Here is a 71,641-nt window from a genome sequence, read left to right as displayed (position 1 = left end):
CAGAGGAAGAGAGCCCAGGGTTGGCCACCATAATGCAGAGGCTTGAGTTCTGCAAAACCTGCATGACCAGTGCATGAGACAGCGTAATCAAATCATGTTCATTTACCTGGGACTTTCCCAGCCCCTGAACTGAAAGTCCCGCATCTGGGAAAACCCTCAGAGCCTGGTAATCAAAGACAGCTGCTCACCACGCCAAGCCCGAGACACGTTAGGCACAGTGCTGGCTAGAGACTGAGGTATGCTGAAGCCTTAGGAAGGCCACGTACCCAGGTCGTGAGGATCCAGTGGTGACCTGTGTGTTTAAAAGGCTAGTAAAAGCTGGGCATGGTGGCTCACGCTTGTAACCCCTGCGCTTGGGAGGCAGAGACAGGAGGATCACGCAGGTTCGAAGCCAGCCTCTCTGGCTTAAGAGACCCTGTTATATAGGTCTGGGAGTGTAGCCTGGAAGTAGAAGGGTTTCCAGGAACCCCAGTACCACCAAAAAGAAAGAAAGAAAGAAAGAAAGAAAGAAAGAAAGAAAGAAAGAAAGAAAGAAAGAAAGAAAGAAAGAAAGAAAGAAAGAAAGAAAAGGCTGGTAAGGCCCAGTGTGGTGGTGCACATCTGTAATCCCAGTACTTGGGAGGCTGAGACAGGAGGATCCCAGATTCAAGGCTAGCCGCAGCAACTTAGCGAGGTCTCTCAGTAACTTAGTGAGACCCTGTTTCAAAAGAAAAAATAAGCCGGGCGTGGTGGCGCACGCTTGTAATCCCCGCATTTGGGAGGCAGAGACAGGAGGATCGCGCAGGTTCGAAGCCAGCTGCGCGCGCTGGCTTAGGAGACCCTGTTTCCAAATAAAAATGTAAAAATAGGTCTGGGAGTGTAGCCCGGAGGTAGAAGGGCTTCCAGGAACCCCAGTACCACAAAAAAAAAAAAAGAAAAAATAAGATAGGGCTGTATTTGTGTATTAATCAGCCAGATGTTCCCTGAGGCAACTAACTTCATACAGAGACACAAGGCATATAAAATCCACAGTCTTGGAGAAGCAAGTCCAAGATTGGGTGACTTCATCAGTCTGGTCTCTCCTGAGGGCTGCATGTTGTGGCAGGAGAGTGTGTAGGAGTGTGAGTCACTGGCTCCAGCCAGGAAGGAGAGACAGACAGACAGACAGACAGACAGAATGAAAACAGGCAGGGTCCCACAATATCTCTCTCTCTCTCTCTCTCTCTCTCTCTCTCTCTCTCTCTCTCTCCCCTCTCTCTTAATTTCTGTGTGTGTGTGTGTGTGTGTGTGTGTGTGTGTGTGTGTGTTACTAGGGATTGAACCCAAGGACATTCTACCTCCAAGCTATAGCCCCAGCCCCTTTTACTTTTTTATTTGGAAACAGGGTCTTAGTAAGTTTGTGGAGGGCCTCACTAAGCTGCTGAGCCTGACCTCAAACCTATGATCCTCCTGTCTCAGCCTCCCAGGGTACTGGGATTACAGCTGTGTGCCACCAGTCTCTTCTGAGAGCACACTTTCTATGACCTGATGACCTCTCACTTGACCCCACCTCCCAAAGGACCACCCCCTCCCTTGGGCCCTGGGACCAGCCCTTAGATATGGAATTTTTAGACCAGGCGCGGTGGTGCACACCTGTAATTCCAGTACTTGGGAAAATGAGACAGGAAGATCACAGGTTTGGGGCCAACCTCAGCAATTTAGCAAGGCCCTCAGCAACTTAGTGAGACCTATTTCAAAATATAAAATAAAATAGGGCTGGGGTTAGAGCTCAGAGACAGAATGCCCCTGGGTGGTTCAAGTCCCAGTATCACACACACACACACACACACACACACACACACACACACACACGATGGACCTTTGGAGACTGCCAAGCCAATATCCAAAAAACAGCAGGACAAGAGCTTCAAAATCGTGACTCCCTCTGCCTGTGGCCCCTTCCTGTCTATCTGTAAGGAAGCCTGGGTCTCCCCCAGCTTAACTATATAAGCCTCCCTCCCTTCTCTAGACCTTGGCCAGCCTCCTCCGTCCACAGGTCAGGCCGCTGACCACCCCCTTCCCTCTGCGCGCTCTGTGCCTTTCTCCCCCTCCGCCTCACCTTGATGGCTTTCCTGGCCCATAGGATTCTTCTATCAGATGGCAGGACCCCGGAGCAGAGTCCACGAGTCATTTTACTTCCTCTGTGATGACACCTGCCTCATCCAGTCTCAGTGTCCGTTTGCTGCTACAGAGTCTGTCTGTCTGTCAACACTTGTTTCCAGGAAAAAGGAGCTCTCTTTTTTCCATGAACTGATCAAGAAATTCTCTTCACTCTTTTTTTTTTTTTTTTTTTTTTTGGTACTAGGGATTGAACCCAGGAGGGGCTGGCATTCTACCTCTGAGGTACATCTTCAGCCTTTTTTTTTTTTTTTTTTTTTTTCCGGTACTGGAGATGAAACCCAGGGGCATTCTATCTCCAAGCTACATCCCTAGCCCTATTTTTTTATTTATTTTTATTTATTTATTTATTTATTTATTTATTTATTTTTGTGTGTGTGTGGTACTGGGGGTGGAACCCAGGAGCTTTCTACCTCCGGGCTACACTCCCAGACCTATTTTATGCTTTATTTGTAAACAGGGTCTCACTAAGTTGCTGAGAGCCTCACTAAGTAGCTGAGGCTGGCCGGGAGATCCTCCTGTCTCAGCCTCCTAAATGCTGGGATTACAAGCGTGCACCACCACGCCCGACTCTTATTTTTAATTCTGCAACAGGGTCTAAGCTGCTGAGGCTGGCCTGGAACCTGAGCTCCTTCCTATCTCAACCTCCCAAATACTGGGACGACAGAGGCATGCGCCACTGCACCTGGCCCTCTCTGCGTTTTCTATGGGACTTTGGAACTTACCAAGAAGATCCGTTTGCCAGGGTCTGAGCTCTGGGCCCCCCGGGAGGGTTGTGCCCATGAGCACAAGAGCCCAGGGCCTCTGTCTGGGAGGAGTCACACCATTTCCAGGCGCTTCTGGACGTCACCAGAAGGCTTCGAGGAATGGTTTCCTGAGGTCCTCGCCATTCAAGGTGCTCACTGTTGCTTTCACATTTCGCTAAGCAAGCTTTGAAGCTGTGTGGTTATAACGTGATAACCACACGTCGCTTTGTCTGAAGGACGTTAACCACTGGTAAAAGTGTCTCTTCACATCAACCGCAGGACAGCAGTGTTACGCAAGCCGGGCGATTCCTCACGCAGCGAGTTACTCGCCCAAACTGCACGCTGATGGCAAAGCAGCCCGGGGTTAGTTGAGAGCAGCTTGGCCCAAAGTCGTTTCTCTGGGAAGTGGAACCTGGTCTCCCGTTAGTGCGACGGCAGCCAGCGAACCTCGTGGCCGGGCCCAGCTTCCAAGGTCTCTGGTGTCCCAGCTGTGTGTTACCTAAGTGTGCTCTGGGCTGGGTCACGCTGGTCTCTCCGCAGCTTCTGGGGCTGTTACGAGTTCTCCCAGTCGGGTCCCTGGAACAGGGACCATCTGCGCCAAGTGTCCAGGGAGGGGGCTTCTTCAAGGCCGTAATTCTGGGGTAGACTCCCCTCTCTTCCAAAAAGAATTCCAGACCTGCCCTGTCCTAGGGGTCTACCTTCCACAAATGACTTGTTAGCCCAGGACATTTTTTTTGTTTTGTTTTTGCAGGTCTGGGGACGGAACCCAGAGGCATTTGACCTCCAAGCTACACCCCCTGCCCAATTTTTTATTCTTTATTTTGAAACTGGGTCTCACTGAGTTGCAGAGGGCCTCACTAAATAGCTGAGGCTGTCCTCGAACCGCGATCCTCCGGTCTCAGCCTCCCGAATGCTGGGATTACAAGTGTGCGCCACCAAGCCCGGCCGAGCCCAGGACATTGTGTGTGTGTGTGTGTGTGTGTTTGTGTGTGTGGTGCTGGAGGTGGAACCCAGAGGCCTTCTACCTCTAGGCTATACTTCCAGACCTATTTTACATTTTATTTGGAAACAGGGTCTCACTAAATTGCTGAGAGCCTCACTCAGTAACTGAGGCTGGCTTCGAACCTGTGCCATCCCCCTGTCTCAGCCTCCCAAGCGCAGGGATTACAAGCGTGCGCCACCGCACCTGGCTAGCTCAGGACATTTTACTGCCCCTTGAAGCCAACTCTGGGTCTGAGGATGTCCTTGGGGGCTGGGAATTACACTCATCTTTTTCTAGCTCCAACTGATGACTCCCCCGAGTGGGCCACCACGTCCCTGGCTGCCTGCTGTGACATGGAATCTTCTGGCCTAGGAGTTGTTCCTCGGGCTGAGGAGTTGTTGGAGTCCTTAATAGGATTCCCAAGTCCTTCTCTGCCACCTTGGATGGTAAAACTGGCGTCAGGGTTACACCGTGAACTGTGTCTCCGCGGAGTCCTCATTCCAGCACGGAGCTTCAGCGCCTCTTCTAAGGCCTCCCCCCACCACTTCCAGGGCCAGAGGGGGAGCGTCAGGGTTCTCTTGTCCGTCGTCACACATCTCCAGGGCTGCCCTGAATGCACTAGGGAATGTAACTAGTGGTGTCTAGTAAAAGCCAGGCTATCGGGGTGAGCCCTCAGCTCAGGAACTCAGGACCTGCGGAGTCCTTGGCTAACATAACGGAAAAGAATTTCTGCACGAGCCAGTCAGGAACATGGACAGAGGTTTATTTGGGGAAAGGGAAGGAAATACCCATTCAACAGAGAACGTGGAGCCAGGCGTGGTGGTGCACGCTTGTAATCCCAGCATTTGCGAGGCTGAGACAGGAGGATTCGAGTTCGTGGGCAGCCTCAGCTACTTAGCGAGGCCCTTTGCAACTCAGTGAGACCCCGTTTCAAAATAAAGAATGAAAAATAAGGCTGGGGGTGTCGCTCAGAGGTAGAATGCCCCTGGGTTCCATCCACAGTACCACAAAAAGAGAGAAAGGAGAGAGAGAGAGAGAGAGAGAGAGAGAGAGAGAGAGAGACTGATTGACTGCGGGCCACCTCAAGATGAGGAAGGCATTTTGAGAAGTTCAGGGCTCTCCTCCTCCTCCTCCTCCTCCTCCTCCTCCTCCTCCTCTTCTTCTTCTTCTTCTTCTTCTTCTTCTTCTTCTTCTTTGGTGGTACAGGGGATGGAACCCTTCTACCTCTGGACTATACTCCCAGACTTATTTTATATTTTATTTGGAAACAGGGTCTCTTAAGCCAGCGAGGCTGGCTTCGAACCTGCGTGATCCTCCTGTCTCCGCCTCCCAAGCGCGGGGATTACAAGCGTGCGCCACCACGCCCGGCCTGGGCGCTCTTCTTCTAGGGGACTTTCATGGTGGGTTGGCTGGAGGAGGTGTGTGAGGATGGTCTCAGTCCCGTAGTACCTGAAGCAGTGTCTGGTGGTCTAGTGGTCTGGTGAGCTCTTAGGGTGAATGATCTCAGTCTGGTATCTGTCTTGTTATCAGTGCGCAGGGCAATTATAGTTTCCTTCAGTTAACTCGAGGGTCTACAGAGTATCCAGGAATTTGGGGGAGTCGGGCCTGGGAAAGAGGACTGGTTTGTGGACTAGAGGCTGAAGCGCTTCAGCTCCAGGTTCTTATATTAAAGTTATATTTTGTTGGGTATGGTGGGGCACGCTTGTAATCCTCCTGGGAGTCAGCCTCCCAGGAGGATCACGAATCACCACCAGCCTCAGCTACTTAGTGAGGCCCTTTGCAATTCAGTGAGACCCTGTTTCCAAATAAAGAATAAAAAATAGGGCTGGGAGGGGTGTAGCTCGGAGGTCGGAGGTCGAATGCCCCTGGGTTTCATCCCCAGTACCGAGGGGAAAAAAAAGTACCCAGCTTAATATCCTTGGTATCTGACATGGTGTGGAAAAAAGAATGTGCCAACCAAGTGTCCTGGAGAAGACCCAAGCATTTTTCCTTGAAGAAGGACCCCCAGATGCCCCTGGCTCTTCCAAGGATTCTGATACCCAGTACCCATCCAGAAGTTTGCTTTCCATGAGACCAACTGGGGTGGCTTGTGTTGTGTCTAATTCAGATCCCAGCAGGAGACTTCTAAGCCACAATTTTCTCCCAGGTAAAAAGGACAAAAAAAGTCTTTTCCCAAGATAACGCATTTCCCAAGATAAAGTATCTAGGCCAGGTGTTGGGTAGGCGGCTATCTCCACAATCCACATCCCCTTATCTGGACACCTCCGGGGCCAGAGGTATTTTGCATTTGGAGTTTTAGAAAGGTTCTGAGAAAGCCATGCGTGGTTGTGCACGCTTGTAATCCCAGCATTTGGGAGGTTGAGATAGGAGGATTGCCGTTCGAGGACAGCCTCAGCTACTATTTAGTGAGGCCCTTTGCAACTCACTGAGACCCTGTTTCAAAATAAAGACTAAAAAAATAGGGCTGAGGGGGGTCTCTTGGAGATAGAGTGACCCTGGGTTCCATCCCCCAGCACTGGGAAAAAAAAAAAAAAAAACAAGAAAAGAAACAAAGAAAGATTTTTGAAAAGGTACAGAAAATATCGAGTAGCCTCCAGCAGAGCACAGGGCAGCAACTTGTAATCAACCAATTCAAATTCTCCAGGGAAAGTGTTAAGTATTTCCCATTTAACCGGATGATTAAGGGACTAACTACATACAGCTTCCAGTTAATTCAGGTCATGAGTTAAAGAAGTCTGGGATTTTTCAGAGCTCTCTGGATTTGGGAGTCTGGGTTGGATTCATTTCCCCGTGGCCCAGTTATTTCATCCTGTGACGCTTGGTTTTTAAAAATCCTTCAACAGAGCCTGGCGTGGTGGCGCACGCTTGTCATCCCAGCATTCGGGAGGCTGAGAATGGAGGATCGCGGTTCGCGGACAGCCTCAGCTACTTAGTGAGGCCCTCTGCAACTCAGTGAGACCTGGTTTCAAAATAAAGAATAAAAAATAGGGCAGAGGGTGTAACTCAGAGGTTGAATGCCCCTGGGTTCCATCCCCAGACCCCCCCAGATCCCCCCAAAAAAAATCCTTCAACAGCAAACAAGTATGACAGAAGCTGTTCTTGGAGGAGACCACTGTGGCCCTTTGAACATCTTTTTTCATCAGCCCCGATGACCTTTGGCAGGAAGGCAGGGTGAGTCCCAGTCAGTACACGACATCAGTGGGTTGTTGGCATTTCCACACCCAACATGGCAGTGGAATTTCCCCAGGCCTTTGACCTACCTTGAGACCAGAGCCACCAGCATTCAGTGGTCATCAGTTTTATATATGGATCCTGGACTGATTTCTGAGGGAGGAAATCCCCAGGATTCTCAATTCAGAGTAAGAATAGAGAAATTTTCAGAGTTAAAATTCCTTCTCCTTAATGTTCTCTAGGAGATAGACTTTGATTCATGGAGTATATAGGTTGGTCTACTGCCATGGCAATCATTAACCAAGCATTTTACGACCTGATGTTTAAGATTTTATGTACATTTTTTTGTTTGTGTGTGGTACTAGGGGTTGAACCCAGAGGCATTCTACCTCTGAGCTACACACCCAGTCCTATTTTTTATTCTTTGTTTTGAAACATAGTCTCACTAAATAGCAGAGGGCCTCACTAAGTAGCTGAGGCTGGCCAAGAATCTATGATCCTCTTGTCTCAGCCTTCCAAATTCTGGGATTACAAGGGTGCGCCACCATGCCCAGTTTATGTACAAATTTTTTAAGCAGCTTGATTTAAATATAAGTGGTGGCCGGGTGTGGTGGCACACGCTTGTAATCCCAGCATTCGGGAGGCTGAGACCAGAGGATCGCAGTTCGCGGACAGCCTCAGCTACTTAGTGAGGCCCTCTGCAACTCAGTGAGACCTGGTTTCAAAATAAAGAATAAAAAATAGGGCAGGGGGTGTAGCTCGGAGGTCAAATGCCCCTGGGTTCCATCCCCAGACCCGCAAAAATAAATAAATAAATAAATAAGTAAATGTGGTGTACATTATGCTGTGATTATCTGAAATGTACATTTTGATAATATTTTCCACTTGTGAAACCATCAACACAATCAAAATAACATCCCATAACCTGCCAAGATAGTGAGCATGGTGGCACATCCTTGTAATTCCAGTAGTTGAGAGGCTGAGACAGGAGGATCGCAGATTCATGGCCAGCCTCAGCCACTCAATGAGACCCTCTGCAACTTAGTGAGACCCTATTTCAAAATAAAAAAAAAAAAAAGAAAATCACACTAGGGCTGTGACTCGGAGGTAGAATGCCCCCTGGATTCTATCCCCAGTATCATATACATATACACACAAAAAAAATCCCAAACCCCAAAATGTCTTCATTGTGCTCAGTATAAAATAAAGGATATTGAGAAGCCAGGCGTGGTGGCGCACCCTTGTAATACCAGCATTTGGGAGGCTGAGACAGGAGGATTGCGGTTTGAGGACAGCCTCAACTATTTAGTGAGGCCTTTGCAACTCAGTGAGACCCTGTTTCAAAACAAAGAATAAAAAATAGGGCTGGAGTATAGCTCGGAGGTAGAATGCCCCTGGGTTCCATTCCCGGTACTGCCAAATAAATAAATAAATAAATAAATAAATAAATAAATAAATAAATAACCTACTATATTTTCTCCCTAGGAACTACTCAGTAATAAATACTATAATTTCATCTTTCAGTCCATGACTACTCGGCTCTGTCGCTTTGGACCTGTGGCATCATGGCAGGGGAGAACTTGAGGCTGAGGAGGTCTGTTTAACTCCTGAGAGTTAGGAAGGAAGGAAAGAAGGAAGGAAGGAAGGAAAGAAGGAAGGAAGGAAGGAAGGAAAAAAGAAGAAAAGAAAAGATATCCTAATATCCCCTCCAAGGGCAGGGCCCAGTAATCTAACTCCCTTCCACTAGGCCCCACCTCTTCCTCATAGCACCGCAGTCTAAGGGCCAAGCCTGACAAAAAGAACTCTGTAGCTGGACATGGTGGCATACACGCATACATATACACCTGTAATCCCAATACTTGAGAGGATGGGACAGGAGGATCACAGGTTCAAGGCCAGCCTCAGCAATTTAGCAATACCTTCAGAAACTTAGCAAGACCCTATTTAAAAATTAAAAATAAAAATAGGGCTGGGGGTGTGTGGCTCAGAGGTAGAATGCCTCTGGGGTCAATTTTCAGTAATAATAAAAAAAAAGGAGCTGGGCATGGTGGCACATGTTTGTAATCCCAGTACTTGGGAGGCTGAGACAGTAAGATCACACAGGTTCGAAGCCAGCCTCAGCTACTTAGTGAGGCTCTCACCACTTAGTGATGCCCTGTTTCCAAATAAAGTATAAAATAGGTCTGGGAGTATAGCCCAGAGGTAGAAAGCCCCTGGGTTTTATTTCCAATACCACACACAAAAAATAAATAAATAAATAAATAAATAAATAAATAAATAAAGGACTCTGTAGATGTGATTAAGTTAAGGCTCTGTTGGTGGTGGTGGTGTTATTATTGTTGTTGTTATTTAATTTATTGTTATTATTATTATTATTATTATTATTATTATTTAGTGCTACGGGGGATGGAACCCAGGGGCATTCTTCCTCCAAGCCACACCCCCAGCCCTATTTTTTATTCTTTATTTTGAAACAGGGTCTCACCAAGTTGGGAGGGCCTCACTAAGTAGCTGAGGCTGTCTGCGAAACGCGATCCTCCTGTCTCAGCCTCCCGAATGCTGGGATTACAAGCGTGCGCCACCACGCCTGGCCTAAATTAAGGATCTTTAGATGGAGAGATGATCCTAAATTTTCTAGGTGAGCCCGATGTAAGCGCAAGGGTCCTTATCTGTGAAATCAGAGGACAGGAGGGGCAAAGGATGAGCTGTAATGATGAAGCAGAGAAAGAGTTCGCGATGCTGCGGCGCTGAGTGGGAGACGGAAGCGGGGGCCCCCGCGGCAAGGAATGGGGCAGCCTCTAGAAACTGGGATGAGAAGGAGATGGAATCTGCCTAGGCCTCTGGGAGGACCACATCCATGCAGACCCATTTTGGATTTCTGACATTTAGAACTGTAAGATAGATATCAGGTTTTTGTCTTAAGCTCCTGTTTGTGCTGATATGTGACAACAATATGGGAAACTAATACAGACCCCACGGACAGCGGCCCGGGCAGGCCTTGCAGGGCACGCCAAAGCCGGGCATCGGCTCGCCCGGCCTGGGTCCCTGCTTGCTGGGCATCCTAGGTGGGAGGAATGAAGGCCCCTGCCCCAGAGAAAGACCTGTGGAAAGCACTCATCTGCTCCCAGGAAGGCTTCGTGGGCAAGGACAGCATCAGGTTCCTTGACCTGTGGCTGGGCTGCGGCCCTCAGTGTGGCAACTCACTTCCACCACCGGAAACGCTGACTGGCAACTTCTGAGCGATTGGGAAACAGGAAGTGTGTTGGGCTTAGCTCACACCCTGCACTTACGCTGTGGCAACACAAGCAGACTTTTCTTGAAATTGTGACTACTGCTGTTTTCTAAACAGTCTGCATGAAATAGGAGGGACATCCGTCAGCCAGAAGCCAGGAGACTTATTTCCAAACACCTCTATTCTATGGCTCTTGTACATTGGCGTGGTCCAAGGTCAAGATCCCTCCAGAACATATACACAGGGAAAACACACATGCACACGTGCGTGCACACATGCGTGCACACATGCCACGTGCAAAAGAGACTCCTGTTCTCTTTGGTGAACAAACCACAGTGAACAAGAGGATCAGGGAAGCTCACACCTCCCAAACGTACAGCATAACCGTAATCCAATCAAAACATTCATTTGAGCCGGGTGTGGTAATTCCCGCCCTTGGGAGGCGGAGACAGGAGGATCGCACAGGTTCAAAGCCAGCTTCGGCTACTTAGTGAGGCTCTCAGCAACTTAGTGATGCCCTGTTTCCAAATAAAGTATAAGATAGGTCTGAGAGTATAGATCGGAGGTAGAAAAGCTCCTGAGTTCCACCCTCAGTACCACCAAAAAACAAAACAAAACAAAAAAACAACTAATTTGTAAAAATAGATTCAAACCAGGTATGGTGGTTCACACCTGCAATCCTAGTACTTGGTAGGCTGAGATAAAAGAATCGCAGCTTCAAGACCAGCCTCAGCAACTTAGAAAGACTCTTACCAAATGTAGTGAGACCCTGTTTCAAATAAAAAATTTTTAAAAAATAGGGCTGTGGGTGTAGCTCAGAAGTGAAATGCCCCTGAATGCAATCCCCAGTACTGCAATAAAATAAATAAAAATGAAAGATTCAAATATATATTTCGGCTGAGCATGGTGACACACGCTTGTAATCCTAGTACTTAGGAGGCTGAGACAGGAGGATCGCTCAGGTTCGAAGCCAGCCTCAGCTACTTAGTGAGGCTCTCAGCAACTTAGTGAGACCCTGTTTCCAAATAAAATATAAAATAGGTCTGGGAGTGTAACCCGGAGGTAGAAAGCCCCTGGGTTCTATCCCCAGGACCACACACACACACACACACACAAATATAGATAGATAGATAGATAGATAGATAGATAGATAGATAGATCGATCTAGCAAGAGGAATCATAATAAACAAAATAAAGAATATATCTGAAAGGGTACTCATATGTATGTTTGCATAGAGATAGTTAAGCGTTTTTAGCTCACAGAGGAAGTGATATAACAGTTCTTTTGGTTATAGGGGCCTGGTTTCCCCTGTGAACAATTGTTGAAGAACTGGGGGTCTAGCAGAAGCAGCAGGTGGTTCTTGGAGGTGAAACGTTCTGTGGTTTCAGCCCAGTGAAGGCATACGGTGGCAGGAAGCGCCTATTGACGCACCTCGAATAATATGGCTATATGCTGCCTGCAAAAGCTGGAAATTTTAAATTCCTGGAAGGAGGGAGTACTCATAAAACAAAGAGTACCCCACATGCCGCAAGATCAGCAAAGATGCCGGGTGATCAGAAAACAAGACAAACAGCCACCCTGATAGGTTGATGAGACTGATGGAGCGATACACAGGGAACAGAAAAGGCTCACAGCAAACCGGCCGCAAAAGTCCCCACTGGCCAAAGCCCCATCTGCTGCCTGCTGGCTGGGCTGATACAGCCGCAGGAGACACAGCTGCTGCTCATGAACCGTTCTGACTTGGGCCCAACGTGTCCTGGAAGTCTACGGGATCCCAGAGGGCAAATTCATTCTCTTTCTCTCTCTCTCTCTCTCTCTCTCTCTCTCTCTCTCTCTCTCTCTCTCTCTCCCTCCCTCCCTCCCTCCCTCCCTCCCTCTCTCCCTCCCTCCCTCCCCCCCTCTCTCTCTCCCTCTCTCTCTCCCTCCCTCCCTCCCTCCCTCCCTCCCTCTCTCCCTCCCTCCCTCCCTCCCCCCCCTCTCTCTCTCCCTCTCTCTCTCCCTCCCTCCCTCCCTCCCTTCCTTCCTCTCTCTCTCCCTCTCTCTCTCCCTCCCTCCCTCCCTCCCTTCCTTCCTCTCTCTCTCTCTCTCTCTCTCTCCCTCCCTCCCTCCCTCTCTCCCTCCCTCCCTCCCCCCCTCTCTCTCTCCCTCCCTCTCTCCCTCCCTCCCTCCCTTCCTTTCTCTCTCTCTCTCTCTCTCTCTCTCTCTCTCTCGTACGATCTCCCCCCCCCCCAGTACTGGGGATGGAACCCGGGGGCTTTCTACCTCTGAGCTACATATACCCCCAGCCCTTTTTTTTATTCTTTATTTTGAAACAGGGTGTCACTGAGTCGCAAAGGGCCTCACTAGGTAGCTGAGGCTGTCTGTGCAAACCGCAATCCTCAGGTCTCAGCCTCCCGAATGCTGGGATTACAAGAGTGTGCCACCATGCCTGGCTCACATGTGCAATCTTAATCTTTCCAGGAAACAGGAAAATCAGCTTGTTCAATCCTGAGAGACGGCTACTACTACTACTACACCGTCTACGTGAGACCGGCTCTCTTTCCCGTATCAGGCAGGAGGTGAGAGGCAGGGACGCCTGGGACCTGAGTCTGAGCTGGAGCCCCATTCCTGACTTTCTCTCCCTTACCACACCTCTGACTTGCAAAATCACACTTTGTGTGTGGGGGCCTGCAGGAGGGAGAGGCCTTTGTCACAGAGCTAAATCAGGGATGCACCTGGCCCAGCAGGCAGCGGAGCCCGAGCAGGAGCTGTGGCCCTTGTGGTCTAGGATGCTGGCAGAGAAGCCACACCGGGCAAGCTTCAGCAGAGCCTTGGCCCAGCTGACCTCCCAGGTGTAAAGGGTATGATTACATCATGCCTTCCACCTTCTAAGCCTTGTGCACAGACATCTGACCCATCCGTGCTAAGGATGGGAGGGGAATTCTAGGAAGTGGAGTCCTAGCAAACTTGCCACAGAGCAAATCTGCCGCTGGGCACAGTACTCAGTTCTTTCTTATTTTTTAGTTGGTACACGCTAGTCTCACATCATGATGTGATGATGTTGACACTGGCCTATGTTCACACAGCACTTGGTGCCCTCCCTCTCTATGGCACTCAATTCTGATACTTCCTCATCTGGGAGAAGGCAGGCGGAGCCCGGGACTGTGAGGACGGAGGTCCAGGACGCATGCGGAGGCACGCTGGCCAGCAGCCAGCAATGGCTTTGTTTCCCACCCTGGTCCACCCTCCCAGGGGAAGCAGGGGCAGCCGCTCCAGGCTACCAGCTCAAGGAAGATGTTTCCAGACTATCAACTGGTCGGGAAGCAGAGAATTAATGGGAGGAGATGGGACAGATTTGGGTTTTGTAGGGTGATGTTCATATAATATGTGGGAGTCCTGTTTATAAACAAGAATACACAAGCCAGGCATGGTGGTGCACACTTATAATCCCAGCATTTGGGAGGCTGAGACAGGAGGATCATGGTTCAAGGACAGCGTCAGCTACTTAGTGAGGCCCTCTCCAACGCAGTGAGACCCTGTTTCAAAATAAAGAATAAAATATGGGTGAGGGGGTAGAAAGGTAGAATGTTCCTAGGTTCAATCCCCATACCAATAAATAAATAAATAAATAAATCTGCACAGGTTGAAAACGTAAAATTAGGCACAAAAGTTAGCAGTTACGTAGAATAGGATAATAAACAGGTTACAAATGTCTAAAAGCTGCTAAATACCACTAACATCATAAAATCCAGAAAATAAAATATTTTAACTGTCTGATACACCTCTATAATTCTCTACGTGTGTGTGTGTGTGTGTGTGTGTGTGTGTGTGTGTGTGTGTGTGTTACTAGGGATAGAATCCAGAGGCCATCTACCTCTGGGCTACACTCCCAGCCCTATTTTATATTTTATTTGAAAACAGGGTCTCACTAAGTTGCTGAGAGGCTGGCTTCGAACCTGTGCAATCCTCCTGTCTCAGCCTCCCAAGCACGAGGATTACGAGCGTGCACCACCACGCCCGGCTTGATATTTTATTTTTTGTGTGTGGTCCTGGGGATTGAACTTAGAGCATTCTACCTCTGAGCCACACCTCCAGCCCTATTTTATTTTATTTTATCTTAGTGGTATTGAGAATTGAACCCAGGGGAATCCTACCTCCAATCTACATCCCCAGCTCTGTTTTTTATTCTTTATTTTGAAACAGGGTCTCACTAAGTTGAGGATGGCCTCACTAAGTAGCTGAGGCTGGCTTCGAACCCACGATCCTCCTGTCTCAGCCTCCCAAGTACTGAGATTACAAGCGTGCACTACCATGCCTGGCTAATTTTTCATTTTTGAAACAGGGTCTCATTAATTTGATAAGAGCCTCATTCATTTGATAAGAGCCTCACTAAATTGCTAAAGCTGTCCTCAACATGGGATCCTCCCAAGTACTGGGATTACAGGCAGGCATTACCGTGCTGGGCTAAATTACTGATATTTTAGAAAAGTTTTCTTTCTTTCTTTCTTTCTTTCTTTCTTTCTTTCTTTCTTTTTTTTTTTTTTTTTTTTTTTTTGTTGAACCCAGGGGCATTCTATCTTCAAGCTACACCTCTATTTCTTTCTTTTTTTTTTTTAATCCTTATTTTGAAACAGGTTTTCTGAGAATCCCGCCAAATTGCTAACACTGGTCTTAAGCCTATTATCCTGTTTCAGCCTCCCAAGTACTGGGATTTCAGCCACCGCACTCAACTGTGTGCCAGCACACCTGCCTTATAAAAGATTCTTAATTTTGCAGTCTGGTGTTGATCTGTATCTATATATACTATAAAATATCAAGACAGTTCTGAAAAATCTCAGCCAAGCAGCAACACCCTTCATGAGAAGTGTGTCAGAGGGAAACTCAAAGAGGAAACAGAGAGGGTTCTTAACCATCATGATTAAAATCTCCTACTTTGCAGAATTCACGAAAGTACATAATCATGTGTGTACAGTGCCAGGATCCTCTCCCATACCCTTGGAAGAGACCTTTGTGCAAATGAAATCCCCTGAGATTTGAGCTTTCCGTAAGTTCACAGTAAATCCACCTCCAGTGGGAAGAACAGCTAGAGAGATCTCACTTGGGACACTATCCGCAGTAAGCAAGGTTATAGCAGGATGCTGTGCAGGCCATAAAAGCAAATTGTGCAGGGTATAAAAGCAAACACAGCCCGGTGTGGTGTCACAAGTGTGTAATCCCAGAAGCTGGGAGGTCTGCTACTTACTGAGATCCCCTGCAACTTAGTGATACCGCGTTTCCAAACAAAGAATTAGAAAATAGAGCTGGGAATAGGTACTGATGACTTCTAGTCCTCTGGCCAGGAAGACCAGGAGAATGGAACGGAAGCCACTAAGTTGACCTGACCATGGAAGACTGCTCTCTGCTCTCAGGCAGGGAGACGACCACTTGTGTTAGGGATAATGTGTGCTCGGGGTGACAGAAGGACGCCAATTCAAGGAGCGCCTTCTATTTATTTATTTATTTATTTATTTATTTATTTATTTATGCAGTACTGGGGATGGAATCCAGTGGCATTCTATCTCTGAGCGACACCCCTACCGCTATTTTTTATTCTTTATTTTGAAACAGGGTCTCATTAAGTTGCAGAGGCCCTCACTAAGTAGCTGAGGCTGGCTCAGCCTGCCTAATGCTGGGATTACAAGCGGCCACTACCATGCGTGGCCCTCCTTCTTGCTCTCCCTCCACCCGTCCCTTTCTTTGCCGGTCTTGGGGCCAAGCTGGCTTTAAAGGTGCATCTGGGGAGAAGGCCGGGACTCAATGACCTCTCCCAACAAGCAGAGCAATGGAAACCCAGGCTCAGTGAGCAGGCCCGCACCTGGCCTGCTTCTGGGGTTACCTCCCCATACACTTCACATCCTGCCAGGGCCAAGGCCCGTACTATTATTAATAACTACAGGAAACTCCTCTCTTCCTCTCGGTCGCTTGGTGCCCGTTATCCCAAAGGCTCGCTCCTTCCGTCAGCTGGCTCTAACTTCTACACCCATAAAAAAATTTTTTTTTTCTTCACTACTGGGGATGGAACCCAGGGGCATTCTACCTCCGAGCTACAGCCCCAGCCCTATTTTTTATTCTGTATTTTGAGACGGGGTCTCACTAAGTTGCAGAGGGCCTCAGTAAGTAGCCGAGGCTGCCCAGGAACCATCCTCCTGTCTCGGCCTCCCGAATGCTGGGGTGACAAGCGTGCGCCTCGACTCCCGGTAAACTCTTAAAGCCCCTTTTTAAAAAGGGCCAGCAGCGCAGTGTGTCTGGAGGACCTAAGGATGGCAGGAGTCTGGACGAAAGGACCTCGGAGTAACCAGAACCCCGCAGGCCGGGGCCGGGCCGCGGCGGGGGGCGGGGGGCGCGGGGCCGGGAAAGCCCCGGGAGGCGGCTCGGGGCGGCGGGGCCGGGGCGGGGCGCTCGCCGGCTCGGGAAGAGGCGGGCCCGGCGCGCCATGGCCGCGGCGGCGCCGTGAGCGGCTCGGCGGACCCCACGCCGGGGCCGGGGCCATGCGGCCGCCGCCGCTGGGGCTGCTGCTGCTCTGCTGCCTGGGCGCCGCGGCGCCCCCGGCAGGTAAGCGGGGACCCCGGCCCGGCGCCGACCCTGGGCGTGCGGGGCGCGCGGGGCGCGGGGTCCGCGGCGCGGCCGGGGGGGAGGGGGCGCGGGGCCGCGGGCGCGGGTGGGCGCGGGGGTGGCCCGGAGCCCCTCCCAGGCCCGGCCCGGCCCGGCCTCCGCAGAAAGGGGGCGCTGCGCCGCCCCTCCGTGGAGGACGCGCGGTCGCTCCTTCCCCCACCCCGCCTCGATCCTCCCCAGCTGCGGCCGAGCGCCCCCAGATCTCGCCAGTGGACAGAGTTAAAGCCCACCCAGAGCCCGGCGCGGCGGCGCACGCCTGTCATCCCAGCATTCGGGAGGCTGCGACAGGATCGCAGGTTCGCGGACAGCCTCAGTACTTAGGGAGACCCTCTGCTACTCAGTGAGACCCCGTTTCAAAATAAAGAATAAAAATTAGGGCAGGCGGTGTAGCTCGGAGGTAGAATGCCCCTGGGTTCCATCCCCAGACCCGCGAAAAAGACCCTCCCCCACTCCCCACGCCCCACAGCGACAAAGGAGACCCCAGTGTAGCCCCCTGTTTGGGGTCAGGTTCTTTCCCAGGCAGAGATGCTGTCGCAGTTGTGTAGCCCTGGAATAGCCCGAGAATTTAGAAGTTTTCCTCCCATTGAAGGTGGTGCTGGGGGTCTGGTTCTTCTACCAACATGCCTCCTTGCTAGCCCTAATGTTTCCAATCTCCTTGAAGGAGGGTGGTGCACAGGAGAACAAGCCCTGATTCCAGGGTTAACTGTTTTTCCCTGGGAGTCAGACAATGGGTTTGAATCCTGATTCTGCCGCTGCCCAACTCAAGGTCTTGAGCGCCCTGTGCGTTCCCCGCCCTAGGACTCGCGGTGACTGCCCGCGCTGTGGGATGGGCAGGGGTCGCACTCCGTATCCCGCTGCTGAGGATGTAGCACTGACGTCAGTGGTGGTGTCAACTGCTTGTAAATCGCCTGTGATGAGTCCAGAGGTTGAAAGAAGTATTTAACCATATAATTTTTTGTTGTTGTTGGTACTTGGGGTGGAACCCAGGATTTTTTGTTTGTTTTACTTCTGGGCTATACTCCCAGACCTATTTTATATTTTATTTGGAAACAGGGTCTCACTAAGTTGCTGAGAGCCTCACTAGGTAGCTGAGGCTGGCTTCGAACCTGTGCGATCCTCCTGTCTCAGCCTCCCAAGTGCGGGGATTACAAGCGTGCGCCACCGTGCCTGGCTGAAACCTTATAATTTTGAGATTAGTCAGTCACGAGAACAAAAAATTAATGCTCTCCCTAATCTGCATAAGCTAGGGAGAAAAAGGGTCATAGGAGAAACTCTAGACGAAGAAGGAGGAACCATGGATGAGCAGATAAATCGATTTAACTGAGAGGGATGGGAAGGGGAAGAGGAACATTCCTGATGTGCGGGATGTGCATTCACAGACATCGAAGTCAGTCACTAAACCAGACGTGAGAAGGAGAGAGGGGGAGAGACTGGGTGGGAATTGGGAGAGGGCTAAATGAGTGTTGCGTGCATGTGTGCCTCTACCATCTCATACCCCATCAAGATGTATGATTATAAGGCACAATAAAAAAATTCTAATTGGCATTGTCACAGTGTGCAGGCGTGGGTCCGTCTTTCTAGTGATTAATAGTTACTGTATCCCACAAATATTTGGTCTGGGGTTCAGTGGAAATAAACTGAACCTAGGGATTCTCTGAAAAGTAGTGTTGGGGGATGATTGAACCCAGAGGTGTGCTATCTCCAAGCTACACCCACAGCTCTATTTTATTCTTTTAATATGCTTTTATTGGTGCATTATAGTCTCACATCATACTGTCAGTCATGTTACAGTGACATACAAGCATACAGCGCTTGGTGCATCCCCTGTCCCTGCCTTATTTTATTTTATTTTATTTTTTTTGAAACAAGAGCTCACTAAATTGCTGAGGGCCTCACTAAGATGTCAAGGCTGGCCTTGAACCTGTGATCCTCCTGTCTTAGCCTCCCGAGTATAGTAGAAGCACTTTAGATGAATCTCTTCAGAATAAACAATTGGATGGCGCACGCTTGTAATCCCAGCATTCGGGAGGCTGAGACAGGAGGATCGTGGGTTCCCAGCCAGCCTCAGCTACTTAGCGAGGCCCTTCACAACTCAGTGAGACTCTGTTTCAAAATAAAGAATAAAAAATAGGGCTGGGTATGTAGCTCAAAGGTATGATGCCCCTGGAAAAAAGAATAAAGCAATTGGAAAATTTTCACACTGAACCTTTTTTTTTTTTTTTTTCAGACCTGGGGATGGAACTCAGGGGCATTCTATCTCCGAGCTACACCCCCTCCCATATTTTTTATTCTTTATTTTGAAACAGGGTCTCACTAAATTGCAGAGGGCCTCACTAAGTAGCTGAGGCTGTCCACGAACCGCGATCCTCCATCCTCAGGTCTCAGCCTCCCGAGTGCTGGGATTACAAGCGTGCGCTGCCACACCAGCTTCACACTGAACCATTTTTGAAAGGAAGGTGATAATCTACCCCTGAGAACTGGCGTGGGTAGCAAAGGTCACATATTGAACTGCGCAGTCTGTACCCAGTCTTAACCCAGTTAAGTGGTGGCCCTTTGCTCCAGATAAAAAACATAACCAATAGCACAAAAACGGGGTGAGCCAAGTAGCTCTTTGGTGCTTTCCTCACCTGAGTGTTGAAGAATTAAGGCTTCTCTTAGTCATGATGGCCACTGCTGCTTCATTCTCTAGTGGGCTGGGTATGTACTTGTGCCACAGAAATTTTGGTTTTGTTTCTGTGTGTCTGTGATACTAGGTATCAGAACCCTGGGTTATTCTTTTGAAACAGGGTTTGTTTATTTATTTATTTATTTATTTATTTATTTATTTATTGTGTGGTACTGGGATTCCTGGAAGCCCTTCTACCTCCGGGCTAGGGCTACACTCCCAGACCTATCTTTATACTTTTTTATTTGGAAACGCAACTGGCTTCGAACCTGCATGATCCTCCTGTCTCCGTCTCCCAAGCGCAGGGATTACAAGCGTGCACCACCACGCCCGGCACCAACAGGGTCTCTTTAGGTTGCTAAGAGTCTCATTGCGTTACTGAGGCTGTCCTTGAGCCTGCAATTCTTCTGTCTCAGCCTCCAAAGTACTGGGATTGCAGGCATGGGCCACCATGCCCAACTGTTTTTATTTCCATTATTTGTTAACTGGAGCATCCAAACTTTCTAATATGCTTAGAGACCACTGACAAAGACAGTCTATCCCCAACAAAGTAAAAAATAAAAAATCATAGCAAAATGAAAGGATATTAGGTCTCCAGTTTGTCCACATCTCAGCAATTGAAACTGTCATGTAGCTGGAATGTTTTGGGCTAACTTTATAAATGATAATCCCAGCTACCATTTGCTATGCCTCTATTCTAAGACAAGACACTATTCTAAGCATCTTAGATATATATGATCGCAGTTTCCTCATTCTTTCAAACTAGGTAATCTTGACATTTTATTCCCAAGAAAGCAAAACCATCCTTTATGGGCTGAGGCAATGATCCAGGTAAACGGCTTGATGTCCAGCACTTACTGAAAAGAGCAACTCCCTGGTCACGGCTCAGGAATGAGAAATGAGTTTTCACTTCTCACCCTGAGGGTATGGGAAGTGAGATTATTAATATTCATCGCAGTGCCCTCCACACAGAAAGAGCCTGAAGAACTGGCTTGGGATTAAGTGATTAACTTAAATGTCATTTTAATTGTATTATTATCTCTAGGTGGTATGCTAGCCAAACTGTGATTATCACACCCAGCATAGCCTATTCTTAAATTTGTGTGAAATCCTAAATGCCTGGCTCTAGGGTAGATCAGAGGTGGTGAGCTGGGGTAGGAAGACGGGATAGAAGGGGTGTAGCTATGGGGTGCGGAGTGTACAGTCACAAAGGTTATGCCTAGCTTATCTCTTCTTACCATTAATGGCTTATGAATCATTTTCCCCCAAGACTGTGGGGAAAGAAAGTAGAAGGGATCTTTGTGCACCCTCCTAAGGACTGTGAATTTTTAATCTGATAGGAGCCAGGGTGTCTTTGAAAGAAGCCCTTGTGTTACCAATTGTTGCTACCCAGACTGCTTAGCGCACAGTTCTGGAGGTCAGAAATCTGATACTGAGTTTCTTGGGGCAAAGTCAAGGTTTTAGAGGCCCAGGTAGAGTCGTTTTCTTGCTTTTAGAGAAACAGCCGTGTAGCCGGGCGTGGTGGCACACATCTGTAATCCTAGTACTTGGGAGACAGAAGGACCTCAGCTACTTAATGAGGCCCTCCGCAACTTAGTGAGATCCTGTTTCAAAGTAAAGAATAAAAAAATAGGGCTGGGGGGGGGGTATGGTTCAGAGGTAGAAAGTCCCTGGGTTCAATCTCTAGTACCACCAAAAAAAAAAAAAAAAAAAAAAAAAAAAAAAAACCCTTGATAATTTTCCAGTCCACACAGATATTCCAGAATATTTTCCCTATTTTACCAGCATCTGATTGGGAACCTAGGTTTTATTTCCAACCTGAATTTCCCTTTATGTAACCTAGCATTCCCAGGACACAGACATCTCAGGGGAAGGTATATTATTCATACTATTTATACTGTTCCTGCCTGTGACAGGACAGAACCATTGAATTCTGTGCCCAGATCTCAGACCCCTGCAGCTGTCACATCTTCAGAAGGATGCTTGACAGGAGAGTCTGTCTTGTCTTTCGTTATTCTTAAGGAAATCGAGGCTCAGCTGGGGACTTGGTAGGATCCTGTGGCTGTAGGCTTGGGATCCGGATTCTGTCCAAGGCCTTTGGTCTCTAAATTCTGTCCTAGCCAGCCTCTGTCGGTCAGCACTGTTGACAGCAGATGCTGTGGCCCCTTGACAATAGATATACAGCCCTCAATATATTGACCTGGATATATTGAGCCATCCAGGTAAGTCTGAGGTACAGAGTTGTCCAGTCCACCTGGGGCCCCTGCCCCAGCCTCTGAGACCATAGAGAAGGGAGGACTCTTGCGTACCACGGGACAAAGAGAGAGCCTGGCTTTGCTTGTGTTGCGTGGATTCCAGTGCGTAAATGTGTTGCCAAAGACACACACACACAGAAAAAAAAAAAAAAAAAACCCTGGCCATATAATCTGTGAAGAGCGAGCCAGCTGGGCACAAGCCTGTAATCCCACTCCTGGGGAGACGGAGGCAAGAGCGTCACAGGTTTAAGGCCATCGGATGGCAATTTAACCAGACCCTGTTTCAAAATAAAAAATGCTACAAAGGAGCTGGGCGTGGTGGCGCACACTTGTAATCCCAGCATTTGGGAGGCTGAGACTGGAGGCTCCCAGTTCACGGACAGCCTCAGCTACTTAGTGAGGCCCTCTGCAACTTAGTGAGACCCTGTTTCAAAATAAAGAATGAGAAAAAAAAGTAGGGCAGGGGGTGTAGCTTGGAGATCAAATGTCCCTGGGTTCCATCCCCCGACCCGCAAAAAAAAAAAAAAAAAGCTACAAAAGGATGGGGGTGTAGGTCAGAGGCCGAATGTCCCTGGGTTCAATTCCCAGAACCACATATGCACACACAAAAAAGCAGGCCATTTGTTCACCAAATCCTGAGCAAACAGCCCAAACCCATCAGTACCCCCACTTTTCTGGGGTGCATGTGCTAGTGCCTGGCAAAGACTGTCAGCTGCCAGCAGTGAGGTGATGCGTAACCATGGCGCGCTCATGGTGTGCCAGGGCTGAGTTCAAAATTAACTCCTGAACTCCTCAGAATGACCCTGCCCAGCAGGCACTGGTACCAGCCCATTCCGGGGCACCTCTGTCTCCCTGGGAGGCCTAGAATGAAAAAGGCTCCCAGGCCATTCAGGAATCAGAGCTCCGCAAACTAGGGTGAGTCACAGCAGGGGCAGGGCCCACAGTCTGCAGAGCAGTGTGACTTTACCCCAGGGATCTGGGCATTGTGCAGACAGCTGGTAAACAGGGAGGTGAGAGAGAGGGCTCCCCCAAAGAGACCTTGGAGGGCCAGAGCAAAGTCAGAGGAGGAAGTGTGCTGGGTGTTTCCCAGGGACAAGGAACCGGGAGGTCTGAGATGACAAGCAAGAGGCTTCCTTCTGAGGAGGGCAGTTGTATAAGGTGCACAGGCGTGTGTGTGTGTGTGTGTGTGTGTGTGTGTGTGTGTGTGAGAGAGAGAGAGAGAGAGAGAGAGAGAGAGAGAGAGAGAGAGAGAGAGAGAGAGAGATTGGATCGAGATTGAGTCCAGGGATGTGCTCCTACCACTGAGCTAATGACTGCCCTCCCCACCCCCTTTTTATTTTTTTATTTTTTTTTATTTATCTATATTTTGCGGTAAGGGGTATGGATCCCAGGGCATTCTACCTCCAAGCTACACCCCCCAACCCTATTTTTTTATTCTTTATTTTGAAACAAGGTCTCACTGAGTTGCAGAGGGCCTCACTAAGTAGCTGAGGCTGTCTTCGAACCCGTGATCCTCCTGTCTCAGCCTCCTACGTGCTGGGATTACAAGCGTGCGCCATGATGCCCAGCTCCCCACCCCTTTTTATTTTATTTATTTTTGCAAGTCTGGGGATGGAATCCAGGGACATTTGACCTCCGAGTGACACCCCCTGCCGTATTTTTTATTCTTTATTTTGAAACAGGGTCTCACTGAGTTGCAGAGGGCCTCACTAAGTAGCTGAGGCTGTCTTCGAACCCATGATCCTCCTGTCTCAGCCTCCTACATGCTGGGATTACAAGCGTGCGCCATGATGCCCAGCTCCCCACCCCTTTTTATTTTATTTATTTTTGCAAGTCTGGGGATGGAATCCAGGGACATTTGACCTCCGAGTGACACCCCCTGCCGTATTTTTTATTCTTTATTTTGAAACAGGGTCTCACTGAGTTGCAGAGGGCCTCACTAAGTAGCTGAGGCTGTCCACGAACTGTGATCCTCCAGTCTCAGCCTCCCGAATGCTGGGGTTACAAGCATGCGCCACCACGCCCGAGTCGCCCCTTTTTATTTTGAAACAGGGTCTCAGTCATTTCTCTAGGTAGACCTCAAACCCGGCCTCAAACCCATGATCCATCTCCTGTCTCAGACTCTCAAGTGCTGGGATTGACAGGCCTGCACCACCGTGCTCAGCTTGTAAGGGTCTTTTTTATGAAGGACGCATCTTGGCTCGTCCCTGCGGCGTCTACAGTTCTCAGATTCCAAGAAACTCCTGCGGAGGACAAAGCTCTGTTATGTGGGTCCTCTCTCTCTCACCTCGGTAGGATGGAAGCTGAAGACGGTGGAGGGCTCATCTGGGAACCCAGTTTTGGCAGAGGTTGCCATTTTTATTCCACTGCTGGGGACGGGCCGCAGCGCCTAGGGCACGCTGGACAGATGCTGTACCGCCCAGCTCCATCCCCAGCCCTGATAGTGATGTTCTTTTGCCATCTCTACCGGGCTTAGAGTAGAAGCCCTTCGTCGGCGGCCCCTGGTAGCCCGGTCTCTCTTTCTCAGCTGAGTGTGTATGTTGGGACAATGGGGTGCTAGCAGAGAGAGGACCGAAGGGAGAATAATCCTGCTGGTTCCTTCTCAGAAATAATGAGATGATGTAAGGGCATGGTGGCAGGCAGAATAATGATCTCCAAAGAGGTACACGTCTCCATCCCCGGAACCTGTGAATATGTGACCTACAGACAAAAAGCACGTAATCCCAGTACTTGGGAGGCCGACACAGGAGGATCCCGCAGATTCAAAGCCAGCCTCAGCTACTTAGTGAGGCTCTCAGCAACTTGGTGAGGCAGGTGTAATTAAGTTAAAGATCCTGAAGCTGGGTGTGGTGGCGCACGCTTGTAATCCCAGCATTTGGGAGGCTGAGGCAGGAGGATTGCAATTCCCAGACAGGCTCAGCCACTTAGGTAGGCCCATTACAACTCGGTGAGACCTCGTTTCAAAGTAAAGAATAAAAAAATAAATAAAATAGGGTTGGAGGTGGAGGTGTAGCTTGGAAGTAGAATGCCCATAGGTTTCATCCTCAGTACTACAAAAAAATAAAATAAAATAAAATAAAGATCCTGAGCTAGGGAGCCGATCCAGACTCAGGGACCATGCAGGCCCAGTGTCATCACAAAGGTTCTTGAAAGATGGAAGAAAGAGACAGAAGAGAGAACCAGAGAGGCAGCAGTAGAAGGAGGAGTGGTCCAGCGTTGCTGCGGCAGGGGGCTATGAGCTGCAGAACGCAGGCGGCCGCCCAAGCTAGGAAAGGCATGGAAGTGGGTTCTCCCCAGAGCTTCCAGAAGAACACAGCCCTCCTGACACCTTTGCCTCAGCCTGTGAGTCCAATTTTAAACTTCTGATTCCCCAAGCTGAAAGATCACTTTAAAAAATCTAGGAGCGGGTATATTCATTTTGAGCCCCCCCCCCCATGCCATTTTGGCGTGGGGCTGTATTTCTATTTTCTGTATTTCTATCTTTTTAACAAACTTCTTTAAATCTTCAAAAAAAAAAAAATCTAGGAGCTGGGCATGGTGACGCACACTTGTAATCCCAGTGTTTTGGAGGCTGAGACAGGACGATCACAGGTTCGAAGCCAGCCTCAGCTACTTAGTGAGGCTCTCAGCAACTTAGTGAGACCCTGTTTCCAAATAAAATATAAAATAGGTCTGGGAGTGTAGCCCGGAGGTAGAAAGCCCCTAGGTTCCATCTCTAGTACCACCAAAACAAGAAGAAGAAAGAGAAAGAGAAGGAAGAAGATGAAGATGAAGAAAAAGAAGAAGAGGAGGAGGAGGAGAATTGGTTACCTAGTCACTGGAACCATTGTTTTCCAATGAAGTTCCTATAAGCAAGCGAGCAGCCACAGGCCCTGGCGATGCATAATTGGGAAGGAGAGCTGTAGGTAGGCTGGAGGCTGATGCGCACCGTGTTCTTCAGGGTTCAGTGCATTTACTGAAAGCGTGTGGTTTGAATTTCCTGCTTTGAATTCGGGAACGGCATGTTTTTCAACTTTCCTTTCTACCTTCTGAGCGTTTCTCTTTAATCTTTCAATCAGAAAAAGTGTTATCTTAATCATGACTCCTTTCTAGAGAAAAGGCTCCCTTGCTTTTCAGTCTCTAGCCCAGTCCTACAGAGTTGTCTGCTCACCTCGGTTGGAGGAGGCTCCTTCCAGTTCACCCACAGAGGGGACTTCTGGTCTACCTGGGGAGTATGCTATTTCGTTGTTCGTGGCTCTCAAACTTTCAAGTGCCGAAGAATCAGCTTGTGAAAAATGCAGATTTTCCTATATGGGGGGGGGGTGTCTTGGGAGTCTGCATTTTATCAGATATCTCAGTGGTATCTCAGTGATAGCTGGGGTGGTGAGCAACTCTGATGACAGCCAGAAGACAGTCCTTGACTCCTCCGATGTGACCTGGGCTTTGCTTACCTGGTTCTGAGTCTTTGGTCCCTGTGCAAGTACACACAGGAGTTTGCCAAACACTTGCTTTACATGTAACAGGAGGCTCATACACGTCACACACTCAAAAGTTGCAACTCAGCCTCAGCTCTCTGGAGTGCACCATTATTGATCCCTTATTCCCAAAGTAGAAATCGAGGCTCAGACAGCCTGGAGTCAAATGGACTTGCAAATGGTAGACCTGGGATCCTGGTCCAGCAATTCCCAGACCTGTCCCTAACTACAAGAACATGTGGGTGGAGACGTGACCCCAAGTTGTTTCTTTTTTCCCCCACTGACTGTGTCAATAACTCTGTCTAAGCTGAGCATGGTGGCACACACTTGTAATCTCAGTACATGGGAGGCTGAGATAGGAGGATCTCAGGTTCAAGGCCAGCCTCAGCTACTTAGGCCCTCTGTAACTTAGCAAAACCTTGTTTCAAAATAAAGAATAAAAGCTGGGCATGGTGGCACACACGCTTGTAATCCCAGCATTCAGGAGGCTGAGACAGGAGGATCATGGTTTGTGACCGGCCTCAGGTACTTAGTGAGGCTCTTTGCAACTTAGTGAGACCCTATTTCAAAATAAAGAATAAAAAATTAGGGCTGGGAGGTAGAATGCCCCTGGGTTCCATCCCCAGTACCTCCAATAAAAGAAATAAAAATAAGAAATAAAGAATAAAATGGGGCTGGGGATGTAGCTTGGAGGTAGAATGCCCTGGGTTCAATCCCAGTACTGCAAAAAATATAAAATAAAAATAACACTATCTATATAGCCACAAGTGTGGGGGAAGGGGCATGCCAAGAGAGACGGGTTAATAGTTTCTATATGTATGAGTGACTCGGTCATGTGCACTTCACTGTTTGGGGATTTGATTTTTCTCACTCTCCCCTTCTTTTTTCTCCCCTACTTCCCTTCTCTCATTCTTTATTCCTCTCAAGACTCAGTTTCACAGCTGGCTGCTCCCCAACACCCCAAGATTCACCTGTTCAACGCAAAGCAGGTTCTGACTTGGGAATCGCCGTCCCCGAGTGCAGGCAGGAGAGCGGAGGTGTACCGGGTGCAATATAAATAGTAAGTGGCTGTTTCTGCTCTGTCCTTGCTAGGAGCTACGGGGGAGTTGCCTGGAGCCAGATACTAGTCACTGCCTCTTAGTTATCAAATCTGTGGGAAGCAGGTATTTTTCTTGTCTTTTTAAAATCTCCAAGGACAGAGATTTCAGAACCTCCCACTTCCCTCAGAGCTTTTCACAGCGCCAGCTGTCAGAGAACGCTGCTGGTTGTCTAACCACAGACCATCTTGCTTTGGGGGAGATTTAATCTTTCACGAGTTTCAGAACAAGGGTTGACTTCCCGTCTTGAAAAGTCAAGAGGCAGATTTCGGTCTTCAAATTCTTTATTATTATTGTTTTTTTTTTGTTTTTTTTTTTGTTTTGGTACTGGAAGTTGAACGCAGGAGCATTCTACCTCTGAGCCATACCCCCAGCCTTACTTTTTATTGTTTATTTTGAAACAGGGTCTCACTACATTTGCAGAGGACCTCATTAAGTAGCCAAGGCTGGCCGCGATCCTCTTCGTCTCAGTCTCGCAAGTGCTGAGATTACGAGCGGGCGCCACCATGTCTGGCTTTAGTCTTTGTCTTCTTCAGGTTTAAAAAAAATCTGACTTTTTTTTAGCCAGGCGTGGTGGCGCATGCTTGTAATCCCAGCATTTGGGAGACTGAGACCAGAGGATCGCAGTTTGCAGACAGCCTCAGCTACTTAGTGAGGCTCTTTGCAACTCAGTGAGACCCTGTTTCAAAATAGAGAATAAAAAAAATAGGGCAGGGGGTGTAGCTCGGAGGTCAAATGCCCCTGGGTTTCATCCCCAGACCCCCCCCCAAAATCTGACTTTTAAACCAAGTGTGTTGTGTACTCCTCTAACCCCAGTACTTTGGAGGCTGAGACAGGAGGATTATAGATTTTCTGCCAGCCTCAGCAACTTAACAAAGCCTTCCACAACTTAGTGAGACCCCATTTCAAGATAAAGAATAAAATAGGGCCGGGCATGTTAGTGCACACTTGTAATCCCAGCATTTGGGAGGCTGAGACAGGAGGATCGTGGCTCGCAGACAGCCTCACTACTTAATGAGGCACGGTGAAATATGTTGCAGTGTGTGAGGGGAGAAATAATTCCCCAACACGACCACACAAACAGAAAAAAAAAACGCAGGTTCTTGTCCTGAGCTAAAGATAAGTACATAGCTCGGACACTTGCTGAAGATTTAAAGAAGTTATTGAAAAGATAGAAATACAGAAGATAGTTACAGCCCCATGCCAGAATGGCATGGGGGGGGGGGTCCGAGCCAATTCACCACCCCAAGATCCAGCACGTGGACCGACTTTTTATACCCATGACCTCCATCTTGTGTACGTAATTCTGTCATAGTAAACATCCCTATAAGTTACCTCCCCCAGCAAGGTGTTGCAAGGTGTCTCCTTTGATGAAGGGCAAAGGTCCTAGACTTCTTGTAGATCAGTCTTTAAAAAGAGGAAGCCCTAGCTCCCTGTCCTATTGACTTGCTAATTACTTTTAGCTAAGTCAATCTAAGTTTCAACAGCTGTTTGCTTCCTGACCCAAGCCAAGCCTTTCTCTCTCCAGGTCGGCCATCATTTTGACACAATTATTTCTGAAACATATCTGTTAATAATCAGAGCTTTCTCAAATCTTCTTAGGCCATCCCCAATACTGGTACAATAGAACTATATATTTTAAAATAGATGAACTGTATGGGCTATGAATTAGTTCTCATAAAGCTGTTTTGATACTTGGTCTTGGCCAAAATGCCAAGAAGCTGTACTGTTTTGTTGTTGTTGTTATTGTTTTCGTTTTTGTTTTGGGTTTTTTGGGGGATGGACCCAGGAGCATTCTACCTCCAAGCTACACCGATTTTTTATTCTTTATTTTGAAACGGTCTCGCTAAGTTGCAGAAGGCCTCACTATGTAGCTGAGGTTGGCCGCAAACTGCGATTCTCCCAATTCAGCCTCCCAGGTACTGGGATTACAAGCGTGCGCCACCACACCGGGTTCTAGATCTGTTTTTAAAATAATAATAAGCCGGGTGTGGTGGCGCACGCTTGTAATCCCAGCATTTGGGAGGCCGAGACAAGAGGATCTGGGTTCATGAACAGCCTCAGCTACTTAGCGAGGCCCTTAGCAAATCAGTGAGACCCTGTTTCAAAATAAAGAATAAAAAATAGGGCTGGGAGTGTAGCTCCGAGGTAGAATGCCCTGGGTTCCATCCTCAGTACTGCAAAATAAATAAATAAAAATAATAAGAAGAAGAAACCAGTTTCTGGGGATGCTGCTATACATGAAGAAGAGAGAATTCTGTGATTGAAACCCTCTTTTCCTTCCCAGCACCCATGGCCATTGGCATGACGTCACAGTCAAGTCCATAGGGGTGAACTGTACGCGGATCACAGCCACAGAGTGTGACTTCACCGCCGACCTCTCAAAGGGCTTCCCTCTACACTTCAATGTCTCTCTACGTGTCCGAGCCGAGCTGGGAGAACTCACTTCTGCCTGGGCAACCGTACCATGGTTTCAACACTGTCACAATGGTAAGAGAATTTGGGCGTAAACGTTCCTGTACTGTTCCCAGGTTTTCTTCTCTTGCTTCTTCCATGAGCAGCCTCCACCCCACAAGCTTCAGTCCTGCCCCTCACCCTAAATATCCCCAGCAGACAGGGAGTAGGATGGTTAGGCCGGACCCACACGCAGACCCTGGAGGCGGATGCCAGGGAAGTGTGGGTTGCCAGAGCAGGGATCAAATTTGGCCCGCCACCTGTTTTTGTAGATAAAGTTTTATTGGAACACAGGTAAGCCCTTCTGCTTTGGGGGTTTGTTGCTTGTTTTGTGGGGTTTTTTGTGTTTGTTTTTTGTTACACAAGTGCTCTATCTACCACTAAGCCAGATCCCAGCCCACACTCATCTCGCCAGCCCCTCTACGGGAAAAGTTTGCTGACCTCTGTGTTAAATGGGACAATAACACATGGGTTCCAGTAATCACCCTCCCTGTTCTGGCACAGATCACAAAAACTTTCATTCAACCTGGAACAGCCTGGCATATGGTAGATATTTCATAGATATTCGTTGAGTGATTGAATGAATCAGTGTGTCCCCCAGGTATGGGCAGGGCCAGAAGAACCCTCAGACACTAGGGCTACCTTGATCACCTGGTCAGCCATGCCAGGTGCTTCCTCAGTGACAGCGGATGATACACAAGAAAATGTGTGTTTACTTAGATCCTGATTCAAGCAAACTGATGAAAAGCATATTGAAGAAAATGTGACTAATGTCTTGATATTTTTTGTTTTGTTTTCATTTTTGGTGGTGGTACTGGGGCTTTGAACCCACGAGCATTCTGCCTCTGAGCTACACCCCAGCTCTTTTATTTAAACTTTTGGGCCAGGTGTGGTGGCGCACGCTTGTAATCCCCGTGCTTGGGAGGTGGAGACAGGAGGATCGCGCAGGTTTGAAGCCAGACGCGCTGGCTTAAGAGAGCCTGTTTCCAAAAATAAAATAGGTCTGGGAGTGTAGCCCGGAGGTAGAAGGGCTTCCAGGAACCCCAGTACCACCAAAAAAAAAAAAAAAAAAATTATTTAAACTTTTGAGTTTGAAACAGGGTGAGGCTGGTCTTGAACCAGTGATCCTCCTGTCTTAGCCTCACAAGTACTGAGATTACAGGCATGCATCACCACGCATGAAATATCTAGGTCCACTCTCTACATATCTGATGCTATATCAAGCAGTTATTATCCATTTACTTTAGGTATATTAATAACATTATTATAATGGTATTTTGGTTATGTTTTTAAAGGAGGAATGGTGGTCCTGGTTAGAATGGTAAATTTTATGTGTATTTTACTACAACAAAAAAATTTAGGAAGGTTCTTATATTTTAGAGGTACATACTAAAGTATTTGCAGGTAAAATGATGTGCTAGCTAATGTTTATTCAACATAATCCAGTGTGGGAGGAGCAAAGACAAAGTACACAGAAGAAATGGCTTAGTGTTAATGACATACCAAGACCCACTGAGATTGGCTCAAGGTTGATGGTTCATTAAGTCGCAAAATGGATACATGAGTTGTTATGATCTTCTCTCAACTTTCTATGAAAGTTTAAAATTTTCCATAATAAAAAGTGTGTGTGTGTTTTTTTAAGCTGAGCGTGGTGGCACAGTAATCTCAGTACTTGGGAGGTCGAGACAAGAGGATTGTAGCTTCGAGGCCAGCCTCAACAATTTAGCGAGGTTCTCAGTAACTTAGTGAGACCTTGTTTCAAAGTAAAAAAAAAAAAAAAATAGGGCTGGGGGTATAGCTCAGAGGTCGAATACCCTGGGCTTAATACCCAGTACCACACACCCACCAAAAAAAAAAGGGTTTTTTTTTTGTTTGTTTTTTTAGTAAAACCAATGGTTTGTGCTAGGTTATATGGGGAGCAAAACAAAAAAGGCCAGTTTCTGTCAGGGGGTCAACTACAGGGAGTCGCTATTTGTCCTGAAGTAGAGAACCAGCACACATATAAATTCTAAAGTATTTCCCTAAATTGGATGTGTGTGTGTGTGTGTGTGTGTGTGTGTGTGTGTGTGTGTGTGGTGCTGGGGATGGAACCCAAGGGGGCATTCTACCTCCAGGCAACATCCCAGCCCTCTTTTTATTTTTATTTTGAAACAGGGTATCACTGAGTTGGAAAGGGCTTAAGTAGCTGCAAACCTGGATCCTGTCTCCACCTCTCAGATGCTGGGATTATAAGTGTGTGCCACCACCCCAGCCTTCCAGCTATATATATTGTGTGTGTGTGTGTGTGTGTGTGTGTGTGTGTGTGTGTGTGTGTGTGTGTGTGGTACTGGGGTTCCTGGAAGCCCTTCTACCTCCGGGCTACACTCCCAGACCTATTTTTACATTTTTATTTGGAAACAGGGTCTCCTAAGCCAGCACACGCGGCTGGCTTCAAACCTGCGGGATCCTCCTGTCTCTGCCTCCCAAGTGCGGGGATTACAAGCGTGCGCCACCACGCCCAGCTTTCCAGCCCTATTTTTTACTCTTTATTTTGAAACAGGGTCTCATTGAGTTGCAGAGGGCCTCACTAAGTAGCTGAGGCTGGCCGCAAACCGCGATCCTCCTGTCTCAGCCTCCCAAACGCGGGGATTACAAGCGTGCGCCACCACGCCCCGGCTTGAGACCAACACTTTTAGATGGAGATCAGAGTCCAGACCCAGGCTGTCTTCAGCGTGAGCATCTGTCCTTTCAGCCATGAAGTGACTGGTCATGGCTGGCATCCATGTGTTCGAGCCGTTCCCGTGTGGGTGTGGACACTCTAGAGGATGCATCCTAGGAGGCGTGAGGCCTGCAGCTGGTGGCCCTGCTGCAGCCAGCCTGCCTCTCCATGCTCTGCTCACTGAGCTGTGCCATAGGAGGCTGGGGGAAGTGTGCGCCCGTGTCTCTGAGCAGCTCCAGTGAAAGAGGTCTTTGTCATGAGCAGCCAGTCCCCGAGCTTCGCCATGGCGGGCAGAGAGCCAGGCCCCAACTCTGCCACCCAGCATCACCAAAACTAATGAGATCAGAAGGCACAGATGTAGGCCCCGTGGGGTCCAGTTACACTGGCACAGAGAAGCGTGGCCAACCTCTACGGCTGACCCTTGCCGACCTGGAGTTCACAGGGAACACTGAAGGGAGATTGAGCCCACCGCCGTGGGCACCCAAGGGCGCGGTCATGTGACCTTCCCTAGGATGCGCAGAGACAGGTCTAAGAGATGCAGCCTACACTGTTTGTTTGTTTGTTTGTTTGTTTGTTTGTTTGTTTGTTGTGGTTCTGGGGTTGGAACCAGTGGCATTCTACCTCCGAGCTACACTCCCAGCCCTTTTTTCTTTTATTCTTTATTTTGAAACAGGGTCTCACTGAGTTGCAAAGGGCCTGAGTAGCTGAGGCTGTACGCAAACAACCATCCTCCTGTCCCAGCCTCCCAAATGTTGGGATTACAAGCATGTGCCACCACGCCTGGATTCTTTCTTTATTTTGAAACAGGGTCTCACTAAGTTTCAGAGGGCCTTTACTAATTAGCTGAGGCTGGCTTCCAACCTGCAATCCTTCTATCTCAGCCTCCCAAGTACTAGGATTAAAAGCCTGCGCCACCACACCTAACCCAGTCTACACTTGTATGAGTTCTTCTGCTTAGTTCTACTGTGTGTTTGCTTGATAAATGCTATAATCTTTCACCTATAGTATGTCATGAGTCATAGTCCTGGGCTGTCCCACGAATGTATAAAAAGGCATAACAGAGCCGGGCATGGTGGTGCACACCTGTAATCACAATACTTGGGAGAATAAGACAGGAGGATTGCGGGTTCGAGGACAGCCTCAGCAATGTACTGAGGCTCTCAGCAATGTAGGGAGACCCTGTTTAAAAATATAAAATAAGCCAAGCATGCCGGTGCATGCTTGTAATCCCAGTACTTGGATTACCTGAGACAGGAGGATCGCAAGTTCGCAGCCAGCTTCAGCTACTTAGTGAGGCCCTTTCCAACTCAATGAGACCCTGTTTCAAAATAAAGAATACAAAAATAGGGCTGGGGGGTAGCTCGGAGGTAGAATGCCCCTGGGTTTCATCTCTAGTATCACAAGAGAGAGAGAGAGAGAGAGAAAGAGAGAGAGAGAGAGAGAGAGAGAGAGAGAGAAGAAAGGAAGAAGGGAAGGAAGGATAAAATAGGGGCTTGGGGTATAGTTCAGAGGTAGAATGCCCCTGGATTCTATCCCCAGTACCACAAAACAAACAAAGAAATAACAGAATTACCATAACAACATGTCTCAATTACTAGGTTCAAACTCACTATTACAAGAAGCTAGGAGACAGAAGTTCTTCAAAGTTAGTCAATTTAAGCCGATGTGACGGCACACACCTGTAATCCCAGTACTTGGGTGTAATGATTTGAGATGTCAGCGTGGGTTCTTGTTCTTAACTAGTTTAGAAAATATAGCCAGAACTACACTGCTTCAAGCTTAAGCAAAGTTTTATTATTACAAAGGTAGAAAGAAGGGACATAACGATCGAAGCCCTGCGTCAGAGGGATGCAGTGGAGTCCTTGAAAGTCAGACACTGAGGTCTCTGAATGCATATGCTTTTAAATAAGAATTTACTGTCTCCCCTCTCCCATCCTGCTTAGCCAATAGTCTTCCTCCCCTGCCCCCAGTGCAGGCACAGGCCCACCAATCATCTCTGTGGTGTAAGCTTTTCTTGTTAGATGAATGATCAAGATGTGTTACCGGGTTAGCAAGGTCAGGGGCTACGTGGTACATGCCCACTTTGAAGCTTAAAGCCTGTATCGCCCACCTGTGTCCTTGGTAAGTTTTTAGCCTTTCCCTATCTCTGCTAGAAGTTACTTATTATGTTGAAAACTTGTTTTATAATGAATAAAAGATACCAGAATATGGTCCTTTAAAGTATAGAGGCTTTGAGCAATAACTGTCTTTTGTGTAATTGGTCATTAATATTCTGTTCTTTTAACTGTAGTCTAAACTACTGTGAGAATCTATATAGTTCTTTCTCTAAGTGTGGGTGTTTGTCTTTTAACATTTTGTGTTCAGCTGGGCTAACAGCCAACTTTTAGCTAATTGAGGTCAACCCTGGCTGCAGCCCTTGGCTGACAGAGACAGAGGAAAGGATTTTATTGTTCTGCCTAAGTATAAAAACTTGTTCTTATTAGCAACGAATACAGCTCTCGTTAACAATCAATACAGGCTCAATCCCCATTAATCTTCATCACTTGGGAGGCTGAGACAGGAAGATCGGAGGTTCAAGGCCAGCCTCAACCATTTAATAAGACTCTCAACAACGTAGTCAGGCCCTATTTCAAAATAAAAAATAAAATAGGGCTGGAGATGTAACTTGGAGATAGAATGCCCCTATATTTTATCCCTACTACCACATACCAAAAGAAGAGTTAGTAAATGTAAATCAGGAATGGGGGTACGCACTGCGCCTGGAGACCTAGCTACTCCAACGTTGAGGCAGAAGAATGGCGAAAGCCCAGGAATTCAGGGCCAGCCCAGGCCACACAGTGAGGATTTGTCTCAAATAGAAATAGATGAGCCGGGCGTGGTGGCGCACGCTTGTAATCCCAGCATTCGGGAGGCTGAGACAGGAGGATCACCTTTTGAGAACAGCCTCAGCTACTTAGTGAGGCCCTTTGCAACTCAGTAAGACCCTGTTTCAAAATAAAGAATAAAAAAATAGGGCTGAGGGTGTAGCTCAGAGGTAGAATTCCCCTGGGTTCCATCCCCAGTACCTCAAAAAAAAGAATTGAGATGGGTGGATGGATGGATGAATGGATGGATGGATGGATGGATAGGGGAAATACCACTTTTACTTATTCATATTGGAACTTTATATTTTAGGAAAGAGCTAACAAATCTTTTCCCTCCTTTGACCTTTGGCTAACCTTCCCTGTCTCTTTCTCTGGAAACTTGATAATGGTGTCATGTCAGCTGTGATACTGGGAGCATTGCTTATAGTCAAATACTCCCTGATTGGGAAATGGTGTCTCAGCTGGGACAATCTTAAATACCTGGTGGGAAGCCATATCCTTGAGAGCTGCCGAACGTGGTGTTCCTTGTCCCTGGTGGGACCAGGTAATAGTTCCCTAAGAGATGGCGCCTCTCGTGGCCTCTCAGCCAGGAAAGGATCCTACACCTGCGGGATGTGACCTCGCCTCCCTGTGCTGAACTGGCTGGCCCCTGAGGGCAGGGCTACCTCTGGGCCACGTGTGTCTCTGCAAGGATACCTCCCTCCGCTTGGGGGTTTATGCCCAGGTAAATCTCAGAGCAGTCTCTTGGAGTTTCGTTTATCTAATTGCAACATCATAGCCAGGCGTGGTGGCACACACTTGTAATCCGGGTATTTGGGAGGCTGAGACCGGAGGATCACAGGTTCACAAACAGCCTCAGCAACTTAGCGAGGCCCTCTGCAACTCAGTGAGACCCTGTTTCAAAATCAAATAAAATATGGCTGGGATTGAGGCCCAGAGGTAGAATGCTCCTGATTCAATCCCCAGCACTACACACATACGCACACGCGCACACACACACAATGCAACCTCATTGCATACATAAAAATGTGAACGTACACATTGCGTGTACATATGTAAACATAGTTTTTGTATTGTAGAATATATACAATATACCCGTGTGTCTCTTTGTATGTATACATGTGTTTTTATTCCATCCAGTTACCATCGGGCCTCCACAGGACATCTGGGTGACCCCAGGAGAAGGCACCCTCATCCTCAGACTCTCCTCTCCCTTCAAGCTTAACTCTTCCGAGGCCACCTTGCAGTATTACGTTCATTACTGGGAGAAACCAGGAATCCAACAGGCAAGAGCATTTTTCTACTTTATTCTGATTTATTTTCTTTTTACAGTTTCTGACTTAGAAAAAGAAAGAACACCACCATGAGCCAAGGGCACAGGGTCTGCAGGATCTCTGGAGTCTGAGCCCTGGGCCTGTTTTGGTTTTGTTTTTGTTGTTTAGGGGGTATTTTTGTTTGTTTGTTTCTTTCTTTCTTTGTTTTTGCAGTACTGAGGATGGAACCCAAGGGCATTCTAATCCCAAGCGACACCCCAGCCCTATTTTTTATTCTTTATTTTGAAACAGAGTCTCACTGAGTTGCAAAGGGCCTCACTAAGTAGCTGAGGCTGGCCGCGAACCCAGATCCTCCTGTCTCAGCCTCCCGAATGCTGGGATTACAAGTATGCGCCACCGCGCCCGGCCTCTGAGCCCCTTCCAAGCCAGCTCACTGTGCCGACACTTGCCCCGGCCAGATGGAGCTGAAGGGCGCCTCTTGGGTCTCGTCCATCCCTGCCTCCCTTTAGAGCCCAGACCTTGCTAGCACACGCTGCCTAGTACACCTGTGCCATCCCTGGGCTTTGGGAGGACTTCTAGTAGACCTCTTTCATTTAAACCATCTATATAAGTAAACCTTGCAGACTTCAGTAGTCTCAAATTCCACTACTGTTACTATCGGGTTGCCAGAAACACACGGATAACCCCAGACAAGGCTGCCTCTCCCTCTGACATCAGTCAGCTCCAAGACAACAAAGAACCCACAACTGCGGTCCACAAGGTCCGGCCATGTAAACGGTTTGAACGGTTTGCAAAGAGAGTGTTTTTGAATAGGTTAAAATCAGCTAGAAAGAGAGGGTTCCAGGGAGCTGCACCGGTGGAGAGGAGGAGACCTGGCCATGTGTGGAGACCTGCAGGTGCTGAGCTCAGTCCAAAACGTGAGACATGGAGACAGCCAGAGAACCTCGCAGAGGGACATCAAGTCAAAGGGCCTCGTCAGCCCTGGCCAGTTGGTGCCCAGCCATTTCCAGATGGCATACATCCCTATCTATGACCATCTTAACCAAAGCTGTACGAGGATCAATACGTTGCGGTTCAAGATAGCCACAGGTTGAAAGTGAGAAGAAAAAGTGTCAATTTTTATTCTTTTTTCTTTTGATACTAGGGCTTGAACCCAGGGACATTCTACAGCCCCATTTTATTATTTTTATTTTGAAACAAGTTCTCACTAAATTGCTGAGGCTGGTTTCCAGCCTGGGATTCTCCTGTCTCGACCTCTCCAGTACTAGGATTATAGGTGTGCCCCACCACACCCAGCTAAGATGTCAGTTTCAAAGTAGAAAATCTTATCCTGGACGCTGAGGTTGGTTATGCCCACCTACAGCTCTGGGGCCTCAAGACGTCACAGCCTGGAACCATTAGCATCTTTCAGGGATGCCAATGGTACTCAAAACATGTCCTCTAAAAACATCTTGTAGCTGGGCATGGTGGCACACTTGTAATCCCAGTACTTGGGAGGCTAAAACAGGAGGATCGCAGATTTGAGGCCAGTCTCAGCAACTTATTGAGGGCCTCAGCAACCTAGCAAGACCCTGTTTCAAAATAAAGAATAAAAAATAGGGCTGGGAATGTGGCTTGGAGGTAGAATGCCCCGTCCCCACTACTGCAAAAAATAATAATAACAACAGTAATAATAAATAAAAATGCTGACATCTTGTTACTCTTCGGATGTTTTTGTTCACTGTGAACCAGAGGAAACTCTGGAAAAGCTAGATGTGGTTTGCCTGCTCTCCAGGTGACTTGATACACGGTTGTGGTATAGTTTAAACAGGTGAAAGGCCCTTTCAAGAGCAGCCCCATTTTGCTGGACGGTCTGAAGCCCTTCCAGGAATACTGTTTACAAGTCAAGGCAGAACTCGTTTGTAAGACACATAAGATCCTCAGACCCGGCCATTTGAGCAACACGTCTTGCTACGAGACAACAGCCGATGGTAAGATATCCCTTCTTCAATCCTTTAGGAGCCGGGGAAGAATACTCCTAGGATAGAGAAATTGGGGGACCTTTCTAGGCAACCCAGGTATTCTTTCTCTGAGTTACACCTCCAGTCCTATTTTGGTGCTGAGAGTAGGGAGACCAGAGAGCAGAGGAAGGAGAGAGGCCCTGACAGCAGTGGGCTGAGCTGTGTTGTTTTGCAGCAGCTGAGGCTACAAGTCATGGCTTGCTTTATTTACTTATTATTTATTTTATTTACAGTATTGCCTTGGCTACCTATATGCTGAGCATCCCTTATCCAAAGTGTCTGGGACCAGAAGCATTTTAGATTCTAGACATTTTTCCTTCATATTTGCATATTATATTTGCATATACATAATGAGATATCTTGGCCATGGGGCCCAAGTGTAAACATGAAATTCATGTGCCTCATATATATACCTGGTACATATAACCGAAGGGAATTTTCTTCTCTTCCTTTTTGGTGGTGGTGTTAGAGATGGAACTCAGGGCCTGGCACGTGTGAGGCCTACACTCTACCGCATAGCAACATCCCCGGTCCAGTAATTTAGTGCCGTGTTTTTAGCACCCCTGCGTTTTGACTACAGCCTGTTATGTGAGGCCAGGTGTGGAATTCTCCAGTTCTGCCTTCGTATCAGTTGTCAGAAGTTTTGTCTGGATTTTGAAGCATTTCAGAATCATTTGGGGGCCTAGGGACGCTCGATCTGTGTTACTTTAAACGTACGAGGAGGCACAGGCTGATGGAGGGGATCGGTCCATTTTATGGGGACACGGATACTGTTTAAGCAGAGGCGGTTGAAGATTCGCTCGTGTTTGCATCATGGGAGGAGCTTGCCTTGTTCACTTTTATGTCACCTTTTCAGCCTCCACTAACCTGCAACAAGTTATCCTGATAGCTGTGGGAACCTTCTCATTGCTGTCAGTACTGGCAGGAGCCTGTTTTTTCCTGGTCCTGAGATACAGAGGCCTGGTTAAATACTGGTTTCACACGCCTCCAAGCATCCCGTCGCAAATAGAAGAGGTATGTGCATGTGTGTGTGGGTGAGAGATTCACCATCCCTCCGCGTCTCCCTAGTCACACCCCAGACCGCTGCAGCAGACAAAGCCGGAACACAGAGGTCTGACTTGAACATGACACAGGGCTATTTGCACGTGTTCATAGCAGCGTTGGTCATGAAAATCAAACAGCAGAAGCAACGTCAGCGTCTATTGATAGATGAATGAACAGGCAAAACGTGGTGCGTGCATATATTTCTAGAAAGAACTACAGTTACTAGTTCCTTCTCCTGTTATGATGTGCTTAAAGTACACAGATAGCCGGGCGTGGGGCGCACGCTTGCAATCCCAGCATTCGGGAGGCTGAGACAGGAGGCTCGTGGTTCACGGCCAGCCTCAGCTACTTAGGCCCTTTGCAACTCAGTGAGACCCTGTTTCAAAATAAAGAATAAAAAATAAGGCTGCAGGTGTAGGTTGGAGATAGAATGTCCCTGGATTCCATCCCCAGTACCGCAAAAAATAAAAATAAAAAATAAGCCAGGCGTGGTGACACATGCTTGTAATTGCAGCATTCGGGAGGCTGAGACAGGAGGATCTGAGTTCGTGGACAGCCTCAGCTACTACTTAGTGAGACTACTCAGTGAGACCCTGTTTTAAAATAAAGGCTGTTTAAAAATAGGGCTGGAGGCCGGGCGTGGTGGCGCACGCTTGTAATCCCCGCGCTTGGGAGGCAGAGACAGGAGGATCGCGCAGGTTCGAAGCCAGCCGTGCTGGCATAAGAGACCCTGTTTCAAAAATATAAAATAGGTCTGGGAGTGTAGCCCGGAGGAAGGAGGGCTTCCAGGAACCCCAGTACCACCAAAAAAAAATAGGGCTGGAGGCCAGGCATGGTGGCGCACGCTTGTAATCCCCCACTTGAGAGGCTGAGACAAGAGGATCGCGCAGGTTCGAAGCCAGCCTCAGCTGGCTTAAGAGACCCTGTTTCCAAATAAAACATAAAATAGGTCTGGGAGTGTAGCCCGGAGATAGAAGGCCCCTGGGTTCCATCCCCAGTACCACTAAAAAAAAAAAAAAAAAAAAAAAAGGGCTGGGGGTGTAGCTTGGAGGTAGAATGCCCCTGAGTTACATCCCCAATACCACACACACAAAAAAAATTAAAAACATTTAAAAATTAAAAATAAAACACACTAACATTATGTGAAATTCTCTTCTAGAAGCCCCCTGGTCAGTATTGTCACAGAATAACAGCTTTCAATGATTCCCAGAATTTGACTAGTATTAGTCATCTCTATCTCAGCGGAATCATGGATCGGGCGTTCATGAGAGAATTTATGCGCCATGGTGCCAGAGCATGCATCTAGGTCCCAAGATAGTTCAGTTCACTTTCCTGAGAAAGTGTGAACAATTTCTACTGAAGATGGCTGAAGTTACCCAAGAATCAAGAATCCCGTCTCGCTTCTCTTTCTGCAGTTTCACAAGGGCACATGGCCCACTTGTGTTCCTCTTTCAGTCTGCCCTAAGCTCACTGTGTTTATGCCTCTCAGCATTCCCCAGCGCTGGGCATTTGTTGTTTTGATAACCTGGTGAATGTCTGGCTCAAAGCAGGAGCACAAGGGCAGGCTCGGCCATGTGAAACACCCCCTCATGAAAGTACTGTGGTACCGGGGATTCAACCCGGGGCACTCGACCTCTGAGCTACACCCTAGCCCCTTTTACTTTTGTTTTATTGCTGCGTTGTAGTCATACACACACACACACACACACACACACACACACACACACACACACACACAGAGCTACATTTTAAAAACATTTTAGGCTGGGCTTGATGGCGCACACTTGTAATCCCCGCGCTTGGGAGGCTGAAACAGGAGGATCACGCAGGTTCGAAGCCAGCCTCAGCTGGTTTAAGAGACCCTGTTTCCAAATAAAATATAAAATCGGTCTGGGAGTGTAGCCCAGAGGTAGAAGGCCCCTGGGTTCCATCCCCAGTACCAACAAAAATAAAAAATAAATAAAATAAAAACATTTTAGGATTAATAATCCAAGCCAAGTGTGGTGGCGCACGTTTATAATCCCCGTACTTTGAGGGGCTGAAACAAGAGGATTAAAGGTTCAAGGATAGCCTTAGCAAAGTGTGAGACTCTCATCAACCTAGCAAGACCCTGTTTCAAAATAAAAACAATAAATAGGGCTAGAGATATAGCTCAGAGATAGGATGTTCCTGGCCTCAATCCCTAGTATCAAAGGGGAAAAAAATCCACAAGAAATCTAGTACTTCTCATATGCTTTTGCTGAGTTCCATGATCAGAGATTTGAACAGATGAACATGATCAGGCCTTGGATTAGTATTCACATTCTTGCTGAGACAAGGAATGAAAGGGGGACTCACATAATACAAATTATTTGCCAGGTGTGGTGGCGCACACTTGTAATCCCTGCGCTTGGGAGGCTGAGACAGGAGGATCGTACAGGTTCGAAGCCAGCCTCAGCTACTTAGTGAGACCCTGTTTCCAAATAAAATAGAAAATAGGTCTAAGAGTATAGCCCAGAGGTAGAAAGCCCCTGGGTTCCACCCCCAGTACCACTAATAATAATAATAATAATAATAATAATAATAATAATAATAATAATTTTAGGCCAGCCAGGTATGGTGGTGCAGGCTTGTAATCCCAGTACTTGGGAGGCTGAGAGAGGAGGATCGCGCGGGTTTGAAGCCAGCCTCAGCTACTTAGTGAGGATCTCAGCAACTTAGTGAGAATAAAATATAAAATAAAATATAAAATATCTCTGGGAGTATAGCCCAGAGGTAGAAAAGCCCCTGAGTTCCACCCCCAGTACCACAAACAACAAAAAAAAAGAAGAAATTATTTCAGGCCAGCGTTGATGATGCACGCTTGTAATCCTAGTACTTGGGAGGCTGAGACAGGAGGATCGCAGGTTCAAAGGCAGCCTAGGCAATTTAGTAAGGCTCTCAGCAATCTAGTGAGACCTTGTTTCCAAATAAGAAATAAAATTGAGCTGAGGGTGTAGCCTGGAGGTATAATTTCTCTGGGTTCAATCCCCAGTACCAAAAAAAAAAAAAAAAAAAACCATTCAGGGCTACATAGCTCGCTGATAGAGCATGTGTTTAGCATTCACCAGACCCTGAGTTTGACCCCCAGTACCACAGAATACCCCAAATTATTTCACTGGTAGACAGAATAAAGTTATAACTGAAGAAAATATGACTGTGCCAAATAAAACTAAAGCAAGGGAATGGGCATAGTGGTACACTCCTGTAATCACACACACACACACACTCAGGTTAAAGTCTGCTATGTGGAGCTGAGAAGCTAATTACAATTTTGATTTTCCACCTTTTCTAGTACTTAAAGGACCCAGAACAGCCCATCCTGGAGGCCTTGGACAAGGACATTTCACCAAAGGACGAAGCCTGGGACTCCCTGTCCATCATTTCGTTTCCAGACAAGGAGCGAGAAGACGTTCTCTGAACACTGTGTACCTGAGCCCGGTGCAGCCTGCCGGCCCCAGGAGGGGACCCTGAGGAGGAAAATGGCTGACACTTGCCCGGACCTGGCAGAGAACAGTCCTGCCTCCTGCCCCAGAAGGGCCTGTCAGTACCTGGCAAGGGAGATTGGGTCTCACACAAGAGACAAGTTCATCCTTTTTCTTAAAGGATTTTCTGAACCATGCATGTTTCTAGAATAATTCTACAGAAATATTGCAGGAAAAAAAATTTTCTCTTAAACACTAAAAAAGAACGTGATGATAGGTTTGAGACTTGGCCACGGCACTCCTGTGATGCTTTCTTGCATTGTTGGCTGGGCCGGCTGTCGGGAGACGAGGGCCTCTCCTCAACTCTGACCCAGCCTGCCACAGACAGTCACAGTGAGGGACCCGGGGTGGCCCTTCACAGCCTGTCTGCTGGCTTAAAATGTTGGTAATCCTGGCCGGGTGTGGTGGCACACACTTGTAATCCCCGCGCTTGGGAGGCTGAGACAGGAGGATCGCACAGGTTCGAAGGCAGCCTCAGCTACTTAGTGAGGCTCTCAGCAACTTGGTGAGACCCTGTTTCCAAATAAAATATAAAATAGGTCTGGGAGTATAGCCCGGAGGTAGAAAGCCCTGGGTTCCACCCCCAGTACCACCAAAAGAAAAAAAATGTGGGTAATCCTGTAAATATTTTCCTAATAATTTAAGGCTTTTTTAAAGGTAGAAATAAAAGATTGCATACTGAACTTTCTAAAAAGTCTATATGATGTCTTTTCTTTCTTTCCACTTCGCCATTCTTATTTTGGCTTGTTTTCTGCTAAACTTTAAAATTATTTTGTCTAAACTCCTGTTTTCTTAAGTAAGACCTGGTAGAGCTGGAGAGGCCTCAGAGGAACTCAGTAAGATCTGTGTCCAGGCGTCACGTGATTCCTTGAAAAGTCATGAGGGGGTTACAGAAGTGACATTAGCACGTCATTTCTGTGGTGAGTCACACTGTACTGATCAAGGCAGGGCGATGGGGCAGGAAAGGGAATCAGCTACATAGTACCACCTGCCAAGCGCACTACCAACCTGATTGTGCAGATGCTGGCGAGCTCTTGTTCAAAGGATATGTATTTAAAGTCCACTTAGAGCCGGGCGTGGTGGCGCACGCTTGTAATCCCCGCGCTTGGAAGGCTGAGACAGGAGGATCGCACAGGTTCGAAGCCAGCCTCAGCTACTTAGTGAGGCTCTCAACAACTGAGTGAGACCCTGCTTCCAAATAAAAATATAAAATAGGTCTGGGAGTATAGCCTAGAGGTAGAAAGCCCCTGGGTTCCACCCCAGCACCACAAAATAAATAAATAAATAAATAAATAAATAAATAAATAAATAAATAAAGTCCACTTAGCCATGGTTCACACCTGTAATCCCAGTACCTGGGATGTTAAGACAGGAAGCTCAAAGGTTCGAGGCCAGCCTCAGAAACTTAGCAAGACCCTGTTTCAAAATAAAGTCATGCATGGTAGTGCACATCTGTAATTCTAGTATTTGGTAGCTGAGACAGGAGGATCATAGGTTTGAGTCTAGCCTCAGCAACTTAGTAAGACTCTTTCAGAATTTAAAAAGTAAGACCAGGCATAGCGGCGCACACTTGTAATCCCAGCATTCAGGAGGCTGAGACCAGAGGATCGTAGTTCACAGACAGCCTCAGATACTTAGTGAGGCCCTCTGCAACTTAGTGAGACCCTGCTTCAAAATAAAGAATAAAAATCAGGCTGAGAGTGTAGCTCAGACATAGAATGACCCTGGGTTCCATCCTCTGAACCGCAAAAATTATAATAATAAAGATAGTAAAAAACATTAACTCCACTTGTTTCATTTTTGCATCCAGGGTGATTACAAAAATATGATATATTCTTTATGGGTAATAAATCTAGTTTAGTTCTCAAAAAACGCATAATAAAGCTAGGCATGGTGGCATATGCCTATAACCCTAGTACTTGGAGGCTGAGACAAGAGGATCACGGGTTCATTGACGGCCTATGAGCTGTAGCGAGACTTTCAGCAACTTAGCAAGACCCTGTTTCAAAACAAAAAATATAAACTGGGCATGGTGGCACACGCTTGTAATCCCAGCATTTGGGAGGCTGAGACAGGAGGATCACGGCTTGCAGACAGCCTCAGCTACTTAGACTCTTTGCAACTCAGACTCTGTTTCAAAATAAAAAATAAATCAGGAGCAGTGGCCCACGCTTGTAATCCCAGCATTTAGGAGGCTGAGACAGGAGGATCATGGTCTGTGGCCAGCCTCAGCAAATTAGTGAGGCCCTTTGCAACTCAGTGAGACCCTGTTTCAAAATAAAAGAATAAAAACTAGGGCTGAGGGTGTAGCTTGGAGGTAGAATGCCCCTGGGTTTCATCCCCAGTACCGTAATAATAATAATTATTATTATTATTATTAATAATTATATAATAATAATAATTATTAGTAGTAGTAGTAGTAGTAGTAATAAGTCGGGTGTGGTGGTGCATGCTTGTAATCCCATTTAAGGATAGCCTTACCTACTTAATGAAGTCCTTTGCAGCTTAGTGAGACCCTGTTTCAAAATAAAGAATAAAAATTAGGGCTGCGGGTGTAGCTCAGAGGTAGAATACCCCTGGGTTCTATCCTCAGTACCACAAAGAGAGAGAGACAGACAGACAGACAGAGACAGAGACAGAGAGAAATAGGGCTGGGAATATAGCTTGGAGGTAGAATGCCCCTGGGTTCTATCACCAAGTACCGCAAAAAATAAAAAATAAAAAATAAAATAAAAAAAAAATATATATATATATATATATATGCACTTGAGGGTGTAGCTTGGAAGCAGAATGCTCCTGGGCTCAATCCCCAGTACCGCAAAAAAGAAATAAGCATAAGAAGCTAGCACATACCTGTACTCTCAGCTCATGAGGGTGAGACAGAAGGATAATATTAAGTTCCAGGCCAGCCTCAGCAACTTACCGAGACTCAGTCTCTAAAATAAAGAGTCACCAAGCATAGTAGCACACGCCTGTAATTCCAGTACCGGGGAGGCCGAGATAGGAGAATAACAAGATCAAAGCCAGCCTCGGCAACTTAACAAGACCCTGTTTCAAGATAAAAAATGAAATAGGGCTGAGGGTGTAGCTCAGATGTAGCATGCTCCTAGGTTCAATTACTGGCACCACATAAATAAGTTAATTAATTAATTAATTTTTTAAAAGGCTGAGATGTATCTCAGAGGAACAGTCTGGGGTTCAGTTCACAACACAGGAAAAAAAAAAAAGCGCAGAGGTCTAGACCCTTTAAGAGCTGATAGGCAGAACCATGAAGTCCCTTTAGATGGGCTGGTCCAAAATTTTGCGGGCACAATGACAATCAAATTGTCATGGGAGAAGAGAACCCTGAAGGAGGGTTCCCAGGGGTTCCCACAAGGGAGTGGGGCTTGACTCAGGACCAGCAGGATCCTGGATGGATGTAATGGAAAAGAATCAGCACACACCAGTCGGAGGCAGACGGGGTTTATTTAGGGAAGCAGACACACGTTCACAGAAGCAGGCTCGCAAGAGAGGGCTGCATGGTGGGGTAAAGCGAGCAGCACCCATGGAAGGCGAGTGCGGGCCATCTCAGTGAGCGATGCGTTTGGGGGTTCCTGGCTTCTCTTTTAAAGGGATCTGGTGAGGGGTGGGGATGGGAAGGTGTGTCGGGAAAGCATCAGCCTGGTCACTTCAAGACGGTTTATGGTGGTCTGGCCTTGCTCAGGATCCTTAAGCTGAGACAGTCTCCGTTATCTTAGCAATAGGTAACACTGGAAAGTCCCCTCAATTATAGGCTTCTCAAATATCATCTCTCTCTTTAATCTGTTTTTTTGGTGAACTGATTGAGCGTGCACACGGCAGTTACCATACACTAGCAAATGTATAATTCACTTTTTTAAAATATGCTTTTACTGCCGGGCGTGGTGGCGCATGCTTGTAATCCCAGAATTTGGGAGGCTGAGACCAGAGGATCGAGGTTCGCAGACAGCCTCAGCTACTTAGTGAGGCTCTCCTAACTTAGTGAGACCCTGTTTTAAGGCAGGAGGTCAAATGCCCCTAGGTTCCATCCCCAGGCCCCCCCCCACAAAAATGCTTTTATTGGTGCATTATAGTCTCAAATCACAACGTAAATCATGTTGGCAATGACATACATGCACGTAGCACTTGATGCCCCGTCCCCATATCCTCTTCCCAAAGACTTAACTTTTAAGATTTTCTGGGCAGGCATGGTGGCGCACGCTTGTAATCCCAGCATTTAGGAGGCTGAGACAGGAGGATCTAGGTTCGCTGACAGCCTCAGGCCCTTTGCAACTCAGTGAGACCCTGTTTCAAAATAAAGAATAAAAAACAGAACTGGGGGTGAAGCTTGGAGGTAGAATGCCCCTGGGTTCCATCCCCAGTACCAAAAGAGAGAGAGAGAGAGAGACTGACTAAAATGGGACTAGAGTACTAAATGCAATTAGATCCAGAAACAGAAAAAAATACTTTTCCTCTTCACTATAAACCCATGAAGCCGTGCATTGTTGGCGCACACTTGTAATCCCAGCATTTGGGAGGCTGAGACAGGAGGATTGTGTTTTGCAGACAGCCTCAGCTACTTAGGTCCTCTGCAACTCAGTGAGACCCTGTTTCAAAATAAAGAATAAAAAATTGAGGCCGGGTGTGGTGGCGCACGCTTGTAATCCCCGCGCTTGGGAGGCTGAGACAGGAGGATTACAGAGGTTCGAATCCAGCCTCAGCTACTTAGTGAGGCTCTCAGCAACTTAGTGAGACCCTGTTTCCAAATAAAATATAAAAAAGGTTTGGGAGAATAGCCCGGAGGTAGAAAGCCCCTGGGCTCTACCCCCAGTACCACCAAAAAAAAAAGAATAAAAAATTGAGCAGAGGGTGTAGCTCAGTGGTCAAATGGCTCTGGGTTCTATCCCCAAACCTGCAAAATAAAATAAAATAACCCATGAGTGAGCTAGTCATGGTGACACATGCGTATAATCCCATACTTGGGGGGGGGGGCGATATAGGAGGATCACAGGTTTGAGTGAGACTGTCAGAAACTTAGTGAGAACCTGTTTCCAAATAAAAATAAAATAGGGTTGGGGGCTATAGCTCGGAGGTAGAATGCCCTTGGGCTCAAACCTCAGCACCCCGTAAAGAAACATAAGTGGGACACATGAAAAATGTAAATCAGGTGCCTAGTACATTTCTTGACTTGGGTATTGTACTTTTTTGGAGAAATAAACATAGACACATTCCAAGGTAAGTAGGCAAAATATGGCCAAACACTTCAGGAAGAAAAATAATAAACTAGGTGTATTTGTTTCGAGTCACCCCCCCATGCCATTTTGGCATGGGGCTGTATTTCTATTTTCTGTATTTCTACCTTTCTAATAAACTTCTTTAAATCTTCAAAAAATAATAATACACTAAAGCAAACATGGTCAAGTGTTAACATTTGGGAAATCTGAAGGTTATACGGGAATTTCCATTTGTTGTTATAACTTTCCTGTAATCTGGAGTTACTTCAAAATAATTCATCTTTACATTCCCAAAGGTCGTGGCAGGAGGTAAATGCAATGTCCTTTAATCATAACATCACTTTTGGGCAGCTGGACTAGAAACACCTAGAAATAAGCCTTTTTGGAGTGCATCTGGTGCTCAAGTCCAGACATCCGGGAGGGGGAAAGAGGCCCAGATGCTCCGAACATCAAAACTCTAGTGCTCTCTGTCCTGGCAAATCCACAAGGAGCCAGACCACCTGCCCCCACACCTACCTGTAGAAATCTAAAGATATCCAATTTTCCACAGATAAAATCATTGAAGAGACATGTATTTTCATCCGAAAACCCTATGAAAAACTATTTAAACTATGATAAAACTGCTATAAATTAGGCAACACTGGCAAGCTCAAAACCAAGCCAACCCTGATAGGACTTGGGACTGTTGTTTTTCTCAATGCGGCTCTCCACCTTGTGGCAAGAACCTTCCAAAGCCAGGCGTGGTGGCGCACGCTTGTCAATCCCAGCATTCGGGAGACTGAGACCTGAGGATCGCGGTTTGCGGACAGCATCAGCTACTTAGTGAGGCCCTCTGCAACTTAGGTGAGACCCTGTTTCAAAATAAAGAATAAAAAATAGAGCAGGGGGTGTAGCCCGGAGGTCTTATGCCCCTGGGTTCCATTCCCAGACCTGGAAACAAACAAACAAACCTTCCGGGCCATCGGAGGAGTTGGGAAGCATCCCTGGGCCAAGCATCAGGGGAAGGGAAGGAGGGCGGGCGTTTATTGTTCAGGAAACCAAGCTGAGTGCTTCCTCAGGCCCTCAGACACTCTTACAGATAGGGACGAGCTCTGGCTCACACAGCTAATATTGGACAGGTAGCAGGAGGGAGGAGGAAACTGGCCCAAACACAAATCCACAGCCCCCAGGAGCCCAATTGCACACCAGAACTCTCTAGGAACCGCAATGGAAGTCTACTGTGCCCTCACGTTTGCTTGTTTTTGTTTGCTTTTGGTCTGAGGGATTGAAACCCAGGAGCTATAATCCCAGCTCCCCATCTTTTTTTTTTTTTTTTAAGATTTTGGAACAGGGCTCGCTGTCCTAAAACCATGCAATCCTCCTGTCTCTGCCTCCCAAGTACTGGGATTATAGGCATGCGCCATCATGCCTGCCTCATCACCGTCTTTACCACACGCACACACACACATGCACACACACAGAGGATGGCTGGCCAGGGGCTGTTCCCAAAGCCAGCAGCATCCGCACCTTTTGTTAATTCTGTCTTTTGGCTGTTCTCCTAAAGCCACCATAGCAACGGTTTACCCAAATTACATTTCTCAAGGTGTTCTAGGAGATGAATTTCCAGGTCTCAAGTGTGGAAGATGCTGTATAACTAGCTTTCCCCTTCCTAAGGATATACAAAGCATTTTTATCAAGAGCTTTTGTACAGAGAGCATCATACGTCTACAATGCTCGTGCAGAGAGCACTGTCCAAACTGGGAGAACGGCAGGAGACAACACATTGTAAGGTTGGGGCAGGGCCGAGAGCTAGGAGGTGGAGCCTGCGATTCCGGGGACCAGGCCTCCCGCCCCGGAAGAAGGGGAGCAGAGTTCAGAGAGGACCCGGAGAGGGAGGGAGGCATTCTCCCGACCGCCACCGGCCCCCGCGGCCACGCGGGGGCTGGAGGTTGACCCCCCACGAATAAAGATATCCATAAGACCGATTATAGATCTCAGCGTGTTTCTATGCAAATGGGGCACACCGCATTTCTACAATCTTACACACATGAGACCGAGGTCCTCAGTGCTGAGCAGGAAAATGACATGTGAAAATGACAAGTGAAGCCCTACAGTGGGATGCTTATGCTGGCACCAAAAAAAAAAAAAAAAAAAAAAAGAGCCGGGCGTGGTGGCGCACACTTGTAATGCCAGCGCTTGGGAGGCTGAGACAGGAGGATCACAGGTTCGCCACCAGCCTCAGCTACTTAGTGAGGCTCTTGGCAACTTGGTGAGACTCTGTTTCTAAATAAAGTATAAAATAGGCCTGGAAGTACAGCCCAGAGGTAGAAAGCCCCTGGGTTCCACCCCGGTACCACAGGGGGAAAAAAAAAAAAAAAGAATTCTCTAATTCCATGTCTGCTGCAACTTTCTAGAACGAACCTACTGAGAATAATGAGAACTGAGTGTATTTGGAAAGCTTCAAGTTTTAAGTGTGAGGGAGCTGGGTATGGTGACGCACATCTGTGACCCCAGTACTTGGGAGGCTGAGACAGGAGGATCACAGGTTCAAGGCCAGCCTCAGCAATTTAGCGAGGCCCTCAGCAACTTAGTGAGACCCTGTTTCAAAATATGAAAATAAAAAATAGAGCTTGGGATGTAGCTCAAAGGTAGAATACCCCTGGTTCAATCCCCAGGACCACCAAGAGAAAAGAATGTGAGGGAAAGTGGAAGAAAAGGTGGAGAACAAAATATTTTGGGCTTGGTAATAATGAAATTCAGGGGACAATTGAAGTAATGGATTTAGTTAATCACATAATATTACATAAAAATCTTATATATGTATGTATAACTATATTAATACATAACCAAAAAGTATAAGAAAATTTTAAATAAACTTAGGAGATAAAAGAATAAGACTAAACAACCAAGCTAAATACATGATTTGTGTGTGTGTGTGTGTGGTACTGGGGATTGAACCCAGGGCCATTTTACCCCTGAATTACACCCCCAGCCCTATTTTTTATTCTTTATTTTACAACAGGGTCTCACTGAGTTGCAAAGGATCTCACTAAGTAGCTGAGGCTGTCCGCGAACCGCGATCCTCCCATCTCAGCCTCCTGAATGCTGGGATTACAAGCATGTGCCACCACACTGGGCAGATTAGATCATTTTAATAAATAGAAATATAATAAAGGCTATTTTAAAGAAATTGGGGATGGGCTGTGAAAACAAAATTTGTGTCACAATTCCCTCAAAGTTAAAAAAGTGCCTCTAGAAATAAACAAACATGTCCTGATTGTCTTTAGTAATTCTTCAGGAAAACACAGAACCCAGCAATCACAGCAGGCAATTCCTTAATTTTCAAAGAAATAAGAAAAAACAACCAACAAAATGACCCAAACAATTTCTGGGCCTGGTAGAAGCTCGGTTCAGAGGTGGAGTGTGTGCTTATTAGCGTGTGCAGGGCCCTGGGTGGGATCCTTAGCACCAAAAGGGAATCATTTCTGCCTACGTAGTTTCTGCTTCATATTGAGCATTTCCTATTTGAACAATGATTTAGTGCAGAGACTGCCATGAAAACAAAGTAGCACACGCTTAACCAGTTTGTTTGTTTGTGGTACTGGGGATGGAACCAGGGGCATTCGACCTCTGAGCTACACTGCCTGCCCTATTTTTTATTCTTTCTTTATTCTTGTTTTTTTCTCCTTTTTGGTGGTACTGGGGATGGAACCCAGGGGCCTTCTACCTCCAGGCTACACTCCCAGACCTATTCTATATTCTATTTGGAAACAGGGTCTCTTAAGCCAGCTGAGTTTGGCTTTGAACCTGCGCGATCCTCCTGTCTCAGCCTCCCAAGCGCGGGGATTACAGCGTGTGCCACCACGCCCGGCTTTATTTTTTATTCTTTATTTTGAAACAGGGTCTAAGTTGCAGAGGGCCCAAGTAGCCGAGGCTGTCCTTGAACCGCAATCCTCTGGCTTCAGCCTCCCAAATGCTGGGCTTACACGCGTGTGCCACCACACCCGGCATTTAACCAGAGTTTTGATGTTGTTTTTTTTTGGGGGGGGGCATACTGAGCATTGAATCCAGGGAGGTTCTACCTCTGAGCCACACTCCTAGCCCTTTTCATTTTATTTAAAAACAGGGTCTAAATTGCTGAGGCTGGCTTCAATCCTGCAATCCTCCTGCCTCAGCCTCCCAAATACTAGGATTACAGGCAAGTTCCCCTACGTAGCTAACCAGAGTATCTTTTAACAACAAAATGTAACTACTTATTTACAGTAGAATAGAACCTGCCTCAGATGTTTCTCCTCCAGAGTTTAACAGGGTGTCACTTAAGATGACTAAAAGTAACCCAAATTTCCACAAACTTCAATCAGAATCAAAATGAGATGAGAGAGAGGTACAGAGAAGCAGTGGGATAAGCTTGTAAGATTGGTAGAATGCCAGGCATTGGCTGGGCGTGGTGGCGCACGCTTGTAATCCCCGTGCTTGGGGGGCTGAGATAGGAGGATAGTAAAGGTTCAAAGCCAGCCTCAGCTGGCTTAAGAGACCCTGTTTCCAAATAAAAATATGAATACAGGTCTTAAGTATAGCTCGGAGGTAGAAGGCCCCTGGGTTCCATCCCCAGTACCACCAAAAAAAAAAAAAAAAAAAAAAAAAAAAAAAATTTGAGAATGCCAGGTGTTGTGGCTCACACTTGTAATCCCAGCATTTGGGAGGCTGAGACAGGAGGATTGCGTGCAGTTCCCCGGACAGCCTCAGCTACTTAGTGAGGTCCTTTGTAACTCACTGAGACCCTGTTTCAAAAATAAAGAATAAAAAAATCAGACTAGGGGGGAGCTTGGAGGTAGAATGCCCCTGGGTTCAATCCCTATCAACACACACACACAAACACACACAAAAGAATAAAAGAGAGGGCTGGGTATGTAGCTCAGAGGTAGAATGCCCTTGGGTTCCATTCCCAGTGGAGAAAAAAAAAAAATTAGTAGGTTCTTGTATATGAAGAAACTGAATCTATAAAAGAGAAATGAAAAATATTTCCCTGAACTGACATTATGACTGGACATGGTTCTTCAACCTGGGAGAAATACAGAGAACACGAGTTCAGTGCATCTGTGTCAAGACTCCTGGGGTTTTTGTTTTGTTTTGTTTTGTTTTGTTTTTTGTGGTACTGGGGGTGGAACCCAGGGGCTTTTCTACCTCCGGGCTATACTCCCAGACCCGTTTTATATTTTATTTGGAAACAGGGTCTCACTAAGTTGCTGAGAGCCTCACTAAGTAGCTGAGGCTGGCTTCGAACCTGCGCGATCCTCCTGTCTCAGCCTTCCAAGCGCGGGGATTACAAGCGTGCGCCACCACGCCCGGCTTCTGGGGGGTTTGTTATGTGGTTTGATATCGACTTTCTGTCGGTCTCAAAATTCATATGTTAATACGTGTCACTATCTTATTTATAGAGAAAAATATTTATGATGAAAGATCCAGGCTGTGTGTTTTCGTCGATGGCAACAACACTAGGAGTACAGCCAGGACATCAGAGTAACAGCGGAGAGCTCTGGTGACCCGGGTCCACGCGCACACATTTAGATCAACGGCCACTACACCCGTGCGACAGTGAGATCTTTATTAAAAGAATCACATGTGTTTTTAAATGATTCCCAATGACTGATTCTACTAACTTACAATCGCTATGAGTGGATACTAACATTATCTTTTTTAAAATGAGAAAATAAAAGAGGAAACTAACTGATTTGCTCACAAACAGAACAGGAAAAACAAACAAAAACCCCACCATTTTCAGCCGGTCTTCAGGGAGGCCCTTCATAAACCTCTATCTACACTAGCGTTTCACGGTCTGAGCATTAACAGTATTTCTCCTTACTTTAAAATGATGAGCTGCTTCTTTGACCAGTGTGCTTGAATAATTGAAAAGTGAACAGCAAACCAAATTTTATGGTTCATTTTCTCCAACACAGAATACTATTAGAGTGAGAATACTTATTGCGACAGGTGATAAGAGGAAACAAGTCATTAGTCATGTAATTTGTTAGAAGCAAGACAGAGCTTACTGCCGTTCCGACAGAGGAGAAGTCCCGAAGCAAGACGGCATCTACGAAGGCACAGCGCTCCACAAGGGCTTCATCCGCTGTACGGAGCAGAGCATCTCTGAGCGAAGAGAGAAGCTCGGAAGTAAGGCTTGCATTCGAATTGCATATACTATTATTAAGATCACTGACAACAAAAGGTTCTATAAAACCCCTCGGGGGAAGAAAGTGCAACATAAATGTTTATAACAAAGGGGAGCACAGTGGCACTAAAGGCCTGCGAGACACACATAGCGCAGATACAGCACGGCACGCTCGAGGGCGAGTGTGGACTTCCACTGAAGATATTCCATTTGTGGCAACTGTTCACCCAAAGCTGAGAGCCAGAGTGCAGAGGCCAGCAGCTGGCAGCTAAGCGGGTCAAATGCCTAAGTGTTCACTGAGTCATAATAATTCCGGTTGGGAAGAAGTGCTTATCTTTAAACTAATTATTCCACTTCTAAATGTGGTTGATGCTTCTCAGATGCGCTCGTCTTGGACGCTGGCTCCGGGGCATGTGCGGAGGGCTGGCAGCAGGCCGACAGGCCGACCCGCAGAGCTGCTCGTGCGGAGGCACACCCCGCTGCCTCCAGTCTTCTTACACAGACCAGAAAGAAACCGAGTTGATCTGATCACATGGTCTCCTTTCTCAAATGAAGTCATTAGAGGAATTCTTTTTAAAAGAGGCTTTCAAACTAGTCCTTTGGGCATTTAAAAATCTTCATATAAAAGTCCGTTTCTTTAATATATAAGAACAAACATTTTTCCTTTAAAAAAATCTCATTTTTAAGCCAAAATAAATTACAACACACAGAAATGCCCTTTTTAGTGGCTCAGTGCTTATTTCAAGGTATGTGAAGCTGTATTTTTTACACATTTTCAGAAATCAGAGATACTGAGACAGAGTATTCACCTCTCAATCGACATGATGGCACAACCCTGGATCAGGGAACAGACCAAGCTTTAAGTCTCAGGAAGGAAAACCTGATCCTCGTGGTCCGATCTATACAGTCATATATTATGTACATGGTAACAGTCTAGTCAAGGAAAGAAAGGACAGAAAGTTCATAAAACTACTTCAAAACTCAGGGCATGAAATGTAAAGAAACAAAACATTTAATGTACAATTTACCCCACTTGGCAATGTGTAAATCACACCCAGAGATAAAAACTTAGCTACAAATAGAACAAAAGAAAATGTGATTTAAGAAGTGATCTCAGGACCAGAGCTCTTCTGTTCTTCCAAACTTGTAAATCAGTGTGCTAGAGAGAGAAGAATACAAATCATGAGGAAAACACAAACAAGAGACGCAACCCATTTCCTAATATTATTATTAATATTATAATTATTTTGTAGAGTAGTTTAGCCAGTATGGCTGCGCTTAATTATTTCTTCTTAAAGACTAAGCAGCTACTACAAAGGAAACTTGGAAAGAGGTATTTCTCATGGTGGCAGATATTAGGCCCATTTTATATCCCTAGGAATCCACTATATCCAAGCTATAATCATCGAAGCATCCTAAAACATACCAGGCTGCAATTCTTCATTCCTTTAACCAATAATTACCATGTGTTGAGTACTGGCTAAGCACTCAACACATGATACTAAGTGTTAGCACCCCAGCTAAGTGCTGGGATGTGACTGAGTCAAAACAAACACATTCGTACGCTCATGGAGCTGGAAGTCTAGTGAGGGACACAATCAAATGCATTTCAAGTCCAACTGCAAAAGAAAAAGTCGCAAAGGAGCAGCATATGGCATCGTAAGGTACACGGAGCTGACCGAGTTGGAGAGAGGCCAAGGAAGGTCCTCCTGAGGACGCATGGCTGAACCGAGGCCCACAGGGTGGAAATGGCCTCAGCAAAGCCGGGGAAGGCACAGAGAGCCGGGCCCCTGGACTGTGGGCTGAGCTGCGGGCGCCTGCCGTCAACAGCCCAGAAGGGCTGGCAAGCAGGAATCCGACAGAGGTTTCGACCTGGAAACATGCCTGTGACTCGCCAGCAGAAGCATAAGTGCAGGCCTTGCACAGAGGAGCTCTCCTAGAGGGACACTGAGGAGAGCCAAGAGCAGATCTCGTGACTTCACAGGCGTGGTCCAGGGCAGGGTGAGCGGTGAGGAGGCCAGGGGAGCAGCGCCCCAGCTCGCACAGGACGCACACGGGTGGCCCAGTGACTGCCAGCCTCTGGGCCCCGCACAGTTGATGCGGCTGTCACTGTCCTCCAATGCTGCACGGTGTCTGTTCGCCGAGCTGTCATCGTCTACCACCACAAAGGGCTGGACCAGGACTTAAGTCCAATCCCTAAATATGCCTAAAACAATATGAAAATGTACCGTGCCCCCAGAAGGCCACCAGTCACATACCAAGAAATCAACCACAAGACTGCCAGAACTCAAACACCTTTCAAAATCAGGAGTACCCAGGCCATAGTGCAAGCAAAACCCAGACAGAACATGGGCCTCCCCCTGAGTGGAGAGTCCAGGAAGCCAGAGAGGTGAGAGGTTCGAGGCAGAGAAGAGAAAGCTCCCAGAGGGAGCGCGGCTGCGTACTGGTCAACAGGCGAGGTACCACACAGGGCATGGGGCGGACAGCTCCTTATGCTCCAGGGCAAAGTTCAAAGATGTTACGTGGAAGACCAAAAAATTTCAAGTCCAATAAATTGCATACAAAGCAACAAACAGGTGAAAATAGATACAAAACTCAGAATAAATAAAAGCAGAAATCAATAGAAATAAACTCAGAAGTAACAGGCAGATAGACAAGGGCATGAAAATAGTTCTAACACCCTCAGAATGTTCAAGAAGGTAGCAGAAAGCATGGCCACATGAAGGAGAGACGTGGAAAACGCACACAAGGCCCAAGTCAAGCCTCTCCCGGTGGAAACCAGAGCCCTGGAGATGGAGAGGTCAGCGGGGGAACTGAGAGACCAGCTGCGGAAGCAGAGCTTGGTGAACTCAGAGATGTGACAGTAAAAACTGTCCAAACTGAAGCACAGAGAGAGCACCACAGGAACAAGAAAACTGAACAACAGTGTGCTGTGGGGAAAGGTCGACAGGCCCAGTGAGAAGCTGGTGAGGGACATGTGCCGTGGACCCAGAGGCTCTAGAAGCAGAGGCAGGGAGGAGGGCTCCCAGGAATTCAGGGCCAGTCTGGGCTGCAGAGCAAAACCATCTCAAAGGAGAAATAGAAGCCTAATACACTTGAAATCAGAATCTCAGGAGACCAGGAAGGACAGAGAAGATATCTGAGCTGGCTGTGGTGGTGCACACCTGTAATCCCTGTACTTGGGGAGGCCGAGACAGGAGGGCCGCAGGTTCAAGGACAGTCTCAGCAACTTAGCAAGACTCTCAGTAACCTAGTCGAGAGACCATGTTTGAAAAGATAAATGATTTTTTTTTAAAAAGGCTAGTGGTATAGCTCAAGGTAGAATGCCTCTAGGTTCATTCCCTAGCACCACCAAAGAAGGAAGGAAGGAAGGAAGGGTAGCTGAAAAGAGTTCAAATTTGATGAAAATCATCTACCCATGATCCAAGAAACTCAATAAATCACAAGCAAAAAAAAAGAAAGAAAGAAAGAAAGAAAGAAAGAAAGAAAGAAAGAAAGAAAGAAAGAAAAGGAAAACTGCACCACAATACATTATAACTAGCGACAAAGTTCCTCAAGGTGTAGGTCTCACTTAGTGGATAGCATGAATACCTAACGTGCCTATGTTGACACTAAAACATTTGTTCTGAAGCACACAGAATACAGGCTTCACTCTGCAGCCTTTCTAGAAGATTTCCCCTATGAAATATTTTGTGTGTGTGTGGTACTGATGGAACCCTGGGACCTTCTTCCAGGCTACATTTCCAGACCTATTTTTTATATTTTATTTGGAAACAGAGCCTCACTTCATACCTGGTACAGCTCAGAAGTAGAATGCCCCTGGATTCCAACCCCAGTACCAAAAAAAAAAAAAAAAAAAAAAATTGGACTGGAGCATAGCTTAGAGGTATAATGCCCCTGGGTTCAATCCCCAGTATACCACAAAAAATAAACGATGATGATGATGATGATAATAATAATAATAATAATGGGGCTGAGAGTGTACCTCAGTAATAGAACCCCCTAGGTTCATCCCCAGGAACCCTTGCCCCCAACAAACACACACAAATCCCTGCTCTACATTTACTAGTTGAGTATCCTTAAGAAAGCTCTAAACCTCATTTCCTAATCTATAAAATGGGAATAACACCTAATATATTAAGTATTCAATGAGAATTAAACCAGGTGTGGTGGTACATGCTTGTAATCCCAGTACTTGGGAGGCTGAGACAGGAGGATTGCAGATTCAAGGTCAGCCTTGGCAAATAGTTAAACTCTCATTAACCTAGCAAGACCCTGTTTCAAAATAAAAATAAAAAGCCGGGCGTGGTGGCGCACACTTGTAATCCCTGCGCTTGGGAGGCTGAGACAGGAGGATCGCGCAGGTTCGAAGCCAGCCTCGGCTACTTAGGCTCTCAGCAACTTAGTGAGACCCTGTTTCCAAATAAAATATAAAAAAGGTCTGGGAGTATAGCCCGGAAGTAGAAAAGCCCCTGGGTTCCACCCCCAGTACCACCAATAAATAAATAAGTAAGTAAGTAAATAAATAAATAAATAAATAAATATAAAATAGGGCCGGGGGTGTAGCAACAACAACAACAATAACAAGGTGCATTAAAATGGTACGTGAAGCATCCAGCTGAGGTCCTGGCACAGTGCAGGGCCTGTCTACCAGGCTGGTGTACACTCTTATGTAATAGTGACATTTTTACCTTTTAAAAGAAGTCCTATCCATTGTAACTAATCCAAGAGATTTCTAGGTGTTTCTTTACACGCTGTTCTTGTAACAGAGCTAGTGTTTCTGTGTTAGAGGTACAGTTAAGAAATTAAGCAACTTACCTAAAAAATATAAGAGCATTTTGAAAAAACACAGCTAGTCCCGGATAAACATCAGTATCTGCACACACAAAGTAAAACAGATTAGAAGGTCATAAAATAATAAATGAATGATGGCTGAAAAGAGTTCAAATTTGATGAAAACCATCTGCCCATGATCCAAGAAACTCAATAATAGCAGTAAGTAATAAGTAGCAGTACAAAGTCTCTGTGCCATTCATCACGGCATGCTCTACATAGGAGGGCATTCTGCTGTAATAAAACTGAAATCAGAAAATGCCGTCTATTCTTCTAAAATAAAACACTGCTTTTACTCTAGATAAAAGCCAATGGTTTTAGCAGGCTTTGTTCTTGTCATAAACAATTGCTATGGTTCTAGGTATGTCAAGTGTGCTGACAGCTGACCCCTGTAGTCCCAGCTACTCAGGAGGCGGCGATGGGAGGACGGCCAGAGCCCAGGACTCTGGGACCAGAGTGGACAACAAAGCAAGAGCCCATCTCAAAACAAGAAAGCAGCCTGGCGTGGGCGGTGGCGCACGCTGGTAATCCTGGCACTCGGGAGGCTGGGACCCGAGGATCACCGTTTGCAGGCAGCCTCACTCCCTGTTTCAAAATAAAGAATAAAAAATAGGGCAGGGAGAAAAGAAAAAAAGCACCGAGGAAGCCGTGGCTTGTGCGTTTGCTCTTTATGCAGCAGTATAAAATGGGCTGGGATTAGCTCAGTGGAAGAGCACCTTTCTAAAATAGAAAGTGACAGAAGTCTGCAAATTAAATTCTTGTTTTTAACAAGCTGCTAATTTATTTTCTCCCAAGACTTCAGGAGTTATACTGTGTAAATGAACAGACATGCTCTTTCACTGACTCTGTCTTGGAGGAAACTACTACTATCTTCATAGAAAGAGAAAAGAAAACCTTAGAAACCACTCACATTACTCTGGAGAATTAAATATCACAGCACTATAGATGTTGATGAAGACATACTGGACAGGATGAAGAAACTGGTATAATAACAGTCTGGTTAAGAGGGCCAAGATCGAGGCTGACCCCTGGGCTCGACTCCTAATGCTACCACTGCTAAATGTATGACCTTGGGCAAATTACTTAATCTCAATGTATCTTGGTTTTCTTATCTGAAAAATAGGCATTATTATAGCACCTACCCTACAGAGAGTCAGAATTTAGACTGAATATACTGTTTATAATAGTACTTGGGAGCAGGGCGTGGTGGCACATGCTTGTAATCCCAGCATTTGGGAGGCTGAGGCAGAAGGATTCAGGTTCGCGGACAGCCTCAGTACTTAGTGAGGCCCTCTGAAACTCAGTGAGACCCTGTTTCAAAATAAAGACTAAAAAATAGGGCTGGGGGTGTAGCTCGGAGGTAGAATGCTTCTGGGTTCTATCCCCAGTACCACAAAAAAAAAAAGAATAGTACTTGGCCCATTAAATGGTACAGGTTGAGTATACCTTATCAAAAAATATTTGGGACCAGAAAGAAATATTTCATATTTCACTATTTTTTTCAAATTTTGGAATATTTTTACACAATGACATATCTTGGGGATGAGACCCAAGTCTAAATAAAAAATTGTTATGTTTTTTTTGTTTGTTTTTTGTTTTTTTTTTGTTTTTTTGCGGGTCTGGGGATGGAACCCAGGGGCATTTGACCTCTCAGCTACAGCCCCTGCCCTATTTTTTATTCTTTATTTTGAAACCGGGTCTCACTGAGTTGCAGAGGCCTCACTAAGTAGCTGAGGCTGTCCGCAAACCGCGATCCTCCAGATCTCAGCCTCCCAAATGCTGGGATTACAAGCGTGCGCCACCACGCCCGGCTTCAGTTATGTTTTATATATGTCTTATATACATAGACCGAAGGTAACTTTATACAGTATTTTAAATGCAACTGTGTGTGTGTGTGTGTGTGTGTGTGTGTGTGTGTGTGTGCGTGCGTGCGTGCTGGAGATAAATCCAACTGTGTGTGTGTGTGTGTGTGTGTGTGTGTGTGTGTGTGTGTGTGTGTGTGCTGGAGATAATCCTGGAGCAGTCTACCTCTTAGCTACATCCCCAGCCCCATTTTATTTTTTATTTGGAAAAAGGGTATCTCTAAGATGCTGAGAGCCTCGCTAAGCTACTGAAGCTGGCTTCAACCCTAGGATCCTCCCGTCTCAGTCTCTCAAGTCCTGGATTATAGCTGTGTACCACCATGCTTGGCGCTGTCAAGTAACTCTTAAAATAAGGAGAAGGCATCTGGGAGTAGTGGTATATGCTTGTAATCCCAGTTCGCAGCCAGCCTCAGGTACTTAGTGGGTTTCTCCACAACTTAGTGAGACTCTATTCAAAATAAAGAATTAAAAGCCAGGCAATGTGGCGCACACTTGTAATCCCAGCATTTGGGAGGCTGAGACCGGAGGATCACGGTTCATGGACAGCCTCAGCTACTTAGTGAGGCCCTCTGCAATTCAGTGAGACTGTTTCAAAATAAAGAATACAAAATTGGGCAGGGGGTATAGCTCGGAGTTCAAATGCTCCTGGGTTCGATCCCCAGACCTGCAAAAAAATAAAATAAAAATAAAAATAAAAATAAAGAAAGAATTTAAAAAATAGGGTTGGGGGTATAACTCAGAGGTAGAATGCCTCTGGGTTCAATCCCTAGTACTGCAAAAAAATAAAAATAAAAAAGCAAGCCAGGTGTGATGGCCCATGCTTATAATCCCAGTACTTGGGAGGCTGAGACAGAATGATCACAGGTTCTCAGTCAGCCTCAGCTACTTAGTGAGGTCCTTTGCAACTCAGTGAGGTCCTGTTTCAAAATAAAGAATAAAAAATAGGGTTGGGAGTATAGATCAGAGGTAGAATACCCTTGGGTTCAATCCCTAGTACTACAAAAATAAACAAACAAATAAATAAGCAAGCAAGCCAGCGAGCAAGCAAGAGGCCATTAGCCTGAGGCTGTCTTTGTACTTTGAATTCCACCAAAACTTGCTTTAATGTGTAAACAAAATAAAACCTGATTTAGGAGTATATTTTTTGTAATGGAAAATTTATCTACTTTGTTCCGTGTTTGACTTATAAATGCCTGCTGCTCATGCTGCTGGATAAAGCTCTCTGAATCATGAGACACTCTTTATTCAAATAAAACAGGTCAATTCTGAGAGAGAGAGAGAGAGAGAGAGAGAGAGAGAGAGAGAGAGAGAGAGAGAGAGAGAGAGAGAGTGTGTGTGTGTGTGTGTGTGTGTGTGTGTGTGTGTGTGTGAGAGACTGGTGATTGAAGCCAAGGGTAGTTATTCATCTTCCAAGCTACATCCTCAGCCCTGTTTTATTTTTTTATTTTGAAATGGTCTCACTAGCTGGGCATGGTGCAGGTCTGTAATCCCAGTACTTGGGATGCTGAGACAAGAGGATCACAAGTTCAAGGCCAACCTCAGCAAATTAGTGAGACCCTGTTTCCAAATTTAAAAATAGGGCTAGGGGTATAGCTTGAGTCCCCCCCCCGGGGGGGGGGGAAGAGGTCTCATTAAGTTGCAGAGGGCCTTGCTAAGTTGTTGAGGTTGGATGAGAACCTGCAACCCTCCTGTCTCAGCCCCCCAAGTACTGGGATAACAAGCATGCACCACCACATCCAACTTTATAAAGTTTTTCTTCATAAGGCAACTACAGAGACCTTTCAAGGAAATCAATGATAGAAACCCACCGTTCATGGAGTCAGAGAAAAAAATGAATTTAAAATACATTTTCCTGCATAAAATAGGCAGAGCTATAGAAGCAGATCATAGAAGAGTTGCAATTATCTAGGACTGGGGAAGAGGAGCATGGGGAATACTACAAAATGGCTCTGTGGTGTCTTTTGGGGATGATAAAAATGTTCTAAAACTGGATGGTGATAATGGGAACAAACCTTTTTTGAATAAAGCTGGGCATGGTGGAACATGCCATCTGTTTCAAAATGAAATATAAAAGAGCCAGGGGTATGGCCTGGAAGTAGAATACCTCTGGGGTTCAATCCCCAGTACCAGAAAAAAAAAAAGAGATATAATGGAAAGAAAGATTCTGGGGTCTACAGCCCTTACCTGAAATCCTTAGGGAAAGATATTCTTTGACAAGATATTCAGAATCCCAAGACAGGCACGGTGGCACACAGCCATAATTCTAGTACTTGAGAGGCTGAGACAGGAGGATCACAGGATTGAGACCAGTCTTAGCAACTTAGCCAGTCTCTCAGTAACCTAGCAAGATCCTATTTCAAAACAAAAAATTAGCCAGGCATGGTGGCACATGCTTGTAATTCCAGTACTTGGGAGGCTGAAACAGGAGGATGGCAGGTTCATGGCCAGACTCAGCAACTTAGTGAGACCCTGTTTCAAAATAAAGAATAAGAAATAGGGCTGGGGGATAGGGTACGTGTAGCTCAGAGGTCAAATGCCCCGAGGTTCAATCCCTAGTACTAAAAAAAAAAAGTAATATTACTTGTCAACATTAAACCAATTTTTAATAATAGAAAGGTAACCTGGAGTTCATGATCCACTGATTCTGAGCAGTAACAAACCATGTGCATTACACAGTACTCCTAAAGTGGACCTGGACCAAAACCCCATATTCAAATTGTTACAATTTATTCCTGAGAGGTGTGGTGGTGCACTCTGGTAATCCCAGCATTTGGGAGGCTGAGACAGGAGGATCGCAGTTCGCAGACAGCCTAAGCTACTACTTAGGCCCTTTGCAACTCAATGAGACCCTGTCTCAAAATGAAGAATAAAAAATAGGGCTGGGGATGTAGCTCGGAGTTTGAATGCCCCTGGGTTCCATTCCCAGTACTGCAAAAAAAAAAAAAAAAATTATTCCCACAGTACCACATGTGAATATGAACTGAGATGAGGACCACAGTGAAACCCCTGTCAGCTAATGTCAGGTTTTGCTGCCCCAAGGGTTATGAAAAGCTGATTCTCAGCACCTTGTGCATTGGGGATCATGTACAGAGCGCTCACCACACACCTGTACGGTTTCCCACTGTTGCCACTGCGGCCCCAGCCAGTGAGCCCAGCCTGGCTGTCTAGGGTAAGGAAGGGGCCAGGACTCCCAAGATGGGACAGCTGTGTCAGTGGCTGGGGTTTCCTAACGGGGGCCATCCTACTGCCCAATGACAGGCTCTATTAACATCGCAAGAATCTTCACACAGAAGAACAGCTTCAAGCTAAACCCTGTAGTTAAACTAAACTTGACTCCAGGTGGACTTAACAGACTAGGCTGACATAAAAGGCATCTGGCTCTAGCCTATGAAGTAAAGGAGGAGCACACACTTACTCTGAGTAACATATGCACCAAAGAGAATCCACATGGAAGCGATAAGCGAGCCAAACATCAACATGAAGCCGACGAAGAGCCAGACCCGGGCACCTGGGGGAGAAGGAGCGTTGTGACCTCACTCGGCCGCGGCGCTGTGTCCTTGACACAACCCAGACACAGCATTCGCCGGGGTATATACTATACTTCAAAGATAGTCACTGTTTACATAAATCTGCTACAACAGGTAACTGAAAGATTAACACACACACACACACACACACACACACACACACACACACACACACACACACAGATTAAACCATACCTAGAAAGAGAAAAAGAAAGTTACCTTTTTATTCACTAGAGATACTAATAGCTAAGTAAACTAGGAAAACTACCTTGGTAATTATTAAACTAAATTGGTCCATTAAACCCTTACCTAAAAAAGTATCCTGTGGCATATTTACCAAAATAATTGCTCTATAAGAAGTAGCAAATGTACTTCAGATAGTCATCACCAGGCAAGAATGTGAGATTTCAAATGAACAAGGACCAATGTGTCCCCTTTTAATCAGCAGTAGGCTTCAAAGATCACCCCATCACTCACTATAGTGTAATCGTGGTCACAGTCTTCAGGAGGATGGTCAGGCTTTTATGGCTGAGGCTGTAAACCTCTTCTTCTTTTTTTGGAACTGGGGATTGAACCCAGGGGCATTCTATCTCTGAGCTACATTCCCAGCCCAATCTTATTTTTATTTGGAAACAGAATCTATTTGCTGAGATTATCCTCAAACCTACAATCCTCCTGTCTCAGCCTCCCAAGCACTGTGATCACAGGTGTGCGCCATCACACCCGGCTCAAGCCAGCCACTCTTCAAGAGTACTACACACCCTTGAAAAATTCAAGGTCAGAGGTTTATCTTCATCTCTGGCTTAGATATACTTGTGGAATTCCACAATTATCAATAATGTAATCATCTGGACACTCAAGTAGATTCAACATATTTTTCTGAAAGCAGGTCAAGACCCTGTTCAGCCCAACCCTATAAAAAGGAGCAAAGCTCTGCTGATAGGAAAATAAAACCGTCAAACTCTGCACAGCAAATTGGTGATTTTTACTGTACCTAAGCTCTAATCATGCTGGCAAGAAGAAATGAAAGACACTATAAAAACACACATAAGGGCCGAGCGTGGTGGCGCACGCTTATAATCCCCGCGCATGGGAGGCGGACACAGGAGGATCGCGCAGGTTCGAAGCCAGCCGCGCATGCTGGCTTGGGAGACCTTGTTTCCAAATAAAAATATACAAAAAATAGGTCTGGGAGTGTAGCCCGGAGGTAGAAGGGCTTCCAGGAACCCCAGTACCACCATAAAAAAAAAAAAATCATAAAATAAAAAGGCACACCAAACAAAGGGACCAAATGGCTCTTGCCTGGAAACAAGCACGGCATGGTGGCTAGAAGCCCAGGCTCTGGGCTCTGCAGGCAGATGGCCCACCACCTGCACGCCCAGGTCCCCCACCTTCCTACTCTGTGATTTGGGACAAAGTATTAAGTTCTCTGTGCCAATACTCCTTCATCTACAAATAAGGACAATTGTCAGGCGTGGTGGCGCACACTTGTAATCCCAACATTTGGGAGGCTGAGACAGGAGGATGACAATTCAGGGACAGCCTCAGCTATATAGTGAAGCCCTTTGCAACTCAGTGAGACCCTGTTTCAAAAGAAAGACTAAGCCGGGCGTGGTGGCACACGTTTGTAATCCCAGCATTTGTAATCCCAGCATTCGGGAGGCAGAGGCCAGCCTCAGCTACTTAGTGAGGCTCTCAGCAACTTAGTGAGACCCTATTTCCAAATAAAATATAAAATAGGTCTGGGAGTATAGCCCAGAGGTAGAAAGGCCCTGGGTTCTACCCCCAGTACCACCAAAAAAATAAATAAATAAATAATAATAATAATAATAATAATAATAATAATAATAAGCTGGGCGTGGTGGCACATGCTTCTAATCCCAGCGTTTGGGAGGCTGAGACAGGAGGATCATGGTTCAAGGACAGCCTCAGCTACTACTTATTAAGGCTCTTTGCAACTCAGTGAGACCCTGTTTCAAAAATAAAGAATAAGAAATAGGGCTGGGGTGCACCTCAGAGGCAGAATGCCCCTGGGTTCCAGCCCCAATACTGCAAATAATATTATTATTATAAAATAAAGAATAAGAGCCGGGCGTGGTGGCGCACGCTTGTAATCCCCACACTTGGGAGGCAGAGACAGGAGGATCGCGCAGGTTCGAAGCCAGCCGTGCGTGCGCTGGCTTAGGAGACCCTGTTTCCAAATAAAAATGTAAAAATAGGTCTGGGAGTGTAGTCCAGAGATAGAAGGGCTTCCAGGAACCCCAGTACCACCAAAAAATAAATAAATAAATAAATAAAAAATAAAAAATAGGACAGACAGTATAGCTTGGAGGTCAAATGCCTCTGAGTCCCATCCAAGGAAGGAAGGAAGGAAGGAAGGAAGGAAAGGAAGGAAGGAAGGAAGGAAGGAAGGAAGGAAGGAAGGAAGGAAGGAAGGAAGGAAGGAAGGAAGGAAGAGGGAGGGCAGGCTGGAGTAGCTTGGACATAGAATGCCTCTGGATTCCATTCCCAATATTGCAAATAAAAAAAGAAAAGAAAAGAAAAGGACAATAAGAGCACTTACTTCATAGGATACTGTGACAGTGAGTTAATACTTTTAAGAACTCAGGACAGTCCCTGGTACACACTAAGCATTCCATAAGCATTGGGGTTTGTTACTGCGGTTGTTCCTGGGTTTGGTGGTACTAGAGGTTGAACCCAGAGGCATTCTACCTCTGAGTTACACCCTCAGCCCTTTTATATTTTTTGTTTTTGTTTTTTTGCAGTACTGGGGATGGAACCCAGGGACATTCTACCTCTAAGCTACACCCCCAACACTATTTTTATTCTTTATTTTGAAACAGGGTCTCACTGAATTGCAAAGGGCCTCACTAAGTAGCTGAGGCTGATTGTGAACCTACGATCCTCTGGTCTCAGTCACCCAAATTATTTTTTGTTTTGAAACAGGGTCTCCCGAGGTTGCTGAGAATCTCACTAAGTTGCAGAGACTAGTCTTGAACTTATGATCCTCCTGTCTCGGTCTCCCAAGTACTGGAATTACAGGTGTATACATCTGTTATTATTCCTAATCATCTTTCAAAATTCTTCTTCCACCTACTCCAAATTTCCAACTGTGACCACAAATCACTCTCTCTGCTCCTTGAATGTTGGAAACAGGGCTTCACATTCTATGCCTTTCACAAGGAATGCTACAATTCTGCTGAAAACATACTCCTGAGTCCTAACAAAGCACATTGTAAGCTAAATAAAGGAAAATTACTATTGGATGAAAATTCAAAAGAATTCCAATAGCCAGGCCTGGTGGGGCACACCTGTACCCTCAGTACTTGGGGGGCTGAGACAGGAGGATCATAGGTTCAAGACTAGCCTCAGTAACTTAGTGAGATTCTCAGCAACCTCGAGAGACCCTGCTTCAAAATAAAAATAAAATTGGGCGGAGAGTGTAGCTTGGAGGTAGAATGCCCCTGGGTACAATCCCTAGTACAAAAAAAAAAAAAAAAAAAAAAGAATTCCAATCAGACAGGAGGATCAAAGGTTTGAGACCAGCCTGAACAACTTAGTGAGACTCCCAGAATCACAAATAAAAATAAGTAAATAAATAAATAAATACAAATAAAAGAATTCTAAGCACCCACAACACCAGTACTTGGGATGCTAAGATAGGAACAGCAAGATCCTATTTCAAAATAAAACATTAAAGCCTGGTGTGGTGGTGAACACTTGTAATCTCAGTACTTGGGAGGCTGAAACAGGAAGTTTGCAGATTCAAAGCCACTCTCAGCAAGTTAGTGAGACCATGTTTCCAAATAAGAAATAAAATCAGGCTAGGGTATAACTTGGAAGTAGAATGCCTCTGGGTTCAATCCCCAGTTTAAAACAACAACAAAAATCCAACTACAAAGAATAATTGTAATTTATACTTAACAAACAGCAGGTTTCTTCTAAACCAGTGTTAGTCTACGGGTAGCTACGTTTTTAACCCAAACTGAGCTGTGAAAAACACCACAGTCCTAGGTTAGATTCCCTCACCTGTGTCCATTACTGTGCTGTTAGTGACAAAAGCCAGTGATCTTTTAAGTAACATTATTCATCGACATTATAGATAAGATTAAACCCACTGTTAGTACTACAAGAGTAATGTGGAGTCCATGATCAATTGATTTGAGTAGTAACTTTTTTTCTATACCAAAGGCAGTATAATAGGACATAAAAAGTAACATAAAGGATAGAAAGAATACTACAACTCTTTTAAAAGTTAATAAAAATGCTGGCTGTTACCATTACCAGTCCTGAGTGAAGGCTCATAAGGAAGCTTTGTTCCTCTTTGCCCGTGCCCACTAACGGTGCAAAGGCCTTACCTGTCCTGCCTAAGCAGCCGCTTTCATAGCTGTCGCCTCTCACCTGAGCATTGGACACGGCGTTTATCCTAGAACAACGGGAATCACCCAGTGAATTTCACGCCATCATGCATAAGTATTTACATAGCACTTAGAAGAGAAACAGATTATACCTTAACTAAAGTCAACATCTAAACAACTCAGTATATCATTGAACTTTATAAAAGGCACAATTGAGCCCTCCCACCCACAAGGTCCTATGGAGAGAAGACAAGGTCAGGGATCACCTGCCCACTAGGGGCAGTGGGCAGGTGATCTGAGTGGGCAGGTGAGCTGAGGCCTCTGAGGATCTTGGGTGCCAAATCACACTCATGGCCACAGCCAGAGCCACAGGTGATTTTCAGCTAATACCAGAGGTACTCAGTAAAATGAAGAGTAAAACAGGGGTAGGAAGTATAGATCAGTGGTTCAACGTGTGTTTAACATGTAAAGGAGGCTGGGTTTAATACCTAGCACATATAAAAAAAATAGCAATTTTTCTTTGTATTAAAAGTCAAGTGAAGAGCCGGGCGTGGTGGCGCACGCTTGTCATCCCCGCGCTTGGGAGGCAGAGACAGGAGGATCGCGCAGGTTCAAAGCCAGCCCCGTGTGCTGGCTTAGCAGACCCTGTTTCCAAATAAAAATGTAAAAATAGGTCTGGGAGTATAGCCCGGAGGTAGAAGGGCTTCCAGGAACCCCAGTACCACCAAACAAAAAATAATAAAAATAATAAATAAATAAATAAATAAATAAATAAATAAAAGTCAAGTGAGGGATTTCTGGGAAGATGACAACTGAGAAAACCAGCGTTTACGAGTCCTGCTAACACTCGATCTCTATTGTCACAAATCAGTGCTTTACATAGCCAGAAAACATTATCAATAGAGAAATAAACACCATAAATACAAAGAACAGAGAAAAAGAAGACTAGAAAAACAGCCAGAGAGGAGAAAAGAAACTGGCCCGCCTTGCGGTGGAGGGAGCCGCACCAAAACCATTTTGCCTCATAGCACCAGGCTCCAGAAAGGAAAAAAGAAACCAGGAGCGGAACTGAACAGCCGCAGATCAATAGGTCGTAATTCAGCAGTTCTTTGAGCGCATAGATCGTCTAAAACTTCCACTGGATAAGCTCATCACACCCTCCAGGGATTCAGAGTGGAGCTTAAAACCAGAAAGGAAATATGCCAGCCTCACAGCCAAGGGCGTGGCAGCAGCGCCATATTGCCAACAAAGGCAGCCAGTTCACCACACCGATGAGAGCTCCAGACCAGCGCACATCAAAAATGTAAGTGAAATTGTGGCTCCTACAGGAGAAATCCCAGCGCTGCACCCCCGCAGTTTTGATAAACTCCCTGGGTCTGAGAGATTGCAGATCAACCCAGTGAAGTTGTAGTGGTGGCAGAGATACCACACTCTAGTCGCAGCTCCCCGTGGGAAAACACACAGCCCGGCGCCCCTAGGGTCTCACACAGCCTCAACTAACTCCCTGGGTCTGAGACTTTGCAATACAACCCAGTAAAAGAGTACTGATGGCTGAGATTACCACAAACTTCAGAGATCCAGAGTGAAGTTGTGGTGACCCAAAGAACCCAGAGAAGACACAACTTCAGAAATCATGGGAAAGAGGAATAACAGTGGAGCAATGAGCTCCCACAACCCCACAATATCTGAACCTGATAACACAGAAATGCAGAGGTCTCTAGAAGATCAAATCAGGAATGTAACTGTAGAAATAATATAGGACCTTCAAAAAGAATTTAGAGAGAGTATGAAAGAAATAAAGGATGCAATCATTGAAGTAAAGGCATCAATTCAAATTATAAACAACTGATTAGACCACATGGAGAATAGAATCTCCCTCCTAGAAGATGATCACTCCAAAAATGAACGCATAGTTTATAACAGAAAAAACAATTCAACAGCAGGAATTCAACATTGAAGAAATATGGGCCCATTTTAAGAGAGCTAACCTAAGAATAATCAGAATAGAGGAGGGAAAAGAAGATGAAACCAAAGGGATCAACAATCTCTACAAAGAAGTAATAGCAGAAAATTATCCAAAACATAGAGCAAGAGGTCAATACACAGGTTCAGGAAACTTCTAGAACTCCCTTTAGACAAGATCAAAGAAAAGGTTCCCCACACCACATAATAGTGAAAATGACCAAAGTAGAAGCCAAGGAGAAAATCTTAAAGGCAACAAAATCAAAAGGCCAAGTAACATTCAGAGGCAAACCAATTAGAATCACTCCAGACATTTAAAGCCAACTTTGAAAGCCAGAAGGGCCTGGAGTAATATATTCCAAACTCTGAAAGAAAACAACTTCCAGCCAAAAATTTCCTACCCAGCAAAACTATCTTTCAAGTTAGATGGGGAAATAAGAAGCTTCCATGACAAACAGAAACTGAAGAAATTTATGTCTTCAAAACCAATGCTAGAGCCGGGCGTGGTGGCGCA

General features: G+C 46.3%; 2 protein-coding genes across 2 annotated transcripts in view; one reads left to right on the top strand and one right to left on the bottom strand.

The window, feature by feature from the left end:
- Window positions 1–16,774: 16,774 nt before the first annotated feature.
- On the top strand, window positions 16,775–43,142 carry IFNGR2 (interferon gamma receptor 2; the record flags this gene model as incomplete). The annotated part of the gene is made up of 7 exons (XM_080695788.1): window positions 16,775–16,838; window positions 27,200–27,332; window positions 29,657–29,859; window positions 36,526–36,671; window positions 38,470–38,629; window positions 39,516–39,673; window positions 43,017–43,142. 7 exons carry the CDS (start codon window positions 16,775–16,777, stop codon window positions 43,140–43,142), a joined length of 990 nt encoding a protein of 329 aa, XP_080551914.1.
- Window positions 43,143–55,698: 12,556 nt separating this feature from the next.
- The window catches only part of TMEM50B (transmembrane protein 50B), a gene marked incomplete at both ends in the record, with an annotated part of 24,818 nt that continues 8,875 nt past the window's right edge, over window positions 55,699–71,641 (bottom strand). The window contains 4 exons of the mRNA XM_080695509.1: window positions 55,699–55,744; window positions 59,404–59,461; window positions 64,696–64,788; window positions 69,166–69,233. Coding sequence (XP_080551635.1) covers window positions 55,699–55,744; window positions 59,404–59,461; window positions 64,696–64,788; window positions 69,166–69,233 — 265 coding nt within the window. The remainder of the gene's footprint in view (window positions 55,745–59,403; window positions 59,462–64,695; window positions 64,789–69,165; window positions 69,234–71,641) is intronic.

This window comes from Muscardinus avellanarius, assembly GCF_963383645.1.
Source record: "Muscardinus avellanarius genome assembly, chromosome: 5".
Classification (NCBI taxonomy): Eukaryota; Metazoa; Chordata; class Mammalia; order Rodentia; family Gliridae; genus Muscardinus; species Muscardinus avellanarius.
This window is presented reverse-complemented; position numbering and strand designations above follow the sequence as displayed.